Raw genomic sequence first — 70,034 nt, forward strand, 5'->3', positions numbered from 1 at the left:
AACAAATAATATCTAATTATAGACTAATTAGGACTAAAAGATTCAGCTCGTGCTAATTAGTTAGAATGTATAATTAGTTATTTTTTTCAACTGCATTTAATATTCCATGCATGTGTCCAAAGATTGGATGTGACGGGTAGCAAATTTTTTTGGGAACTGCCTCAGCAGCTCAGCTCTCGAATGAACTGAAAAATCGTGGCCTCCTGCACCGGTAATTCCCAGCTCTAAACAAGCCCGGTTACTTTCGAGCGTCCGGATAAGTTCAGTGAGATCACGCATTAGGTACCAAGTGAAAGGCAGATCTCGGACCATTCCTTTTCACAAAATGGGGGCGAAAAAAAAAGAAGGAATGCATCACGGGGGTACTTTGGTCTCTGACTCCTCTCCGGAACAGCTGAAAGCAAGATCGACTGCGTGCTTATATCCACTAGACAGCATTTTTTAAGCACGATGTATGCATACACAAGCAGAATCCACGAACTGGGCGAACTAACTTCTCATGATTGGGGGTGTTGAAAAGCCCGGCACCATTAACAAAAACCTCCCTTTGTCAGCTCGTTGGCGCAGACGGATGGGCTTTCACTGTTGCGGTTGAGGGATGATGGAAGCAGAGGCGCTGCCTTTTGACAGCACGAGCTTTTGTAGGAATGGACCAATGGAACGGGCCTATAATGTAATGCCCCTTTTGGGGTGTGCCAATGGCGCCTCAGCCGCCTCGAGCTGGATCCGGATTATTGCCTGCTCGTCTCTCTCTGCTGATTGCGCCCTGCAGCAACCACTAGCAGAGAGGCGAGCGACGTCGATGCACTACTTTGATTCGGACAGTGACGTTCTTGCTTCGCCGCTGCTGCTCATTGCAGCTTGCATGGCAGAAAAAGGCAGGAGCTCCTCATCTGAATTGGATGGGGGTGATGGTAGTGTCCTGAAACCTTCGACGCTCGTGATTTCTTCATCAACTGCTGAACCGATCGAGACGCGTGCTCTCATAATCTTCAGCGCTGATCCGTCGGTGGTTCTCCGAGGGAGAGAAGCGCAGAATTTCATTTCGAAAAGTGGGTCTACGTTTTACGCCTTTATTATTGACCTGGGCGGAATTACGACCCAAAGCCTAGCGCACCAACAGCACGTGCTGTTGATCGAGTACTTGTACCTACACCAACCAAACCACTTGAACCCGACAGAAAATACACCTGAATTCGGTATTACCGTAGACTCATGTTTACCTGAAAAAACTCAGGTGAACGCACCTCATACATGATAGTAGTACTCCGTATATGATCGAGGAACTCGATCAGAATTAGGATAAGAACTTGTTGCTCCCCATCAGGCGCAGGTCGCTTCACTCCATGTGTTAGACTGTTACTCATCTCTCACCAATCACCGGTGACCAGTCGCCATCGTTTTCATTCTGCCCCCGGTGAGCAATCCTTTTCGACCTCCGAACCAGCTTTAGGAGGAGAGGAATCAAGGGCCTTGTTTGGTTTGGCAACAAAACTAGCGCGTACGTTTTTCTGAAAAGAGAATCTCGCATGCATGAAGTATTAAATGAAGTCTATTTGCAAAAAAAATTTAGGAATGGGTGTAACTTTTCGCGACGAATCTAATGATGGTAATTAATCGATGATTAGCTACAGTAACTATCTTCTAATCGCGCGGTCAAAGACCTCATTAGATTCTTCAGGGTCACTAGCGCGGGGGTTCTAAAGTTGTTTTCGTAAACTACTTTTGTTTGACACTATAATTAGTAGTCAAAATTATTACTATTTTTAACACGCTACAATTGTAGCGAATTGTAGCGGCGAAACAAAAAAGGTCAAGATGAGTGGCGGCGTGGCGCTGGCCCGCCGGCCGCGATCGATCGTACGACAGAGGATCGCCGGCGCGATCTCTACCGACAGGCCCGTGACAAGCCATCTCACTTCTGACCCCCCGCGTGAATTGACACTCGGGGGCGCAATTATATACGCCACATCCGCCACCCGTGGTCGCGGACGCCCCCTGGTACGAGCGCGAATCTCCAGGGGCCCCGCCGCAGCCAAAAAGTCCGATCCGGCGGAGAGGAGAGCAGGGAGACCCACCCGCACAGCGCCGGCTGCAGCTATCGGTCACCTCGCCACCGATCCCGGCGATCGCTCGGGCACTGTGGCGAGCAGCGAGCTGCCTCCATGGATCGGCCGCGGATCCGCCGTACAGTGAGGTGTACAGTCTGGTATCGCTCGGGACTTCCAGAGCTCTTCATTCGTGCGGGTCTTGTTTTGGTTACCGCTAGTATTTTAGCGTGCTAATAAATAGTGATATTTTGACCGCTAATTATGGTGACAAACAAAATCAGTTTACAAAACCAACTCCAGAACTCCCGCGCTAGTGACCCTGAAGAATCTAATAAGGCTTTTGATCACGCGATCAGAGGATGGTTACTGTAGTATCACTGTAGCTAATCATCGATTAATTACTGTCATTAGATTCGTCGCGAAAAGTTACACCCATCCCTAAAAAGATTTTACAAATAGACTTCATTTAGTACTTCATGCATGCGAGATTCTTTTTTCGGGAAACGTGCGTGCTAATTTTGAAGAACTAGGCGTATAGCCCGCGCGTTTGTGCGGCTAATATTGCAAATTCAAAAATTTTCTAGTATAGCCCGCGCGTTTGTGCGTATTCTTACTTAAAAATTATACTTTTTTACCATATATCACTATTCATTAGCGTAAATTATGTCTTATTATTGGTTAAAACAATTCAAATATAATCTACCTATAATAACAATTTGATTTGTTGAGCTTTAATAATATTATGCATATAATTATTCTTGTTTTCGTTTTATTTTAATTGATTGTTGTTAACTTTAGTTTTTCTTAATAGAATATGTTTGTAACTAGTACATATCTAAATTATATTTTATATTTAATTTTTTATAATGACATTGGTGGGTGATTTTTAATTAGACACATGGGTATTTAAGGCTAATTTTTATTATAATAGTAGTGGTGGGTAATTTTTATTTTTTTCCGATTAATATGAGAATTTCTAAACCTTGAGAGCGAAAGTAAAAGCTCCGTTTGTTGGCCAAATAATAAGATAATAGATGCCAAAGCCTCGGTGTCTAGATCTGACGATCCAAGTGGCTCTCAGCGGATGCTCGTGTGTGCACCCGGCGATGGCGAATGCAGGGGACAGGGCGAGCCCAGCGCACATCCCCCGACACCACTACTCCGGTACACAGCAGCCCACCGAGGGGAAGGCCGGTGCTCGATCTCGATCCCACGCGGCCGCACCAGCCGCGAAGCTGGTAGCTTTGACCCCATGAGAGCGAGCTCGCGCTCGAGCCAATCGTGCGCTGCTGCTTTGCAAAGGTCTCGCGGGCGACAAAAGCATCAAGCCGCTTGGGCGCAAAGAAAAGCGCGATCGCGCGGGGATACACATGCCGTCGTCGTGCCCGCCGCTTTAGCCATAGCCCCCGCACGGATAGCGCCGCTCGCCGGCAGCCCGGCACCGCACCGGAACCACCAGGTGCCGGCCGGATTGGTTGGTCGTGGGCTCGTGGCGGGCTGGCTGGCGTTGACAGCCGCCGAGGGCATGCAAAGCGCGGCGAGCGATGTGGGGGCGACGGAGACCAACCCCTCTCGCGCGCTGGACTGGCGGCCGGAGCGAGCGAATGGGGACGTGCCTGCGTGCGTGCGTAATAATGCGTGCGCGGTGACGCGCGCGCGCACTGGATTCTAAGCCCATCCGCGCGCGCGGGGCAAGCAAGTTGCGACTTGTTAATCCCTCACAGCGCGCGCGCGACTTGCCGGTTGCCACTCTCGTGGGCGCACTCGGCCGGCACCCGCGCGCGCGACGTCGCGGCTGGCTCGCTCCGAGAGCGCGCGCGCGGTGTGGTGCGGGGGTGTGTGTGGGTGGGGCTGGGCGGGCACGAACGCCGGCATGCTTAGCCCCTAAGCAAGCGAGCGAGGCCGGGGGCCGCGCCCGCCGGCCGGGGTAAGTGTAACGTCACGTACGTGGCGCGATCCCGATACGCGCCGGCCGTGGGCATCCGGGGGCCGTGCAACACATGGGTCATGGGATGAAGTCATGCGTTTTTTTGTGGGGTTCTTTTGGGAGGTGGTGCGTGGTGAGAGTGAGAGGGGGGCTGCGTTCTTTACGTTCATTGGATGGGACGGGACTCTTCAGAGGAACGGCAATTGCTTGCGTTGCGTTCTCTTTCGTTTCGTGTGCAATTGTATTGTTAGTGCCATCAAATAATGCACATCTTTTTTTTTAAGAAAAAATTGCTCTCTCTCTCTCTCTCTCTCTCTCTCTCTCTCTCTCTCTCTCTCTCTCTCTCTCTCTCTCTCTCTCTCTCTCCTTTGGGGAAATAATGCGCGTCTTTTGAACTACTGAATCTCCGTTAACCTGGCCTGATTCGGCATCTGATGATGTGATGTGGAAGGCAGCAGGCAGGCCGACCGCCCAGGGCCCACGAAGCTTAGGGGCCCAAGACCATATAGATAATTAGTACATATAATTTTTGATTTGGATGTTTTTTCTCAGGACAACAACTCTAATGTTGATTTGAATGATTTTTTTCACTAAACTAAAAGTGTTGCAAGTATCTTTGCTAGAAGAATTGATAAAAGCAACTGAGATTCTTCAGTTTGGTAAAGCTGCAGATTATTATCCGAATTGTCTCTATTGCATATTGGATTCTCTACACTATTCCAGTAATAGTAGCATTAGTTGAAAGAAGTTTCTATAAAATGTAACAGTAACAGTATCATTGAGAAGGATATTTTGGACGATATTAATCTTGATATAGTTCTTGAATATTTTTGCATCAAGAAATGCGTACAAAGCATTGAAGCTTTATATTTTTATTTGAGATAATCATAATAGTTATTATTTGGGGTCCCTTATTATTTTAGTTTTTTACACTATTGTTATGTTTTATGAGCTACGTATATGTTGTAAAGTAATTTTTATGATTTCGTACTATATATTAATTAATTTTGATACTAAAAGTTAGTTTAACGGGCTATTATTTTTTCTTGCCCATGGGCCCTTAAAATTATAGGGCCGGCCCTGGCAGTAGGCCAGGCGTATAGCTTGGCATTAGTTGTCGCAAAAGGCCGGGCCTGTTCAGCTGTTCTTGAGAGGCTGGCAGTCTGCTCCGATGGGCGATGGCATGTGCCATGATCAGTTTTTTTTTTAGATATTAGATACATGTGCCTTGATCACTTGGTAACAATTCGTCTCCACAGCGTAACAATTTTGCATGCACAATTGCACATTTGTCTTCTAGGTACCTAGCCCAGGTTTGTCCTCCACGGATTTGGCCCGACGCCGGGAGACATTTACTGTTCAGGGCAATCGGCCCACCACGTATCATATGGGCCATGGAGCACAATCCAAGGACATTAGGCCCAGTGTAAGCAAATCAAGGCTGCAAGTCAATATAATGTGGGTTCTGTTCCAGTAAGGCCAGATTCGGCCCACCTTAGAGCTGGTTGTTCCATCCCTGCCTCGCCCAAGGCTCAATCGAGTGTGAAGGAAGAAAATAAATGCAACCGGGCCGAAAACAGACCACATAAGACATAACAGATGCAAATTTGGCCCACAACATCAACCAATAAACAAATCACAACCCCACCACGAAACGAATCGTAAAAAACCAAGTGGTAACATGAAACAAAATCAACCGAGTGATTGTTCACAAATCCCGCTCTCCAAAATCAACCGAGTAGTATAGATTTTTTTCACTGATCTGAGAGCTGCAAACCAGAAAAAGGCAACGGCGTACGAATCCATCATGTCGCTTCATGCCAGCATGCATCTGGCCTGAATAATTCCGTTCACCTCGCGACCCATGCCGTTCGTACAGGTGGGGAGCGAGACGAAGAAGATCCACGGACTTCGCCCTCGGGTCACGTGTTCCGATCATGCTCGCGCCGCGGCAACAGGGAGCGCGCACGCGACGCCCGTGCCCGCGCCCCAGGCCTGTACCCTAGCGCGCCGATCGACGTGAAGCCACAGCCATATCTGCCGAAGTGACACTTCGTCAGGTACTCGCCCGAAACAAGGACGACGACGAGTCGACGGCGCTCGTGGAGGCGCAGCAATCCGGCACGCTCGGAGGAGAGTGGAGCACTCGAGGAGAATCCATGATCGATGCCACTACTGGACACAACAATGCTCGCATGATGTACTTGCAAAGATACGATCTCGGGTGACGGCCGGCGACGACATTTTCCGAGGCAAGCAAATCTTTGCCTCCCGATCAAACGGGGGTCTAGGGCATTCAGGATACGCGAAAGCAGGCCATCATGTCGCTAACCCTCGGTGCTTTTCAGCATCAAAACCTACTACCGTTTGCTCTCATTAGCAGGATCTGCAAGCACGGGGATCCATAAAGAACTGGAGGGGCGTAGATAGAGATAGAGTAGGGATACTTGGGCTTCCGACTATGGGAGATCAGCAGAGGAGCAACGAAGAGGAGAGTACGGTGTGTATCTCTGGGGAATGATTGGTGCCACACGGACGGGCCGGCGCCTCGGAAGCCGCCCTGATACGATGCTCTAGTGTATCTCCCTTGAAAGCCGTGGGTGTCGTCAAGACGCGAATCGCTCGCCGCGGCGGAGCAGTGCCGCACCGCGCCGCTCCTACTAGCAACCGCCGCTGCTGTGTCACTGTGCCGCCGCGGGACACGGCGCCAGCAGCCTGCGTCCGGCCTCGCCGCGCGCGCGCGCACTGTGGCGGCGTTGCCTCGAACAGTCGTCGGGAGAGAGCCGAGATGTAAAGATACGGGCGAGGACAAGGTGTGGTACGACCCTCTGGTGATCTCGCTGACGAGACGAGAACGCGCACGAGAGCCCTGGACAGCCGCACTGCAGGTGGTACAGGGTTCTCTGGTTGCCACTCGCAACCCCCAACAGCAGCAGGCTTTGGCTCGTGTTAACGTTGAACCTGATCAAGGCCGCTGCCGCCGGTGACAGCGATCGGTGCCCCCCTCGTGTTAACGTTGAACCTGATCAGATCAGGTTGAGCGGCTATTCTGCTCGGAGACCTTGACGTGTGGCTCTAATCCATCCGTTCCTCCATGGTATAAGCTGATGGCTTGTTCCTTTTGCCAATCATTGGGTGAATCGCTCGGTCCGTGTGCGATTTGACGCCTTCGATTTGTCTTGCTAACGGACGGTAGCGCGCGAGCTTTCTTCTAAATTCTAGCTGGCGACAGTTTGTGGGTCGATGTGGCTTCGTGAAAGGAATTGCAAGTAGTTTTCCTTAATAATCTAGAAAACGAAGGAATTGGCGAGAAAAAGACGGTGGTGATCGATCTCTCCAGGAACCTCCAGGGCAGTTTTCATGCCCGGTGCCTTTAAATTGCCGTAGGACGTACGAGTGCTGGCTCGATGTGCCTGCGTTGGTACGGTCGCCTGACAGACTCCACCGTGTCTTTTAACAACTGTGCGCTATGTCACCGCGCGTTTACTGCTCCGTCTCGGATCTGCATTGTTTACGGACACACACATGGCGACATTTAACCGCTGCAGCACAGCTTTGTAGTCAAACGATGAGATCGTATCATCTAGGACAGAGATAGCCAAGAAGGTTTAGGTCACGACGCCTTGGTTTCTCGATGAAGCAGACTAGCAGAGATACAGAAACCGGGACGCATTTCTAGTTTAAGGTGGCAGGTATGGCGCCCAGACACGTTGGTCGATTTGATCCGCATGTGTGCGTTTTTCTATGGAGGAGGAAAGTCCACAGATTTGTAAAAAGAAAATATATGGCCATGAAGCCACGGCTTGAATCATGAGACCCGTTTGGACGTTAGCAATCTTTTCTAATTCAAGTTGGAATCAAATTGTTCCCTTTGAATTCGGGCACAATTCTTCGTGAGATTTCTACAGGCATCTGGCATCGTGTGCTACCTTAAAGACTTGATTGCCATCATGGGGCCGGGGACCTCTGTACACCTGTGTACATCTACATTGTGATTGCTTGATGACCTAGATAATACTCCCTCCATCCAGGTTCGTGATGTGCCTAACGAAAAAAAAATGAATTGATCCGTAGTTAAGTGCCCCCTCTTAACTAACGCAAGTAATAAAGACACAGGACATATGGTAAATCCCTCCCTGGGATATTCCAACACACAACGCAACTAATGACAACTACGGATCCTAGCGTATCGTATCTCCAATACTAGTAGTACATCTATGTCTCCTCTCCATGCTCTGTACTGTCCATCCATATCCTGATGATCGGTGTCTAGGAGGGTATAGATAATCAAGAAAATCACCTTCTCCTCCTTGTAATCTTAACGTCGATCAACCCATCTAGCTTAGCTCAAACTGATCACTGAGTGAGCATAGGGTTCCAAAAAAATAATCTTCCATTTTTTTAGTCCAACGGCACGCACCACTCATTATCATTTCCAACCCGATCCACCCTGTGGCCTGGGCAATAATATCTGCGTAAGCATAACTGTTACCGACGGGTTTGGAAATGTCACCTGCCAAACAAAGCCCCCGGTATCGACAGTGAAACCAAGGGAATCATGGCAACATATCCCATGCGTGTCCGCTCGCCGGAGTCTCTCTCTCCCCCATTAAAAAAAACGCTGCAAGATCTCCGGCGACGCCCAGGCAGCAGCAGCACGTACGCGTCAGCACGCAGCACGCCGCGCCGCGCTTTGGTTCCAGCCTCACGTCATTCTCCGCGCCTCTTCGGGCCGCCGAGCTCGCTGGCTCGGTGGCTGTTGAGACAGGAACGGACCGACCCGAGACGTCCACAGCCAGCATGACGCCGTTTCTTTGTCCGGGGGCTGGGTCTGGGAGGAGGAGGAGGAGGAGCACCACACGTCGCGATCGCTGATGGCACCGCGCGTCGCCGTCGTCGTCGGGCACGGCGGATGGAACAAACCGGGCGCGTCGGGGACCTTGTGGTGGGTGGTTGTGGGCTAGCGCGCCTTTTGCGGCGTCGGCGTGGCTGGCTGCCGTTTGTGTTGGTATTGCCTCGCCTCCGGCGGCGAGGGCGGCGGGTGGTGGATTGGACTCGCCCGCCCTCGACGCTTGCTATTCCGGGCAAAAATCTCCTCCCCAGGTCTCAACTCTGAACTCTGAATGGAAAAAAAATCTCGTCTGGCCGGTGTTCGCCCTGTGCTGATTTCGGGAAAGAATCATGAGACCCGCTTTATTTAGCAGGAACTGAAGCGTTGCGATTTCAAGAGACCACATGCCCCCTTCAGTTCTTCAAATTTGAGACACACAAGCCCAATCGGCCAATCGAACTCAACCCTTGTGCGGCACAGCACAACCGGCAAAGTTGATGTCACGGTCCAACGACCGAATCCGTCCTGAAGCTAGCCAACATCAACGGCCAGCCAAAGCAACTAGTAGCTCCGAGCTCACCTGGTCAGCGTCCTGGCGTCATCAGACGACACATTGAAGATTACGATCTGAACGACGGCAGCCACCGACGCGTGCGTGCATGGGAGAAACTGATAAAAAAAAGAAAGAAAGCCGCGAGGAAAACCATTGTCGGATGCAGAAGGGAGACTCACTCGTCAACGACGGAATCCTAATCATGGCTCACTACTTCATGCATAATCCACCAACCCGATCGGTCTGATCCTCACGGGCTAAACAAAACCCACCGAACTAATTCCGTGACCCGCGAGCTGTTCATACCATGCTTTCGTTAGGTTTAGATCCTATAAGTGGCAATAATAATACAGTGTGTGCCTGCCGATCTTACGTGCTCTCGCAATATATTTTAGGGTTAATTGGCTCCATACCATTACAATTGTCACGTTTCTGATATATATCATTACTATTCGCGATATTAGAAGAATATCATTACAATTTCACATTTGTTCAAAATATACCATTACATACATTTTCAACGTGTTTATAAATATTTCATAACCAAATTACCCCCGTCTTTTCCCTTCCTCCCGGCTCAGTGTTCATGACCCCGACGCTGAGCAAGGACACCCGTCGGGGACCTGGAGCACGCCGCCGTGTGCTGGTGGTGGTGCGCCCCCCACTTGCTGGGATCGTCGCTGGCGGCAGCAACCTCAAATCGACACAACTGTTAGGCATTGGTGTCGATTTGGACATCAAATCAAGCTTTGGTGCGGTCACCAATTTGTTTCTGACATGCTCTGGTAATTTCATCGACTTCGTCGGACAGGAAGCCGGTCCGCCCGATTCCGCTGCAGCAACAGCACCGCGGCCTTACTTTGCACAACGCCCGACCGCACCCGCCCTCGACGCCGGCCAAGAATAATGGCATGCCGCAGCTGCGCAAGCCCTCCCACGTCGTCCGTCCCGCGCCGGCCGATGGCGCAGGGGGCTCGCGGCAAGCCGGGGCGCAGGCGGAGTGGCGGTAGCAGTCGGCGCGGCGCGCGGGGCGCACAGCGTGGGCGAGGATCTGCGGCGTGCGCAGAGACGGTGAGGCATGCACAGGCGGGCATGAGTGGCGTAGCAGGGCGGCGCGCGTGGGGAGGCCGGCCAGGCGCGGGCGGCGGCCAGGTGCCGAGCTGCGGGGCTGCTATAGCCCCACGCCCACTCCGACGGGTACTCCGGCAGTGAAGGATGGGGAGAAAGGAGATAGAAGTGGGTGGTTGAAGATGAGGGTATTTTGGTCCAAATTATTTCATAAACACATCGAAAGGGTACGTAGTGGTATATTTTCAGAAGACATGCTTCCTATATCAGGAATAGTAATGGTATATCTCAGAAACGTGATAATTGTAATGGTATAGATCCAATTAACCCTATATTTTAAGTAAACGTACGGCGAGATTGACATCCAGCATCGTCTCCAAAGCTGACAGCAACTTGTTGGGTTGATCTCTCACGGATCTGGCCCAAAGGCCAGATCGGGCCTTGACTTCACGCCCTGATCGGGGCGCCCAACCTTACTGTGGTTGGTGGGCCCCGTCGCGCTGCACTATATAAAGGGGGAGGGGACCCCACGGCTCGAGGTCCAAGGTTCGCCGCCGCAGTCGTCAACTCCTACAGACCTAAACCCTAAGCCGATCTACGGAGCGCAGTGGCGACAGGAAGCTCCTCCGACGGCGCCTCCCCAACGCGCTTCTTCGCTCCCGTCGCCGGCCAGTGCCGTTGGCGACCCGAAGGCCGCCGACACCCACGCCGAACCTCGCCGCCATCGGACGCCCTCTTCTCCGACCCGGAGTTCGTTGCCGCCATCATCGACATGACGACTCCGAGCTCAAGCGCCTCCGTGCCGCCGCCCAGCACCGGCGGATCTGGTCTACACCTAACCCTCTCTCTCATTCTTGTACTAGAGATAGGAAAGAACATCAAATCTACTTGTTATTGTATCACTAGAACTTGTACCCGTGCCCGATCTGTGCACAGAGCACGATCCTTGTATGAACTTAAGAATCTCAGAATCTAACAATGGCATCAGAGGCTGATCTAGTGCCTAGATCGGGTGCTCTCGGGTCAAGAAGCATCTAGAAGAGGTGAATCGAGAAAACCCGAGATGAATTTTAGATCTAGAACCCTAATCCTAACTCAGAACACCCGAAGGGGGGGGGCAAACTAACCTTCCCGGTCAGAACTACCGCGTTCGCGGGAGTCGGAATCCTCATGCCGTCGCTCGCCGGGGCATGCTCCAGAACAGCGGCCGCCGCTTGCCACCGCGCGAGCCCGGGCCTTGCTCTAGAATAGGGGCACCGTCCGCGGTCATCTCGACGGCCGTGTGCTCACCCTCGGGCAAGCGCGCGCCGGCGAGGCAGCTGCGGCAGCGCCGCCGTGTTGCTTCGCGCCGGTCACCGTAGCTGGGAAACCCGCCGGCCGTCGCCTCGCACGATCCAGAAACGGAGAGAACAAGAATGGGGATTAGGGTTTTGGGGCACCGGCTGTAGCCGGGTTTTGCCCCGCCGTGATCGGCGCTCCGCCGTCGGATCTGATCCGACGGGCGGGGGCGCCCGGCCACCCTTTGGGCCGGATGTGGCGCGATAGGGAAGAGGCGGCGCGCTGCGCGGGGCTGCTTCGAAGGCCCGGTCAGTCGCTGCTGGGCCACGAGCCCAGGCGCGGGAGAGCGCGCGCCGCGCGTGGGCAGGCCGTGGGCCGCATCCAGAAACCGGCCCGCGAGCACAGTTCAGTTTTTTCCAATTTCAGAAGCATTTTTGGATATGTTTTGAAGAATTTGAATAGAATATGAATACCATTTTGAATTTGCACCTAGTGTAAATTGTTTTAGAACCAAGAACAAAGAAATATGCTTCTGAATATTTAGAATTTTTACATGTTTCGGCTGCGAAGAATCATTATTGTTGTTTTCTCCATGTTAATTTGAACCAACAAGATAATTGACATAGAGAAACATAGAATTTGTTCATGAATTCAGAATTTTTAGTATATTATGATATTGTAATTTCTGACCAAAGTTGATATTGCAATATTATAATCTTGTCCAGAAATTACATTATGCATTTTTTCTATCTTTGCCCGAAGGTGTTTTAGATTTAATGCATAGAATACTGTATGTTTGAATTTTGACCAAAGTTAAATTTAAACATGTAATTATTGTTATTGAGAATTTGTCCTCATTTTTCTGAATTTTACTTTCAGGCTTTATGTCATATGTGAATGATATTCCAGAACTACATGGCCAGAATTATGGAAAATGGCACCAGAAACTAGAAATTGCTTTGGCACTGGCTGAGATAGATTTGGCTGTCACAGTGCCAGCACCTAAAGAACCAGAACAGCCCGTGCGGGCTCAGAATGAAGCAGACGACGCATGGGCCATTCGTGAGAAGAACCATGATCGTGCTATGATGCAATATGATATTGACAAGACACATTGGAACACTTCCAACCGCAAGTGTCTGATGATCATAAAGGGGTCGATCTCAAACAATATAAAAGAAGCAATTCCAGAATCTACCACCGCTGCTAAGTATCTAGAAAGGGTGAAGAGTCAGTTCACTGGCTCTTCCAAGACATATGCTGCTAATTTGACAGAGCAGCTTGTGACCAAGAGATATACCGGCGGTGGCATTAGAGAACACATCCTAGAAATGAGCCACATTGCAAATAAGCTCAAGACAATGAACATGCCCTTACCACAAGCTTTCGTTGTTCAGTTTGTGTTCAAGTCCCTTCCCAAGGACTTTGAAACTTTTAATGTCAACTACAACACTCAACGTGAAGAATGGAACCTAGAAAAGATGATTGCTATGTGCGTTCAGGAAGAAGACAGACTCAAGCACTCACATTGTGTAACATCCCAGTTTTCATCATGATTAAGGGGGAGTGTTGAAATTTATAATGCAAGCTTCTAGAAGGTTCTATAAAAATAAGGATAAATCATGGCATAATTTTGTTCACCATGACAAGGTTCTAGAATGTTCCACAAGAATCATAAGAAGATAAGAAGCTTGGATATTTTCTTGTCATGGTAAAATTTAGAATTTTCTAGAATTAGATATTTATAGGGAACTTAGATATTTGTAGGGAACTTCCTAGAGTGTGACAAGTGTCACTCATCCAAGAGGGTATGTGTGCCTATATAAGGAGGGTGCCACCCCTTGCCATGCCATACTACTCCACTCCATCCTACACACATCCAAGGGCATGGTAGAAGTGAGCATAGGTAGAGTGTGCTAGGTGTGTTCCTTTGTTGCTCCAATAAGGTAAGCGTCTTTATAAGTGTTAGTCTCCCGGTTAAGTTTAAGTACTTAGTGTATAAGTTGTGATCCATCGAAGGTTGGCTCTGCCACCCGGGATCACAAAAGGGTCTGGGCTTCATCGAAGGTTGGCTCTGCCACCCGGAAGCCAGCTTCATCTGTTGGTAGGCTCTGCCTCCCGGAAGCAAAAGGCGGCTCTGCCGTCAAAAGGACCCGGTACACTAAGTAACTAGAAGCTGACCGACTCTGAAGTGAGTTGGTGTAGATCCTCAACTTAGTAGGGCCGCCTCAATTTCCAACAATCACTAAAATAAAACTTATGTTGCAATTAAACTAGTAACGTAAAATAATACTAACGTCATATGAGGTATTACATAACTACTAGGTAAACTATTTTATACTCTTGCCTTGCATTAGTACATTCGTTCCCTCCAGTAACCAGCATACGCATGCTTACACCTACGACAAAAATCATCTCGTTTCCAAAAAAGTCTCTCAAGTCACCGTACCATGCCATAATTCCCAGACAATCATGACAGCGCCTACCTCCTTTGTCATAACTTCATCATTCCCTGGAAGCCACAGAGTACCCACACCATTGACCTTGAAAAGACCCGTCATGGCAGCACTCACCTCCCTAAAAATCGGGGTCGCCACGCACAGTGCCGGCCGAGATTTTTTCCGCCGAACCGCCTCACCCGCTCGCTCTCGCTCGCGCACGCGCGACACGCCGGCCCCACGACGGGACCGCGCACTGCCGCCGGCATCATGCCGTGCCGTCCACTCCCGCGTCCCCACCTCGCCCACGCCGCTGCAGCGCCCTCGCCGGCTTTGCCGCCTCGGCGCTTGCGCCTTCAGCGCTGCCACTGTTCGCGTTGACGACAAGCTGCCACAGCCCACGCCGTCGCCGTCCTTGCGCAACACCGCTGCTGCTCTCCTCGCCTATAAAAGGAGCAAGGCCGTGATGAGCCCCGTCACCAGCCCAAGCACACCGAGCCGCTTCGCTCCGCTAGCTGAACCACTCCTCCCGAGCCCAGCTCACTCACGAAACGAAGCTTCAACAGTTGGCCCTCTTCCTCGAGCTGTTCCGCGCCAAGGTGAGATGGCAGTCAGCTCCCCCGACCATTAACTCCACTAATAAAGGCCCAAAACACCCCCAGACCGTGAGCACTTAATCCAAATCATTCTACCAATCAATACTGTAAACTCAATATCTCCTTCATATCAACTCCTTTTCACGTAACTCTTTTTCCTCCTATTTTCATCTCCATTTGAGCTTATTTTATTGCTTGCTTGTGTTTGTTTGCCGGTTGTGCCGTTCTCGCCCGTAGATCACGGAGTGACCGAGGAGGAGCCTGACAAGGAGCCAGAAGACCCGTACCACGAGCAGGAAGCCACCGCCGACGACGCGTACGCAAGCGAAGGCAAGTTTCATCGACCCCTACGTGAGCGGTTGCATCCATGTGAGGACGTTTAGCTGTAGCCTGGGTCTAGGATCGATTACATATACCAGTAATTGAGTGATTGAGTGTGCTCATGCATGCATTTGAGTAGTCATGCATATCCAGAGCTGAGAATAGAATACGTAGGGATCTGGCTGAGACTAGGGCAGCTGGGTATGCTGGAGCCGGTGCTACCGTGGTGGTAGACTGGCAGGTGAGTGGTACCGTGGTGGTAGGCTCGAGTTGACATGTTGAGGGATGGTTGCTGCCCTGGTGAACCATAAGGACCGAGTTGTTTTGACATCTCACCTAGCTTACTTTAGTACGACCACAGGTTCCGGTATGGGCCGGACTTAGCCTAATCCCACTGGTTAGCCTGACGGTCGCAGGGATGGTTTACGGGTATAGACCATTGGGGTCAGGGCTCGAGGGTTGTGCGGCCGGGCTGGGGCGTGACCACGGCTGGGTGTCGGCTATGTCGGTTGTCCGTTCGGGCAGCCGAGCGTGTGGGTACAGTGTACGATCTCTGCAGAGTGTATAATCCATTCGAATGGTCCGTGCCCACGGTATGGGCAGGCTACGGTGTGGTCCTGACAACTAGTGAGCTACCTATTGTGGGTTGTGTCGGGAAGGGTTGCATACCATTAGTTGCATTGTTAGTAGAATGTGCTTATTATGTGTTGTGCATGTCAGTCCCCTCCCGTAGGGTGAGGTGGAGCTTGCTGAGTACTTTTGTACTCACCCCTGCTGATTTTTCTCCAGAGGATCCTGACTTTGTGCCAGAAGACTACGAGTAGATCGTGTCCGCACCCAAGCTGATCGAGTGGAGCCGTGATGGATGAAGAGCTAGTCCTGCATGTCGTTATGCTAGTTGTTATCCTATGGTTGTTCTGTGTAGCTTTGTATTGTCACTTTACTCCTCATGTACGTGTTAAATAAAGCTCATGTACATGTATTATGCCGGAGACCTTATTCGGTAATTAATACATGGTTTAGCCTTGATCTTCGGGTCGGGGCACTTCACATTGTGGCCAGCTTGTTTTCAATGTCCAGCATAAGAAGAAGAACATATAGAACAATAAGAACTACCAGAGCAAGAGGCCTTTCCCACCTGCTAGAGATCAGAGCGAGAGTGGTCCCTCCAACGCACCTCAGCAGAAGGATTGGTCTACCTCCCCAGTTGACAAAGACCAGTGCCTGAAGTGCAAAGGGAGAGGACACTACAAGAGGGACTGCCCCGAGTTCCTGAAAGAGTTGTTAAGAAATGGTAAGGACACCATTACTTTTGTAGATGAATCCCTGTATTTAAGTTATGATAAATCCACTTGGTGGATTGATTCTGGCGCAACTACTCATGTTACTAATTTCTTACAGGGATCAAGTATGAGGAGGACCCTGCCAAGAGGCCCAAGAAGAATTAAAGTTGCAAACGGTGTAGAAGCAGAAGTCGAAGCCATTGCAGATTTTCATTTAGAATTACATAGTGGCTTTGTATTTTATCTCAGAGGTGTTCTTTATGTACCGTCTTTGCAACGAAACTTAATAAGTGTGTCTAAATTAGATGATGACACTATTGCTTGTCATTTTTGTGATGGCAAGTGTGAGATACAATTTAATTCAGAATGTGTTGGTCTTGCCTTCCGACAAGACAAATTATACTTGCTTTCATTATCTGAGAATGTGAATGCAGTATGTTCTGAGACTAAGAATGCCTCCTCATATGAGAATGTTACTAAGAAACACAAACGAATTAATGCAATCTCGTCGGAATTATGGCACTGTCGTTTAGACCATATTTCAAAGGGGAGAATCGAGCGCTTAGTTAAAGCATCAATTCTTCCGCCGTTAGAATTTTCAAAATTAGAATAATGTATTGATTGCATTAAAGGAAAGTTTGCTAAGAAAATAAAGAAAGATGCCAAACGTAGTGCGGAAATTTTGGAAATAATCCACACAGATATATGTGGACCTTTTCCTGTAACTATCGTGGATGGCTATGATTCATTCATAACGTTCACAGATGATTATTCATGTTATGGCTACATTTATCCAATTAAAGAACGATCGGAAGCGTTTGATAAATTCAAGATATTTAAATCAGAAGTAGAAAATCAATATGATTTAAAGATCAAGGTAGTAAGATCCGATCGTGGAGGAGAGTACTACGGTTGGCACACCCTATATGGTCAAGTTCCAGGACCTTTTCCAAGGTTCCTTATGGAAAATGACATAGTTGCCCAGTATTCTACACCGAGCGAGCCTCAGCAGAACGGAGTAGCTGAAAGAAGAAACCGTACCCTGATGGATATGGTAAGAAGCATGATGAGCTACTCCACGCTACCGATTAACTTGTGGATGGAGGCGTTAAAAACCGCCATCTACATTCTTAATCGTGTGCCAAGTAAGTCGGTGCCGAAAACACCGTATGAATTATGGACAGGAAGAGAACCCTCGCTTAATCACTTTCGTGTGTGGGGTTGTCCAGCTGAGGCTAAGGTATTTAATCCAAACATTGGGAAATTAGATCCCAAAATAGTCAGTTGCCATTTTATTGGCTATCTAGAAAAGTCTAAGAGATATCGCTTCTACTGTCCCGATAGACACACGAAGTTTATAAAAACCAGACATGATGCCTTCTTAGAAGATCAGATGATCAGGGGGAGCATCGTAGCCAGAAAAATTGATCTTGAAGAGAAGCAAGTATTCGTTCCCACTCCGATGAGTCAAGAGCCATATTTCTCGTTGCCTGTGGTTGCGGCACCGACAGAGCAGGAAACTGCAGTGCCGGCGCCTGTTGTTAGTTCTCCTGACGTGGCAACAAATGAAAATGAGGATCCTATTCCTCAGGGCCAAATAGAACCTGTTGCCATGGATGAGGGGGAGCAACAGCAGCCTCCTGTGCAAGAAATACCAGTTGTAGTGGCCCCGAGTAGGCCACAAAGAATTAGAAAACCAGCTATTTCTGATGACTATGAAGTCTATAATAGCGAAGAAATTCAAATGGAGGATGATCCCACCTCTTTTGAAGAAGCCATGAGAAGCGTGAATTCATCCGAGTGGACTGCAACCGTGGAAGATGAAATGAAATCTATGAGTGCCAATAAAGTTTGGGACTTAGAAGAAATTTCTAAAGGAGCCAAAATAGTAGGCTGTATATGGGTTTACAAGACGAAATGTGACTCCAAAGGGAACATAGAAAGATTTAAAGCACGACTTGTGGCAAAAAACTTTACGCAAAGAGAAGAGATAGATTATAATGAGACTTTTTCCCGGTCTCATGTAAAGATTCTTTCAGAATAATAATGGCCTTAGTGGCTCATTATGATCTAGAATTACATCAGATGGATGTGAAGACGGCATTCCTAAACGGGGATTTATATGAAAATGTCTACATGGCCCAACCGAAGGGTTTTGTCGTGGAAGGCAAAGAAAACTTAGGGTGCCGCCTGAAAAAGTTGATTTATGGCTTGAAACAAGTCTCAAGGCAGTGGTATTTGAAATTTGATAAAACAATAAGAAAGTTTGGATTTAAAGAAAATGAAGAGGACAATTGCATTTATGCAAAGTTCAAGAACGAGAAATTTATTTTCCTCATCCTGTATGTGGATGACATTCTGCTAGCTAGCAGTGATGTTGATCTACTACGGGAAACAAAGAAATTCTTGTCCTCGAAGTTTGATATGAAAGATCTCGGTGAAGCTTCATTCGTTTTAGGAATTGAGATTCATCGAGACAGAAGAAATGGGGTGTTGGCATTATCACAGAAAGCATACATAGAAAAGATATTAAAAAAATATGGTATGCATAAGAGTAAACCCACACCTGCTCCAATAGTCAAGGGCGACAGTTTCAGGAAACATCAGTGTCCCAAGAACAAGTATGAGCTCGAACAAATGAAGGCAATGCCTTATGCTTCAGCTGTCGGAAGCTTACAGTATGCACAAGTGTGCACACGCCCAGACTTGAGTTTTGTTACTGGGGTACTTGGCAGATATCAGAGTAATATAGACATAGAGCACTGGAAAATGATAAAGAAATCTTTGCGCTATGTGAGGGGTACAACAGGTCTCATGCTGACTTACAGAAAATCAGAATCTTTAGAAATATAAGGATATTCAGATGCAGACTTTGCAGGAAATGCAGATGATAGAAAATCCACGCCTGGATATATCTTCACTCTTGCAAAGGGAGCGATATCGTGGAATCAAAGCAGTCAGTTACAGCATCATCCACGATGTATGCTGAGTTTGTAGCATGTTATGAGGCCTCAGGGCAGGTCACATGGCTTAAGAAATTCGTACCCGGATTGAAAGTGGTCGACAGCATAGAAAGACCACTAAAGTTATACTGCGACAATGAGCCAGCAGTATTCTATGCTCATAACAACAAGTCGAGTGGTGCTGCCAAACACATCGACATTAAATTTTATGTTGTTAAGGAGCAAATCCAGGATCAAACTATTTGGCTAGAATATATCAGAAAGAACAAGATGTTAGCGGATCCGCTTACAAAAGGTCAACCACCCAATGTGTTCAGAAAACACTTAGCTGGCATGGGGTTGAGGGATGACCTATGATTTCTGGACAAAGAGGGCCCAAGAATAAGATTCTATTTCAAAACAAAAAAGTGATTGTGCCTGTTAATCTAACGGTAGTAACCGTTATGACGAGGCACACCCTATACACTGATCTGTGATGGAATGGAGCAAGTACAGATAAAGAACAAGAAGAATAAAAAAGAGGAGATCAAGGGGGAGATTGTCGGGTTGATCTCTCACGGATCTGGCCCAAAGGCCAGATCGGGCCTTGACTCCGCGCCCTAATCGGGGGCGCCCAACCTTACTGTGGTTGGTGGGCCCCGTCGCGCTGCGCTATATAAAGGGGGAGGGGACCCCACGGCTCAAGGTCCAAGGTTCGCTGCCGCAGCCGTCCCCTCCTACAGACCTAAAGCCTAAGCCGATCTAGGGAGCGCAGTGGCGACGGGAAGCTCCTCCGACGCCGCCTCCCCCAACGCGCTTCTTCGCTCCCGTCGCCGGCTAGTGCCGTTAGCGACCCGAAGGCCGCCGACACCCACGCCGAACCTCGCCGCCACCGGACGGCCTCTTCTCCGACCCGGAGTTCGTCGCCGCCATCATCGACATGACGACTCCGAGCCCAAGCACCTCCGTGCCGCCGCCCAGCACCGGCGGATCCGGTCTACACCTAACCCTCTCTCTCATTCTTGTACTAGAGATAGGAAAGAACATCAAATCTACTTGTTATTGTATCACTAGAACTTGTACCCGTGCCCGATCTGTGCACAGAGCACGATCCTTGTATGAACTTAAGAATCTCAAAATCTAACACGACTAAGAGCCCAACTAATAATGGTCTGGTTTGGTCGTTTGGATGTACCAAGGTATCCAATACATTATGCATGAAGCATGAGTGTTGGTTATCCCATACATTATGCATATTTCTGAAAAGAAATTTGTAATTAGCTCTCCAACAGCTAAACTTTCCGAAAAAAAGCCTCAGCTATGTGGCTCTATTGTTGTTGCTGACATGAATGGTAACCGTAACTCGCAACCTCGTACATATAGTTTTGTCGTATTTGCAGTGTGTCCATGGATATCAAACATGTTTAAATATACCAAAACTAGTACAAATTTGATCATATTTGAGAAGACTACTAGTATACGTTGCTTGGCTACATACATACTTTTGTCGCTCTCTGTGTGTCCCTAGAGTGTGGGGGGATCCTCTAATAGTTTCCCTTAGAGAAACAAATTAGCTATGCTGCCATTGTAACACTCTTTTCGCGTTTTGGCTGTCCACATGCAACTTTTGTCACATTTAACATATCTATACCAAACCAACACAAATTCAGTTGCATTCGAGAAGTGTAATGCTATCCGCTCCTTGGTGACATAAGCACTTTTTATCTTGCTCTGTGTTCGTGAGAGTTTTCTTACGATTTCCCTTAAGAAAACTAAGTCACACCATTGCCATCAACTCTTGTTCTTACTTTTATTATATGTGTGCATAGTTATTTGTATTCTTATACATGTAGTTTTGTCGCATTTCAATTGCGTTTGTAGATATCAAATATGTTTATACTGCACCAGAATAAATTTGACCGCATTCAAAAAATCTAATTCTTTCCACTCCTCGGGTACATGCATACTTGTCTAAAGAAATTTATCAGCAACAATATCATTAATGCAGCTCTTGGTGTTGTTTTTGTTGTTTGTACTTGTATCCTTATATATGCAACTTGTCGCGTTGCAAATGCGCTTGTGGATATCAAACATGCTTATGCTAAACCAACATAAATTTGATTGCATTCGAAAAGCGTAGCCCTTGTAACATGATATGCTATTGTTTTGCTCTATGTTGTCTAGATGGTTCATGTTTGTTTTCACATATTGTTGGATATAGAGAATCAACCCAAGACATTCATGTTCTGTCCCGTCATGATTCCTAATAAAACATGAATACATTGCAGTTCTACGGGAACACCTTGTACTCCTGCTACCAGGAGAAACCATCATATTCTGAATACCTGAAGACTGAAGTACAAGTAACCATTGCATCGCATAGGAGTTGCCATTTAAACCTTCAACGCCTGCCCGACACCAGCCACCAACGAGAGCAAAGCGAACCGAAGCATGTGGCCTTGTTTGGTTTCTCTTCGTCCTAGGAATTGTGACATTTTGACCGCTAATTACGGTGTCAAATAAAGTCAGTTTACAAAACTAACTTCAGAACCCCGCATTAGTGACCCCGAAGAATCTAATGAGGCTTTCGACCGCGGGATTAGAGAATAGTTACTGTAGCACCACTGTAGCAAATCATCGATTAATTACCGTTATTAGATTCGTCGCGAAAAGTTACACCCATCCCTGAAAATATTTTGCAAATAGACTTCATTTAGCCCTTGTTTAGATGCCTTTAAAATTCCAAAACTTTACAAGATTCTCCATCATATCGAATTTTTGAACGCATGCATGAAATATTAAATGTAACTAAATAAAATAATTAATTACACAGTTTGTCTGTAATTTGCGAGACGAATCTTTTGAATCTAATTAATTTATAGTGGAACAATAATTAACAAATACAAACAAAAGTACTATAGTGTTTTATATCCAAAAATTTATACATCTAAACAAGACCTTAGTACACCATGCAAGTGAAATTCCCTTTTCGGAAACGTTCCCGCGAGCCCACGCAGAAGTCAAGCGGACACGCTGTCAAAACCAAAGTGCCGGGGACCCCACACGTCAGTCGCCGCGACACCCCATGTCCCGTGGGCCCCGGTGTGTCGGCGGGTCCACCCCGTCGCGCACCCGAACCCAAACAGGCAAACCTGAATCCTCGGCCGCTGCGTGCAGCACGGGCGCGGGACGCGCGTTGGCGTTGCCGCGCCCACCGACCCCCGACCCGTCGCGGACGAGGACGGCGGGGTCCACTCGTGACTCGTGCCGCCCCGTGGCCCCACCACCCCACACCCCGAAGGGGGCATTTCCGTGAACTGCCCCGGCGTTCAGGAGATCCGCGCGGGGAGCCTCCCGTTGCAGCAGGCCGAGGAGCGCCGCCGATCTCAGCGATGCCTGGGGGCAGTACACGGTAAAAGCGCCCCCCGCCTCGCTCCTCGTCCCCTCTCCCCTCCTCCAACCATGGTTAACCTAACCGGTGGGAACCGGTCCGGTTTGACCGGTTACCGGTCAAACCGGTCCGGTCCGGTTCCGGTTTCGGCCGGTACCCAACCGGCCAAAATTCAAATTTTAAATTTGAATTCAAAAAATGAAAAATTCCCAAAAAATTCCTAAAAATACTTTAAGGTGTGATGAATCTAATGGTGTCAAATTTTCTCAAAAATTCATTCATTTAGTATAGTTTGTGGGAATTTAAAGTTAAATCAAAAAAGAAAAAGAAAAAAATGGGCCGGCCCATGAAGGCCCACCGATCAAACCGGTCAAACCGGCCGGTAAACCGGTCAAACCGGTCGGTAAACCGGTAAAACCGGTTGCACGGGAGCTTTTGAATTTCAAACCGGTCAAACCGACCGGTAAACCGGTAAAACCGGCCGGTAAACCGGTCAAACCGGCCGGTAAACCGGTCGGAACCGGTTGCACGGGAAAATTTGAATTTATTTGAATTTGGATTTGAATTCAACCGGTTTCCACCGGTAACCGGTCAAACCGGTCCGGTAAACCGGAACCGGAGCCCGGCGGTTACCGGAAACCGGTTGGGAAATAAAACCCTGCCTCCAACCCCCTTGCACGCTAGCGGAAGAGGAGTACTAGTACTAGGCCAGTACTGGCACCACTCGTAGCCCCCCAGATCGAACGACCAAAGTAGCCAGCGGGAGCACGAGAAAAAAATCGAAGCGAAAAAAGCGGAGGTGAAAAGCTTGGGGGAGAAGAGGAGAGGGAGGGAGCGCAGCATAAATCCCGAGCCCCAAATCGCAAACCCTAGCCGCTCCCGATCTGCAATGCGGCGGGTGTGAGTGAGCGAGGGTGGGGGGATGAGGCGGGTGGCGCCGGCGTTGATCGCCGTCGGCGGCGCTGGCGGCGAGGAGACGGCGGAGGGGGCGGTAGTGGAGAAGACGCTGCAGAACGGCGACGTCTACCGCGGCGGCTTCTCCCAGGGCGCGCCGCACGGCAAGGGCAAGTACGTGTGGGCGGACGGCTGCATGTACGAGGGGGAGTGGCGGAAGGGGAAGGCGTCCGGGAAGGGCCGGTTCTCGTGGCCGTCCGGGGCCACGTTCGAGGGGGAGTTCCGCGGCGGCCGGATCGAGGGGCAGGGCGCGTTCGTCGGGCCCGACGGCGCCACCTACCGCGGCGCCTGGGTGGCGGACCGCCGCCACGGCGTGGGCGCCAAGAGCTACGCCAACGGGGACTACTACGAGGGCCAGTGGCGGCGCAACCTCCAGGACGGCCACGGCCGCTACGTCTGGGCCAACGGCAACCAGTACGTCGGGGAGTGGCGCGCCGGGGTGCTCTCCGGCCGCGGCGTGCTGATCTGGGCCAATGGGAGCCGCTACGACGGGGTCTGGGAGAACGGCGTGCCCAGGGGAACCGGGGTCTTTACCTGGCCCGACGGCAGCCGCTACGTCGGCTCCTGGCCTGGGAGCTGCGTCGACCTGCCGGCCATAAGCGGCACGTTCTTCGCGCCGGTCGGCGCGGGGGCTGCTGGTACGGTCAGGAAGAGGTCCTCCGTGGAGGGTGTGGGGGAGAAGACGGCGCCGCGGATCTGCATCTGGGAGTCGGAGGGCGAAGCTGGGGACATCACCTGCGACATCGTCGACGCGCTCGAGTCTTCCATGCTCTACAAGGAAGCTGCGGCCGACGGAGGAGCAACGTACATGCGGTCGCTGCCCCAGAGGAGTACCCGGCGAGCGGCCAGCGGAGTTCCACGATGGGCGTCGTCCGCGGCCACCACGCCAGAGTGCAAGCGTCCAGGGCAGACAATCTCCAAGGGACACAAGAATTACGAGCTCATGCTGCAGCTGCAATTGGGCATCAGGTGACGTTTTGGTGCTACTGTGGTTCACTCACAAGTCACAATGTTGTCTGGGTTTTGGCATAGGTTGAGGATTTGGTGTTTATGGTTCTGTATCTTGCAGGCATTCGGTGGGAAAGTCTGCAGCGGTGCCGATGCGAGCTCTGGAACAGGCAGATTTCGACCCAAAAGAGAAGTTCTGGACTCGGTTCCCACCGGAGGGTTCGAAGGTCACACCGCCACATTCATCTGCGGAGTTCCGATGGAAGGACTACTGCCCCATGGTGTTCAGGTGTTTATCTCCATATTTCACCTCATCTATGTCTGTGTGCCGTTGTCTAGTACCCTAGTTGGCTAGTTGTCAAGCAGTTATTCATCTAGTGTTCTATTATTAACTGGGGTGTTGGATTCTGCACTGCAGGCATTTGAGGAAGTTGTTTGCTGTTGATCCAGCAGATTACATGCTCGCCATCTGTGGCAATGATGCTCTGAGGGAGCTGTCTTCACCCGGGAAAAGTGGGAGCTTCTTTTACCTTACCCAAGATGACCGCTTCATGATTAAGACTGTGAAGAAATCAGAAGTCAAGGTAATTATTTCTGGTTACCATTGATGTAAGCACGCCAATGAACTGCAGTAAATTGTATTCTTTATAGGGAATAATTGTATTGTGTAGTCAGTTATGCTAGTTTGTATTTGTCATAAATTTCATTGTTGGATTGGTATTCCATCCCGAAAATGTTTTGCTGGTGGCGCTCCCTGCGACCATGCCTTGTGTATTACGTTTGGTCTTTTGGTGTTATGTACTTAGTTTGTTTTGTACTATTTAAATAAACAAATGTTCTACAAAGTAAATATAGTCACGTAGAAGAAAATCTATCTTTACCACTTGTGTGGGCTAATTGCGTTGCTATCTTGTTGCTACAGCTGCTAATTCGAATGTTAAATAGCTACTACAAACATGTCAGTCAGTACAAGAACTCTTTAATCACGCGGTTCTATGGTGTGCACTGTGTGAAGCCCCTTAATGGACAGAAGGTGCGTGATATTTACTATAATAACCTCTTATTGCAAATGTTCTTAGCAGTCATGGTTTCTGACAATTCCCTTCTCCAGGTCCGGTTTATTGTCATGGGTAATTTGTTCTGTTCAGAATACCGGATTCATCGCCGTTTTGATTTGAAAGGTTCGTCCTATGGCCGAACAGCAGACAAGTTTGACGATGAGATTGATGAGACAACTACTCTCAAGGACTTGGACCTCAACTTTGTCTTTCGCTTGCAGCGATCTTGGTACACCGATCTTCATGAGTAAGTTCAACTGCTACAACATCTAGGATATCAATTGTACTTGCGCTGAAATAACAATGCTAATTATGGAGTCAACTGTGCAGGCAACTGAGGCGAGACTGCAATTTTTTGGAATCTGAAGGAATTATGGATTACAGCTTCTTGGTAGGAGTTCACTTTTGTGATGACATCTCTGCCTCAAAGATGGGCTCATCTACGTTTACTGCTTCTCCAAGTAAGTTAGGGCAGTTTGATTTGGACCTTGCTATGTCAAGTATGCTGTTCTAACAATTGCAATGATCTTTTTACAGAGCTTTTAACGAAGAGTGAGTCATTTCAAGGTGGCGGCACACCAGAGCTGTGCTTCTCAGATGATGATTTTGATATGATACCTGATTGCCGCCGGTAAGTTGGAGTGTTATAATATATGCATCTCTGTTTCGATGTGACTTGTATGCATTGCATTTGTATGTAATTGGTGCTGCTAACCAATTTTAGTTCTCTATTTAAGGAGCATATCCCTTGGAACAATAGAACCACATACTCTGCTAATTGAATAACTGATGAGTATATTCCCACCAATTTTGTGGGGATGAATGTTGCTCATAATACCACTTTTTACATGCATACCATTTTTCCGACGAATAAATGCTGCTGATGTTCTGGATTTACTCAATATTTTGGCGCACATATTTGAGTTGAGTATAGCAGCATGTTTTGATCTGGAAGATAAATCAACTGCAATACCCATGTATAACAAACGGATTTATTTATTCTTGATTTTAAAGATATAAATGTGATATAACTGGAATTTGTGCTTTGCCATCAGCTCCCTGAATTTTATGCTCATGCCTCCATCTGTATCAGAGATGATTTGTTCCTGGTCTCCATCTTGTATGAGACTCAGGGCTGTCATCATAGCGTAAACTTCATTGCCACCCACTTGGCTTACACATGGATGCGTTTTAGGCAAAGTTGGGACCCAGTTGTTTGCTCATCTGTATCGCAGATGATTGGTCCTTAGTTAAAAAGCAGCCAATGCTCCAGAACTCAAAAAACTTCAATAATTTAATCAGTTATCTAATGTCGTGTGCCAACATTTTTTTTTTAATTTTTCAGGAAAGCTTTGATTAGACTGGGTTCCCACATGCCAGCCCGGGCAGAGCAAGCATCCAGAAGGAGCGAATTTGACCCGTATCTCTTCACTGGTGGCGGTTTTCTTTTCCCAAACCAGACTGGTGAAGTGCACGACGTGATTCTGTATTTCGGGATAATTGACATCCTCCAGGATTACGACATCACAAAGAAGCTTGAGCATGCTTACAAATCGCTGCAGACCGACCCCAACTCAATCTCTGCGGTGGGCCCGAAGCTCTACTCAAAGCGGTTTCAAGACTTCATCGGCAGAATTTTCGTGGAAGACGGCTAGGAGGCATTGGGTGGAGATGCAGCCTGAGTTCCATGCGAAGGCCAGAGCACCTGCAATGATTCGGAGGTGGTTTGGACAGTTTTTTTTTGTGCGCGGTAAAGCAGCCTACCCATAATCGCCAAGATTCATCTTCATCCATGGGGATCCGGTAAAGCAGCAGCTCATCGGCTGGGCAAGTACCGTTGAGCCTTGATCAACAGTGCAGGGGATTTGAGTTCGAAGCAAACTTGCTGTGAATTCGCTCCGGAAATCATCAGAGTGGCTGGATTTTGAAGGGCAGCCATGAGATCGGAAGATTTTGTCTGTAAATTATGTGATTCGGCGGGTGAGAGATTGGTTCTTCCAGCTCGGTCGTAGCAGTAGTTTTTTTTTTTGCCTCAGAGGTTTTCTTTTCCATTTTGGCCCCTTTTATATATCGGTCCGATGTAAAGAAAGGGGTTGGGGGTTTCGTTTCCAGAAAGAGGTTATTTAAGGATGTGGCAGGCAGTGAACAATAAGATCATGTACAGATACACCTTGATCCTGAGAATGGATGGATTAGAATTCAATTAGGCATCTTCATGACCTGTTGGGCCCCAGCCCCCTGCTTCTCCCTCTCTTTTGTGTTGTTGGCTTCTTCCTTTCCCAGTATTTATTGTACCGTGCCGTAGCTTTTGGCAGGCTGGAGAGAGACTGGGGAAGCTTGCAACTCCTTGACCTGAGGTGGGTGATGTGTCAGGGGGAGAGATGAGTATTGGAAGTGGGGAAAAGTGGTGGGAGGGAGGGGAGCATGAAAAGACGAGAAAGAGGGGGGGGGGGGGGGGGGGGGGGGCACACCACACCCCAGCAGATGGTTAGATTGGAGAGAATGCCGATCTTATCTCTCCTTTTCCGCTCGTATAACGCCCAAACCTCGAATCTGCTTGCTGATTCCGGCTGCTAACCCGGTTCACCACCGGGTGTTTTGGTCTCCGGTCCCCCAAGACCCTATCGGATCAGCCCCACCGAGATGCAGATGGGATCGTTCCTCCTTGGGCTGCCCGAGGGAGCGTCTCGAGCTGTGGCCAGCGGATGCGGACCAGATTTGGGGGGGCGTCATGGTCCACTCTCCCTGAGCTAATGCAGATGGCCACAGGCGTGGTTAAGGGCTAATGGTCTCGTCCTGCGCCTACTTACGACTTTTTTTCTTTCTTAGTCTTAGTGTATCTGCTTGCCAGCAAATTACCTCAGTTAAAAATGTGCTTCTCCCGGGCCTCAACTGGAATCTCTCCTCTGACTCTTTGGCCTTTGGGGTCCGTGCAAGCCTATAGATGGATGCCACGTGGAAGGAAGGTTAGTGCCTTGGTGCTCGGTGCTCGGTGCCTCGGTGGTGCCATGGTGGGCTGGACGGCTGGTGGCTTGGCTTGCACTGGGGCGCAAGAAAAGGAGAGGCTTGGTCTAAGCTGGTCAATCTGATGGACTCATCTTCTAGCCTTATTTGTCAAGCCAAGTAGCCAACCATCCAACAAGGGCTTTGTTTGGCTAGTAGCCATTAACGAATTCGCATCATGCCTTTTGATAAAAAAAAACTGAATTCGATTTGCGTGGTTGACCATACCCTGCTTCTCTTTCTCTAAAACGTCTGGGAAGGTGCTCACGTGATGTTGCTTTAAACACATATATAAATCCTACTAGTTTATATAAAACAAACTCCGGGGAGGAGGGAGCACAAGCACAATCTGTAATTATATGTGACCCCACCAAAAAGGAATTTCTCTAGCTCAGAAACATCTTAAGACCTCTTTTTATTAATCCTTCCGGTTAAACAAAGTTACCCTAATATGGCAAGACTAATAATAGCCTCTAGAGAGGTTGCTGGCACCGTGACAAAATACAAACCCCTCGGTATGCTATGCAGAGCGATCTGGAACCCCCCTGACGACACCACCGTCTTTCAGGTTTGGCCCACTTCCATTCTTTGTTTGGCCTCATCACGAGCTCGCCAGTTCCCTGCGTGGCTGCTGCACCTTTTGAACCAAACCAAAACCCATCAAATCTGATAAATCCACTAGTATCAGCTTCCTGCAAATGTAGCATCGTCGTGCGGTAGTTCTTTTTTACCACCCGCAGCCACATCCAAGAAAAGATAACATAGTATATATCTTCTCTCCACCTCTCTCTACACACTACACCTGTGACATCCTAAAAAATCTACCAAAATAAAACACGCGCTAAAAATAACTTTCAAAGTTTTTTTCATCGAGCTCAATTATCCATAAACCCTAATCCCTTCCTAGAATTTTTCGCCGCCCCGACACCCGGTTTCAACCATCGTTCTATTCCCCTTTTTCTCCTCGCTCCGCGTGCGTCGCCGTCCGACTGGACGACGCAACGCGCGTGGCCGACCGGCCCCGCGATCGCCGCCACAAATATCGCCGGCGCGTTCGCTCTCTCTCCTTCTCTTTTTTTTTCTTTTTCTATTTTCCTCCTTTTTCTTTTTTCCTCCTTCTCCTCCCTTCCTTCCCTCTCCCCGCACGCTGCAGAGCAGCCCGCCGCCACGCCCGGCTCCCCGACCACGCCCCACCCGCTTGCTGCCGAAGCAGCTCGCCGCCGCCCTCTCCCCACGCGCGGCACACGCCTGCCCAGCCCGCGCGCCCCGCCTTCCCAGCCGCACCAAGCACCCCTGGGCCGTGCGCACGCGTGTGCGGACGCACGCGCTCGCCGCGGCGCCCGCGCCACGCCACGGCCGCCTGCCCACGCGCCGCACGCGTTCCACGCGGTCCCGAAGCTCGCCACCCCGCCCGCTGGTCAGCACCACCACCGCCTTCCTGTGCCCGCCCTCGCCGCCGGCCACGCACACGCGCGCACTGCTCGCACAGCGCCGCCTCCGCCCGGGCTGTAGCCGGGGATCGGGCCTCCTGACCTCCCTCTCCCTTTTCCCCTCCCCACGGCCGCCGCCGAACCCCCCCAGGGCCGCCGCCCAGGTCCGCCGAAGCCGCCCTCTCCCCTCCCCTGTTTTGGTCGCGGGAGAGGGGAAGAAGAAGGGCAAATATGCCCAAAACCCCCTGCCCTTCCCTCTAATTCTTAAAGAACCCCCCTTATATGTTACTTTTGAATAAAGGCCCTTCTACTTTTACTTATTTAGGGAACTAGCCCTCCACCGTATAAACTTAATTTCAATTATACCCCTACACTTTTCCAGAGTGGCCCCGATGTTTTCAAAAATTACAACCAAGCCCTTGCCCCTAAAAAATATTTACAAAAAGGCCCTTGAACCCCGTTCGACTCCTAAACCTCCCTATAACATATCATTTCATGCGCCAAACAATCTCCGATCGACCTGAAACTTTACCACACAATCCCTAACATTTTGGCCATGCCATTAGGAAGCCGCCCAAAAATATTACTCCTATCTTCATATCTTAATTGTTTCCGATACGCGCCCAGCGATAAAACCTTTATTTCTTTTTCTTGATTGTGTGTTTGTTTGTGTGCGTCGTAGATCATGGTGTGAACGAGGGAGGACCCATCGACGAGCAGCACTGCGAGCAAGTGAACGAGGGCCAGTACCGCGACCCCGAACCCGAAGGACAGTACCTCGATCAGGACTTTCCGGAAGGCTTTGAAGACGGCAAGTTCAATCTCACCCTTTGATGCATGTTTTGTCCCAGTGTCTATAAACACAAACTATTGGCCTGTTTTATAAAACTGCATATGTTTTGCCTGCTGAAAATATAGTTGGATAGCCACCCCTTGATTTGTTATAACCATTCCTTGACCACCTAGATTAATGTCTGAATGTGAATTGTTTGGACGTTAATCGCTGCTAGAATGCTTAGGACCTTAAACACGATCCAACTTGCTTTATAAAAGGAAAATGCGTGAGTGTGTGGGAAGGGAAAAATGTGGAATTTTTGAAAGATGAGTTTAGATGGGATGGATGGCACTTCTGTTTGAATTGCCGAATGGTGTGCTCTAACCTGTGTGGTTGGGTAAGGAAGGGAGATATCCATCTTGTCACAATTAAGGACCGAGTTGGTGTGTCATATCACATAACTCCACTATCGTGCAAACCACTCGACCGTTGTATGGGCAACGGCTTTTCATAAACCCCACTAGTTAGTCTGATAGCCATCAGGAGAGCTGAGAGCAACGGGTGATCAAAGAGAAGAGATTAGCTCTGTGTGACTTATGCCCTGGTTAAACCTCAGTGATTGGTCAATGGCCCCTTGGTGAATCCCGTGGTGGCTAGTCAGGTCTAGCTAGGTGGGTAATGGCTTTGTTGGGATCTGCACCGATACTACGGTGATCGAGCTGTGGTACACCGCTTGTGGGTAAAGTTGCACACCTCTGCAGAGTTAAAATCTATTCGAATAGCCATGCCCACGGTACTGGGCGAGTTACGGTGTGGTCACATAACTAGTGTTTCTTTTGGGAATAGATGGGTTGGCATGAGTGGTTTTGGAAAAGTGTCCGGCAGTTGTGCCGTGTGCTACGGCGGATGAGGAGTCCGGTAGCAATTTAAAACTTGGATCCTATGTGGATCAACACTACGTGTTACTCGGTACAAGAAAACTTGCTTTGGAAATCCTTTCTTTTAAATAAACATTTGCATAAAAATTAGTTTTCCGCAAATTAAACCCTAGCCTTATTCTTGGTTTATCCTGTGCATTACATTCTTTTTATACCCCCTCCGTGGGTGTGGTTGGACTTGCTGAGTACGTTTGTACTCACACCATTTTTAATTTTTACAGAGGAAGATTCAGACTTCGTTCCCGAAGACGTTGAGTAGAGGTTCCGTCGTGCACCCAACCTTGCCTGTGGATATGGTCATCCGCAGGAAGTTTCGTATGGCGCAAGACTCTGATGACCCCTCTTCGTAGTTAATATCATTGTGTGGGTGTTAGTTGTTATCCTTGCGATAGTGGCGCTTCACTGCCCACTTCCGCATAGAGTTGTACGGTGATGTACCATCTGATGTAATAAAAATATTATCAGCCTTCTGAGACTGATATTGTATCACTTTTAAATCTTCTCTATTAGGGACCCTTCGACACACCAACCAAATCAAAGGGCCAAGAGTCCAAAACGCATGGCAGTAGCCATGCCCCGAGCCTTTCCGTACCGTTCCATATACACGTATTGTCATTTCCTTCCTCCCCCTACCTGCTCTACGCACGCCGTCTGACCACATCTCCTCGCTTTATGCCGACGCCTTGGCAATTGCCATGACATGTCCAGTTTTGCTACAGCCGAAGCCTCCCAGTTTGAGATTGCCAGAGGTTCCCGCGGCGACGTCCGTGTCCGAACAAGCAGACGATTCTCTGCATCGGCATCGACAGACGTACGGCGTCCAGGATCAAATGCGATGCTTTGTTTAGCAGCCGGCACGAGGAGGTTTGCTGCGGCTGCCGGCGACACCGATACGCCGTAGGATTGTACTCGTACGACGGGCAACGCGGCTATACAGTATACCTACAAAGTACTCCGTATATCTGCCGTGTGGTTGGCACGCGGAAAAGGGTGGAGATCTCTGCAAATCCCAGGCCATGCCGGGGAAAACAATTTTCTTTCCGGGTCGCGGTCAATGGAGCCGAGCGGGCAGCGTGGACGCGCAGGAGATTCTAGCGTGGATCTCTTGACCTGCTCCAGGGATTTGTTTGGTTTGGGTTGCTGTAAAAAAATTTGGGGGGGGGGGGGGGGGGGGGTGGAGCACTAGGGCCTGTGGAGTGAGTGCCTTTGCGCCTCCAGATGGAGAGGAGGTGGGCAGGCCACGACGCGGCGGCGGCCGTTTCTGCCGTCCCCGGACGGGGCCGTGGGAGCGCGGGCCGACGCCGCGGGCGCGGGGTGGTTGGTGGGTTGTTGCCTCGCCGACGCCGCGGTCTCGGCGGTCCGAGCGTCCGCGCCGTGTTGACGACTCGGTACGGCTGCCAGGTCAAAATCTCCGGTTCCAGCAATTACCATGGCACTGTTACGCTAAATTTTTTTTACCATGGCACTGCTTGTGGAGCCCTTTTAATTTGGTCCCACTGCACCTACGGCGAGGTTTACGCACAGATCGGGGAAGCGGTGCCAAGTACTAGCAAGTACGTACCCCACTCATGCATGTGAAATTTTAAAGGGAAAAGCTATATATTACTCGTGTGTTCATATTAAAACGGTGGTACGTACACACGCACGCTGCTGCTGCATCTGCGCGGTGGTACGTACACTTGTGTCTGGGGCCGCGGCCTGGCTCTTGCCTCATGGTGTCCCTGTCCCGGCACGGCACGGACCGGACCGGCTCATCAGCAGCGATAGATCGGTGGCTAGCCTACCGACGGCCGGTGAGCAGCGTGCGTGCGTGCCTGCGCGCGCTCGTACCGTACGGCATCGCTGCATCTCGGCGTGGGTGGGATCGGAGCGCGCTGCGTGCTGCGCTCGCGATTGACGCGTCCGCCGTGCGCGCGGCAGCGCCGGCAGCAGTGATCGGTTCACGTGAAGCCTTAGCGTCAGGCTCGGCGCCTCGCCAGCCGCTACGACGACGACGGGCATGCGTGCTGCGCTTACCTTACCTGCAGGGTGCCAGCAGTGTTAGCGGTAGTACACGCGTAGGGCGAGGTCTCGGTCGATCACGGGTTGACGACGGTGTGTGCCCGCGCGCGTCGATGGTTGGGCGTGTCACGCTCACGAGCGCGCGGCCCGTCCTGCACTCCCCACCCCGTCCGCTCCCACCAAGCATGTATGGACCCATGGATCGGGTCTCCGTAGTCTTTAGCATTGGCTTAAGCTGAATTCACCGGAGCATCTGCTCGACCCTGCCCGGGAGCAAACGACATTCTCAAGCAAAAACACGTACGCGTCGTCGACCCACCACGCCGCTCTCTCTCCGCATCACGTCTCTGCAATCTGCGGCCGGATCCTGACGGCCGGCTTTTGGCGGCATGGGTCAAAGTTACCGCTGCAAGTTACCAACCGGCGGCCGGCGAACCAATCTAGGCTGTGTTTAGACAGAACGCAAAAAAATTTTGCAACATAATCTTGCTAATTTAAAGTACTAAATAAAGTCTATTTATAAATTTTTTTACACAGATGGGTTGTAAATCGCGGACGAATCTAATGATGCTAATTAATCCATAATTATAGATGGCTACTGTAGCACCACTATTGCAAATCATGGATTAAGTAGCTCATTAGATTCGTCTCACGATTTATAGCTCATTTATGCAAAAAGTTTTATAAATAGATTTTATTTAGTATTCCATACATATGTCAAAATATTCGATGTGATGTTTTTTTGTGTTTACGGGATTTACGTGTAAAAATCTAAACAGGGCCCTATTGCATCCAGCACTAGTGGGGCACACCCTTTTGACCAGCCAGAATCTATCAACGCGCCCCTTCTTTTACCCCAGCCTATACCGTACGTGATCCATCCACCCTGAGCTGTGCGTGCGTGGTACACACACCACAGCACCAGCTAGCTCGAGCTAGCAGAAGACTAATGATTTAACTAGCTACTGGCTATAAAAAATCTTACAGCTTATTTCTCAACCCACTTGTATAGTGGTTTAGAGCAAGGTTTATAGCTGCTGCTGGCTGAATGCATGCCATAAAAGTTGTGGGCCCCACTGGCTCACTCAATCACAACCTCGGAGAAGTTCCCAGCCGGCTTGGGCGGCCATGTAGCAAGACGCCCACTCGTTTCTATCTTTTTGTCCACGTAGACTCTCTTAGTTTCCCACCATGTATAATACTTGCTCTTAGCTTTTCATCATTAATATATGGTCTACTTGTCTATCTCACAAACTTTTTTGGTTATTGTGTCGAAACTGGCCGTAAGTTTACATCCTATTTTTCTTCTCTCTCTTCTCTTTCTTCCGGTTTAACATTCGATCTATTTATAGCTCACCATAATACTTATAATACTTGCTCTAAGCCAGCATACCGGCGCTCCAAAGGCCATTCAATTCGCGGTGAACCGTGGCGCTTCACTGCTCACATTTGTAGTCTAGGCAGCAATGTGGCAACATTGTACCGGTACGTTTCTCTCTCCACCACCATCTTTTTTTTTTCTCCCAATCTCTCATCAATCTTCCCTGCATGCATGGTCTGGTCTAGGCACCAACTTTAGCTTTGCAGGCGTCTCTGCGTCTTTGATCTGCCCCAAATGGGGGCTCTTTTTGGACCGTGCCCGGAGCCTTTCTTTGCGCCATAAAAACGTAAACAGTCAGCCTGTTGCATATGCCTAGTGCTATACGCTAGCTGCTACTGCTACTGCTACTAGTACAGTACTTTCTCCGTTCCAAAATAAATATAATTTTAAGACTAGACATGCAAATCAATGCATAGTGTGAAATTAAAAAAATGCCTCTTATCTTTTATGAGAAGGATCTTCATATTGTCTTATCTTTTTTGTAAAAAAACTCTAGAAACTCTTATCTTTTGTAATAGTTGGGTCAAAATAGCACTTTTTTGGATAAATTTTAAATTTTAGATGTACAATTATTTTAGAACGGAGGAATTAGTGTGGTGTGGCCACTACGACCAGACCACTACCACAGCTACATGCTACACACTGCGTAGGCATGCAGGGCTAGGTAGCTACCGCGCGCTCCCAAGTATAGTAGCTGTCGTCGACGTACACGCCTTGCCTGCTTCTACTCGTACGTGTACGACGAGCTGGGCTGCACGTCCGTACGCCGCTGCCGCGCCTGCGCAAGACCATCGCTGCACGCCACAACGGTCGTCAGCAGAGCAGCCAGCAGCTCGTGCCTCTCTCCGAGGCCGGTGTGCAGCGGCAGCTAGGGCTAGCTAGCTCTGCCACTGACGTGTCTCGCTGACTGGCTGAGGCTCTGCAAAGTGTGCTGGCTGGCGCCGGAATCTCCCCTCCCTGCGGCGGAGCCGGAACAATTCTACTCCGCGTCCGTCTGTTCCTGGCTGCAGGCTGCTCCATCCCTTTCCTCGCCGCGCTGGGCTTTGGGTCTTTGCGACTTTGCGTGCGGTAGCAACAGGGCTGGGATTGCAAGTTTTGGCTTGGGCGAAGAGGGCAGGAAACCAGTGGCATAGGTCCTGTTTGGTTTGTTTTCTAGAGATTCTAAAACAGGGTTTGACCACTAATTATGGTGTCAGATAAAGTCAGTTTACAAAATTAATTTTAGAACTCCTTCGTTAGGAACCCTGAAGAATATAATGAGGCATTTGACCGCGCGATCAAATAATGATTATTGTAGCATCACTGTAGCCAATCATCGATTAATTACCGTAATTAGATTCGTCGCGAAAAGTTACATCCATCCCTAAAAAAATTTTACAAATAAATTTTATTTAGTACTCCATACATGTGAGATTCTTTTATTAGAAAAATGTGCGTTGTAGGGATACAAGAAAGAATGGCCAAACAAACAGGGTCAGAAGCCGGTTACTGGACGAAAACACAATTTTGTACCCGAGTACCCCGGTAGAGGTTATCCCGACCGCAAGTCCTGTACCGAGATGTGTGTGTTTTTGTCTCATCTTCATGTATAACTCTGTATTCCTTTTTTTATTTGCGCGTATCTGTCCAGCTGGAGAATAGGCATGGAAGGTCCCGCAGATAACACTATTGCCACATCATCAAATTGCTGAGTTGTCATTATAATTAAGAATGATAAAAACTACCATCAATGCTCCGTTGGGACTGCCCTTACGGGCAAAGCTAATCCTAAACGGGCGAGGAGGGTTCCCGTTGATTCCTGGAGTGCGAGGAGGGACCACCTGCACGTGGGGCCCCATGCGGGCTCACCCTCTTCTCTCTCTCTGCTCGGTAGGACCCTCACCTCTGGGCGGAACAGTCTCGTCGTCCATCCTTCTCCCTTTCCTAGCCGCTGCAACCTTTTTTCTTCAGCGTAACGCAATGCAACGGGACAGAAGCAGGGTTTTGCAGGGGGGACTGCCCCATTTGGCGAAAGGGACGTATCTTCGGAGCCCTAAAAAGAGCGTCGCGAGGCATAGGGCCGTGGGCCCCAACTACCCTGCATGCTCGCTGGGATGGGCCCACGCTCAGGCAGGCCCACACGACAGTACAGCTCCAAGGGGCTGCAGGACGGCATGATCAGCCTGGGCTGGGCCTGGGCGCCACGCCGCCACGGGTGACGAGCAACTGGGCGGATCAACCAGCTTAGACCCTGTTTGAAAGTCCCTAGATTAATTTTAGTTCATGAGCTAAAATAAAAAGTCCCTTCTTGTTTGTTTTGAAGTGCTAAAGGGACTAGAGAAGTGGTGAAAGGACTCAAATACCCCTGCATTCAAGGGCAACGACACAGCACTCGAGCCGACGGCGCTGCAGGCGGCCGCGTCAACGTCACCACGGCTCAGCCCACGGCGGAGGGCGCGGCCTCTTTCCGGCGGCAAAGCGGAGGAGACCCGTGGCGGAGGGAGCTTCGAGGCGTGTGGGATCCCTGATGGCCGCCTCGAGCTCACCGGCGCACAATGGATCTCCTCGGCTCGGCCACGCACGGATCTTCTCGGCCATGGCGGCGACGGCACGCCTTGCCTCGGCTCGGCTCGGAGCGGCGAAGGCCCAGGCGCTGTGGCCTCGAGCTGGCGCGCCACCCTCCACAGCCCGAGCTCGAGGCCCGCCATGGCCTCCGAGCTCGAGAAGGAGGCCGGCCGAGCTCCGCCTCCGCAGATCCACTCGAGGCCGGCCGGAGCAGCGCCAGAACGAGGTAGGGGGAGGGAGCAGGCCGAGCTCAGAGCGCCGCCGCCATGGCCCCGCGGCCCACCGGCGAGGGAGGAGAAGGGAGCTCGGCGGGGCGCGCACGATCTCCGCGGGGCGGGCGCGGGAGATGCTCGACGCCAGGGTGGTTTAAGTAGGCTCATTAGATTCGTCTCGCGATTTACAGCCCATCCATGTAAAAAGTTTTATAAATATACTTCATTTAGTACTCTATGCATGTGTCAAAACATTCGATATAATGTTTTTTTTTGTGTTTAGGAGGGTAAAGATCTAAACAGCGCCTTAGGGCGTGTTTGATATCAGGGCTGTGCAAGGCCTGGCCAGCGAGCCAGCCCAGGCCAGCCACGGCCTGGCCTGCGGTGCACAAGTGAACTTGTTTGATTTGCATGTAGCATTTGGGCCAAGTTATTACTTTTATGTGTTTGATTCACAGCCAGCAGCCTGGCCCAACCCCAACTACCATCAACTACCAAAACGAGATGGTGTTTGATTCCAGCCAATCCAGCATGGCCCATGGATTCACAACTCAACATATTTCAACAGCAACACATGAAAATAGCAAAGTTCATATGATCAGGTCTGAAATAATGGCCTCAGGTAATTACCCAACATCATCGGCCATTTCAAAATAACAACATTGAGTTGGAGTTAGAGTTGACCAACATCATCGGCCTCAGATTCAATTTGCCTTTTCATTTAGTCTATTAACTTGGAGCATAAGGGAAAGGTAGGCAATCTGTACAGCCATGAAGGCCATGAGAGCGTGACCAACATCCAGCCCAGCAATCAAACACGCCCCAAGTATTCATAAGTCCAGATCCTGACAAGTTACTTGGGCATGGATGTTATTCACGGTTCGATGACAGTCATGAAAAATAGTTTCATCATATGCCCAGTACCTCACAAGTTAAAGACCATAAATGTAAACCTTTCCTCACCATGGCATTGGTATCATCATAGGCATTAAACAGGAGAAGCACACAAATCAGAGGGAGAAACAAGGCCTCAGCTGCTGGCATAATCTATAAATCATCATGGGTGCAAAAAATAATAAGGTGGCATGAGATTCAGAAAAAAAAGTCACAAGACATCAAATGCTTTTGGAATGCAACAAAGCCTGGCAGGAGTATGAACTCAGCTTGGTTACAGCCACCACTAGGCTCAGTTTCATTCCAAGAGACAAGAAGAAGCAAAGCCACCTTATTGATATGGAAAACAAGCAAATGCACCTCAGATTAGTGTACAATGCATCATAGGCCAAATACAAAGCAACATATTATGAAGTAATGAAACAGGAATGGATCGTAATAGCATACAACTTCATATCAGTGCAACAGCAAGCCAACAGAGGCTGCATTTGAATACAAGTTGAAATATAAGTACACTATCCTTAGTTAGCCACCCTCCTACTAATTAAACCCAAAAGAACAGGTGCTGGTCAGCCATCTACCATGCACAGTTTCTAGCCAAAATGGAACCCAAAAGAGAAGAGAGTGGGGGAGGGAGGTGGAGGAACTATACTTCTCAACAGTCAACCCCCTCTAAGTGCTGTCTGCACAACATGGACATAACTACAAATAGTAGTTCTTGGCCAGGTAGGTCCTCAGCCATATGGCCCTATGGGGGGTGGGCATGTTGACAAAACCAGTTGCAACAGCCTTGTTCTCAAGGAGATGGGTGTAGGCAACAATCAAGGCCTCAGTGGAGAAGTCAGACATCTCCATCTCCATGACAGCAAGGTAGAGGTCTGGATCGACATGTGCAGCACCTGTTTTCAGCATAGCATTGGCAACATTGTTGACAGCATCTATCATGTTGGTCATCATAAGCATCTCTTCCTCACTAAAGTTGGCCCTCTTCCTCTTAGCCCCTACAATGTTGTCCTTGCTGCCCTCCCCAAACACAGGTGCTGTGGCCTTGCTGCCCTCCCCAAACTCAGAAGTACCACAAGAGAAGTCCTGCCCCTCAAGCTTAGCAGCCACACTGTCTGCATTATTCACCCCCAATGGTTCATTGGACCCTAAGGCAAACCTACCAGTTGCCAAAGTGCTACCAAAGAGGGCCTCCATCTCTTTGTAGAACCTGATGGGGGTGTTGAGGTATTCAGCATCCTTAGGGTGGTCCTGTAGTGAGTCCACAAAGTGAAGAAGATACAAGACAGTTAAGAAGAGAGGCCAGAGTTAAGAAGAGAATTGTACAGGCTGTCATACATTACTTAGTACCTTGCAATGACCAAGGTAGTGGTCCTGCTCAAGCATTATGGCATGGACATCATCATCAAATGTTGCCCCACTAAGGTCCTTCAACTTGGCTACCTTAGCCCACTTTTGTTTCCACTTTCTCAGAAGATTGTACACCTGAGTTGGACTAACAGCAACCCCACTGTAGTCCCTAAGAGCCTTAGCTACAGCATTGACATCCTTATCTTTGTATGTCTTGTCAGTCCTAGACCCCTCAGACACAATCTGGGCCATCCTCATTAGGACAAAACCAGAAGTGTTGTTATTCCACCTCATGGGTCCTTGCTGTCCTACAGCAATTGCAGGCTCACCATTAGGTGGTCCCCCATCCAGGTCAACCAAAGCAGGTTGTGCTGGCTGACCAAGTGCCGCTGCACCCTGCATCAAGGTAGCAGCAGGCACAAACGCAGCATCGACATCACCATTACTAGCAGCCATCCTACCATTGTAAAAGGTACAGAAGCAATGAAGCACAAATAACCACTGTAAAAGGTACAGAAGCAATGAAGTAGAAATAACCAAATTGCAACATGGTCTCAGACATAGCATTGTAAGACTACATCAACAATCCACCACACATTAGTTCCATATCCAGGGTCTACCAAATTATTTTACACATCCATGACATACAAGTAAATCAAGTCCTAGATGCCCCCCTAGCAGCCCACATAGCATTGCAAATCTCATCCCTAAGAGTCACCATGGTAGGTGAGTCTAGAGGCACCTCTCCCTCATCATCCTCAGGCAGGTCACCATGAAAACCTTCCTCTACTGGTACAATCTCATCTAGGCCAAACCCAATGATCCAATTGTGCAGAATGCAGCAAGCCAGTACAAGCTTAACTTGACTCTTGTACTTGTGGAAAGATTTGTTGTCAATAATTCTGAACCGACCCTTAAGTGCACCAAAGGCCCTCTCAACTGATACCCTGAGAGAGGAGTGCCTAAGATTGAATAGCTCTTTTGCAATGGTGGGGCGGTTTCTGTTCCCAAACTCACTCAAGTGGTATCTGACCCCCCCTAAATGGAGGCAAGAAGCCAGGTCTGCATGCATATCCACCATCTACCAGGTAAAAATGACCTACAATGTGTGTAGAAGCAGTGTCAACATGTGTACTAGGTTGCAGTGGGCATAAGTAAATCTCTAGCTAATGCAGTTACCTGCAGGGACAGTGAAGCCATCATTTCTCTCAATGGCATCAGCCAGGATTAGTGCATCATGGGCTGAGCCCTCCCAGCCAGCAAGAACATATGTAAACTTTAGGTCAAAGCTCACTGCAGCCATCACATTCTGTGTTGGATGCTTGTGTCTACCCCTGAAAGCTTGTTGCATGTGTCTAGGCACCCTTGCCAACACATGTGTGCCATCAATGTCACCAATGCAATTCTACAAAAAATTGGCGCAGTGCATTTAAGCAACAAGTGTACCGAGTGTCGCCAACCTAATGAGATGTGCATCTAATGAACAATTACCTTCAAAAAAGGAAACCATATGTGGCTCCCCAAAATCTTTGGATGTGTGGTAGTGGAAGGAGGCTTCATCATGTCAGCCCTTAACTCACCAATTGCATACAACACTTGATGAAAGACTCTACTCACCGTCTCAATGGACCTCCTAAAAGATTGGTGCACTACCCTAAATCTCTGGTTGTGACCAACCACATGCAAAAACATTGCCACCTGCTCTTCCACAGGACACCCTACTGTCTCAGGTACAAGGCCTCTATTTCTGAGCAGGTTACATAAAGAAAAAATGGACTCTTCTCATGCGCAGCATTGCAACGCATTCAACATCGTTGTAATTGTACATCAATTGCATTGTGCTCTGCCTATGCCTCTCAGCATGAGTCCTAGGGCCATAAGGGATTACCTCTTCTCCACTAATCCTTCTAAGCCTATTTACTACAAAGGTCACCATCACAACAACCATCCCAGCTGCTTGTCTAGCCATCAAAGCATGTTGTGCATTTGCATCCATCTACATTCATTCACAAATGTATAAGTAATTTAGGTAGACCCTGGCTGGTCTCTGCTTGGTAGTGGAAGCATTCACAAAAAGGCACGGCCCGCATAAAAAATGCCTCCCTGTGCCACATAAGCTATTCATCATCGACCATTCATCTCCCAGTACCAACAAAACATAAACATCGACAAGAATAGTAACACTATGAAACAAATCAACGAAGTACCAACAATAAGAACAAGTAACCATGGACGACAATAGGCAGGATTGACCATGAGTATAGTAAACATCAACAAAAAATACAGAGATCCGAGGCAAACATTAAAAGTAGACCGAGAAGGTTGGGGGGAAAACCGATTTCACCTCGGGTGAGTCGGAGGGGTGCAGATGCTGCTCAAATCGGAAGGTGGTGGGGAGGAAGGAGCAGATCTGGATGACAAAGGACAAGAGACGCAAGATCCACGAACAGAAACACCGCCTCGCCGGAGAAGAAGAAGAAGGAAGAAGCCCGCCTCGCCGGAGCCCGCCAACAGAGGGAGCCGCGCCGCCTGGACGCAGATCCACACCGGGAGAACGGAGACGAACCCCGCGGAACTCAATCGACGCGCCGGCAATGGAGCTCACCTCGACGACAGTACCTCAACGGGAGTGGAGTGTGGAGAGGAGGAGGAGAGCAGAGAGAGGGAGAAGGGGGGGTTCATATAGGCCATGGATTTCGGCGGGGAAGGGAGCGCGCGGAAGTTTCCCTCTTCCCGCGCGAGCCCGCCAGAGCCACGCGCAGCCGCCGCGAATCGCCAGCGCGAGCGCCGCAAGAGCATGGCCGAGGAGAAACGAAAACCTAGAGCGTATGGCCAGAGCCAGGAGAGAGAAGGGATTTTGCACGCCGCAGGCCATGCTCCCAATCCGGGCCAAGTAAATCAAACACCCGCTCTGCACGCCACGGGCTCGGCCTCCCCCTTTTGGCCCATATCAAACACGCCCTTAATCGGCGCCGCAAGGCAAGGCATGGCAGCGCGGCCGCGCACGGCAACGGCAACCCGAAGCCCTTTCACATCGCTGCCGGGGCTAGGCCACTGTTCCAGCGCCCCTGCCGAGCGGCTGCAGCGCGCCCAGGCGCCGGCTGCCTTCTCGGGTTGCCGCCCAGCCGCGCTGCATGGCCGGATGGCCCTGCCCTGCCCTACCCTGCCCTGCCCTGCCCGGTGGTTTTTGTGCTACAGTGTCGCTGCCTGGATTGCCGGCCGGTGCAGGCCTCCATTCCTCTGCATCATTCCCGGTCGCCGTCTCGAGCCCTGTGCGTCACTGGCGGACCCAAAGGGTGGCCAGGGTATGCCGTGACATACCATAAACCAGCCCTTTTTACCCTAATGACTTCTTTAACTTAGATTTGATCAAATTCAAATTGCAACTTAATAATTATATTGGTGATAGTAGACATGGAAACAACTTCAAATGTCTGATCAATTATGGTTATCTCTCAGTTAAGCTAGTTCAAACTGAGAGAAATAAGATTTATGATATGGTTTATAATCTTTTAAAATTGGTCATTGATTTTAGCAAAAATTAAGCTAAGAAATAAGATGGGAGATAGTCTTTTGGATGATTATCTACACACATTCATCAAGCGAGATATCTTCTTCGAGCGGATGAAGATGATATAATTAATATTTCATGGACTTTAATGTTGAAGCATAAATGAATTGTCCACCTCTTCCCATCAGCTTAAGATTTTGGGTTGAATTGGTTGGTACATGCAACTCAATATGGTATTAGGGCCAGATGTCTCTGTCGGTGTTTTACTGCCAAGCTCTCCGAGGTATATTTCGAGGAGATTGTTTGTAGGCACGGACTCGTCGAGATCAGAACGCGATGGTGCAAGGAACACAAAGATTTAGACAGGTTCAGACCGTCATACCATACGTTCTGTGTGGTCGTTTGTATTGACTTAGGTGTTGAGATGTTTTGGAAGGATCCCTGCCCGCTCTTATATAGTCTGGGAGGACAGGGTTATATGGAAAGTATTAGTCGAGTACTACTAGAGTGCTACTACAACAAGGTCGAGTAGTTTCCATGTACATCAACTAGTTCTACTGTCGTACGAGTAGTTACAAGAGAGGTAAGGTGTATCCATGTGCTATTCCTTACTCTAGAATATTCCACGTTTGTGAGTAGTCCCGCTGCCCTGGGTCTGACAGTCTCGAGTTCGAACCTCAGCAGGTGCGATTAAATAAAATAATTGCAACCGACTCTTATTTTCACATTTGAGGCATAGCAGAGCCTACACGCGAGGGAGAGTGTTAAAGTATAAGTGAAACTCCCATCTCTTCCCATCAATTTAAGCTTTTGGGTTGAATTGATTGATGCATACAACTAAATAGTTAACAAGCGTAAGCCTGATAAGAAGAAATTAGGTAATCTCTTTGAACTATTATAGGTTTGTAAGCTTATTTTATGTTTTTCTAGGACTTAGTGTCTTCTACTACTTATATTGTAATCTATGTAAGTATTGAATCTAAGTGGTTATATACCAAATTGCTCGTGAAATTTTTTGTTGTGTATCGATTTTTTTTAGATTATACCGAATACCGAATTATATGTTGAAGTTTTAACATGACATACCCTAAGTTCCAATACAGTCCGCCACTGCTGTGCGTGCATGCCGCGGCCCCACCGCAGCTCGCCGGCGGCGGCCGCGGGCTTGCCTGCGGGGTTCCATGGCCTGCCCTGCCACAGAAGTTTCCTGTTCCCCGTCATGGGCTCATGTATGAGTATCTGCTTTCATTGAACTTGCCATGATCGTACACACGAACATGTACAAATTTTCACTGACTCAGACAGTATACGTTGTCGGTTAAGATTTGGCCGTGACAGTCGGTTCCCGTCAACAAGTTAATGCTGACGCTGACGCTGACGCGGATGCTAACACACGAACGTACAGGGTCGTCCTAGTGCCTAGCTAACCGAGAACAAGGCTGGATCCCCGACCCGGACGCGAGCACGTCACGCGCTACCGTCGCTGCCCGATCGGATGGCATGTCCACTCCTGCCGCGCGCTAACAAGTAAGCACTCGCCGTCGCGCACGTACGTGCCGTTGCCCCGTCACCCGTACGCGTACCACTGCCCCCCGGCCGTCACGTGCGTTCCCATCTGTCTCGGCCGGCACCAAGCGTACGACGACCTCCGGGGGAATGGGTGAGTGCACGAGCGAACGGTCGTGTCATCGCAGCCGTCGAGATCGCTGTCGGGTGCTCGGACCCGGCCCAATCGCGTCGCTGTCACCGGAAAGGTCAGGCCGTGATCCCGAGCACGCGTTGGCTAGGTTGGCCGTGCCCGCGCCGGCTTGGGTTAGGTTCCGCGGTCGCCGGCGTCCGGCGCCCCAACCGAAGGCGACGGCTAGTTGGCAGCGGCTCGGGCGTCGCATGCCACCCGGCTGCCCCCTGGAGCAGCAGCGATCCGCGCATTTACTCGTCGCCTGCCAGGTGGGGCGCAGCGCGGGTGGGGCCGCGGTGCCGGCGGTTCACGCGGCAGCGGGCGGGGCCGGCGAACCGAAAGGTGGCCGGCCGGCGGCCGCGGTAGTAATGAAGCAGCGGGCCGGCCCTGAACGCATCGCGCTCCGTCCTCTTCCTCTCGACCGTCCGCCTTCCATTAATTTCAGAGCACGGCGAAAGTGGCCGGAGCAGGGGGGAGGGAGGCTTTGAATGCCGCTGAGTGCGCGGCGGACGGGGCGGAGATCGTTCTGTACGAGTACTGTTTTTTGAAGTAAATAATGGGCTGTAAGAGACCAGTGGCAAATGGACCAGCTGGACTGAGATAGCCCAATGTCAATGCAACGCACAGAAAGTTTTTTATCTTTTGGCTAAAATGAAGCATTTTTACAAAAGTAAACTTCTACCACCAAACTCGAAAGGCGGAATTTAAATACAGCCAATTAAAAAGGCAAAACTTATCTGTTTTTTCGCACATCTTCATATGAGATCAGATAAAGATAAAATTTATTTAAAACTATGGAGCTTAACTATACCTAAAAATGTTTATTTCACAGTTTGTCCACTGGAATCAGTTTTGTACAAAAATAATCGATATTTCATAATATCTCTATTTGTAGATGTAAATATTGTACAACCATGATGTACAAGTAGCCTATGGTGCTTCAGGATATGCAAACTATGAACACAAGTGTCTTGACTAGCACTGCGAACGGTCCAATGTAATGCACAGATTCACACCCTCCATTATGCATACTTACATATCCAATATGTGAAATACACACATGGTGACACCACTCTTTAACTTGCGAGGATGAAACCCTCACAAGAAAACAATTACTTTCCCGCAAATTTAAGGTGACACGTGTGATGAACCATTCTCTTCTTATTATGTACGAGGCCAATATTGTCCGATGCACTGCCATTGCTTACATGTCAACGGGCATTTAATTGCTCTAATATGAACCACTAAAATCTCGGGAATCAAGTGATCCCAGAAAACAGCAGAGAACCAAAAGACCTGTAACCTACTCAAACCTAGTCAGTTATCATCAGATCGTTAGGGACTTGTCCGAAGATGTCAGGGCAGCCATCCCAGCTGTCTTTTTCTCTGGATTCCCAGTAACCACCAGTGTAACGGTATGTGTCAGTAGCTTTGTCCTTTGCAAACCACCTAGGCTTCCACCCGCTCTCCTGCATCTTTCGTGCCTGCAATACAATTGGTATGGTGCCTTAACTAATCAGTCCAAACTGCAACTTGATTAAATTCAGGTAAGTTGGGTCAACATGTTATGATGACTAATATAAGTCTAGTAAACTACAAATTAGACATTACGAAAGCAATTCTTTAACATTCTTGCACATGTATGGAGCGTCATGTAAGTTTTACCTTCTGCTCTCAATTGCTTACAAGAGTTTTTACACAGTTTCAGGGCTGAACCAGAACCTTTGTTATGACAAATTTCTCAATCCAGTTTGCATTGGGATCGCATAAAATGTCCTGTGGGTTGCCGGTTGCAAGTTGCATGCGCAGATATTCCAAACGCATATGCAACTAACCATTGGCATAGGTCATGTTTGGAGGAAATTCTAATATGTTATTAATAAAAACAGAAGTATAATGTATGTATCGGAACAACACACTCATGGCACCTTGGATATACATATGGGACTATGTCCCTTCTGTTGCTGTCATAGTGGCAACATGTACGTTAGCATAATCAACCTATTCAGAGGAACTTGCCCCAAATCCATACAAAAGGTTAAAGAAATGACGTTAAGAAACACAACTTTAATTTAAAGATATAGTTCCATGGACACTAAAAATAACTCATATCCAAATCTTGTCACGCAAGCCAACTCTCAAGCTGTGTTGGTCAAGATCATATTACTTTATCACATCATGATACAAGGCAATACAAAGGAATCCTAAACAGTAACAGTTTAACTGTGGTGGCTACTGAAATGTGGCTGGCGAATAGCAAACCTAGTTTATAGGAGATGGAGACGAATACGGAATTAGAGTGTTGCAAAGCATTGATTTGGTTATTTTCCGTATTGACTTCTGAGTCTAGTGCATTTGAACTAGTCTGTTTATTTGGAAAGAAGGGGAACACAAGTCAGTCGACAATCCAACATATATATATAAAAAAAACACAAGCAGGGAGGGAAGACGCTCCCCACTGTATTTCATTAAGAGGAAGCAAACCGGCTTCCGGTCAAGAAAAAAACCTCCCAAACTCTGGCTGCACCAGCAAGGTGGATTTTTATTGTGCAGCACTCAGGATTCGAGCCCTGGGTGGGTGGCACCTCTACTGGATGCACTACCACTGAGCTACAAGCTCATCTGCAAAACTTCGACTGGCACTGGCACAGGTGTATGTAACTGTATGTAGACATATTCTATACCTATGCAAACTTTTACCCATGTTCTTCATGCATAAAATGCAAAATATGAAGTCTCAATAAGATCCAAATAAGTATTAAAAATAGGGATGTGTGCCAGAACACGACATAAAAATATGTCAAATGTTGAATCTGCAACACAGTTGTATGAATGTTTGCTGCACCTGAATTGCAATAAATTAAATGGGGATGTTTAATTGAACAAAGTATGTGGAAGTGTGAAGCCATAGTCTGACCTGCCGCTGTCTCTGTTCAAGCCTCAACTTCTCAGCATTTGCCCTTTCATATTCACCATTCTCCAGACATCTCTGATCTGGTCGTAATCTTGAGTCTGTCGGTGGCAGTTTCTCCTGTTTACATGTTAAAAATATGAGCCTGAACAGTAATATGATCCTCTGATGAAGCTTGGTACAACATGCGGTAAACTTTACCTTCAATCCAGGGGTAAGTTCATTCAATGTAATTGCAAAGCGAGTGAGATTGTATCTAGTGGGAAACTTAGGTGGTTTGCTTCTTTTCCACAGCAAATGCGCCTCTGAGAACTGTTCAGATCCCTTGCCTTTCCCAAAGCAATCACCCATTACATAGTGCATACTTTCATCCCACTTTCCAAATAGTGTAGCAACAGTTCGACCACTTCTGTCTTGAACAACACCTTGCACCTGCATATGCATTTTTGGCTGAACTGAATAAACTTGCTAAAATAACTAAGTCCTTAGATATGTGATGTGCATATGGCAGTATCAGAAAGTTGAGTACATCAAATAAGAAAGTGCAGAAAATTAATACCGACATTCAGTATCAATTTAAATTTGATGTGAGATCATTTCTCAACTGGGAACAGAAAGAGAATTGCCATTAGTGACCAGAAAGGGACAGGGCATTTCTATTTTTTTTATAAAACCGATACAACTTGAATCGAAAGTCTACACTCAACAAATGGGATGTTATTATATGATTTTTCCTTTTGTATAAGCTTTTTCAGATCTATAAATCTAACAAGAATAAGTCTACACAGTGAACAAACTCATGCCGAGGAAATTATTTCAAGCGAGATCCTACACACTACAGTTCCCAGTGCTTTCAAAACCAGTTCCCATGCAATATTCCGAACAAAATTGTTTAGAAAAAAACAAATTGTAAAGGAATGCACTGAAGAAAGAAACTGGGGGGAAAACCTGACATGCTGACAAAATAAAACCATAGTATTAAAGAAAAAAAATGATAATTACCTGGTGAGGATTGCGATCGATTATTGACTGCTCCTTGAACTTCAGCTTACATGAATACTCACGATTACCTTGTATGCGCATAGTGCCATAGTGATCACAATACAGCTTGCCCAATATAAGATTGTAAATTGAGGTAGTCACCTGAAGATATTTGCAATCAGTTAATTTCATTGATCAATCATTTATTATAATTTCTGTGATAGTACCTTGCTCCATTGGAAAACTTCACCATCATCAAACTCCAGTGTCAATGCACCAACCGGATCAAGTTGAATGGAACGACCCCAGAATTTACTCTTTAGGTTGCTATCAGCCCAAAACCTCCAGCCAGTTCCCTCACAGTGGCATGCAACAACCATAGGGTGATGACTAACCTGGCAAGTGGTTGAATACTTTTCATCAACAAAATGCAAAGCAAATAGATCTCATATTGCAGAAATCCTACAGTACACTCAAACAGATATGATTCGTGTCTTATAGATCACATGCTATCTGAGGATCAAGTAGGTACAGAGCAGTAAATCAAATCAGCGGATAGATAGTGTTTATCCAGTATGTTACACAAAGTACAGAAATGACAAACATGTTACCATCACAAGAAAAGAGAGCACTAAACAAGAATAGTAACCAACAGAAGTGGATAGATAGTGTTTATCCAGTATGTTACACAAGTACAAAAATGACATACATGTTACCATCACAAGAATAGACACAAGTAAACAAGAATAGTAACCAAAAGCAGTGGACAATGTAATGTAAAACCCAATGTCCTATTTGCTGATTGACACGCCCCATATGCCAGCAAGCAATACACTTGCCACTACATCCAACCAATAATTTTGAGAAACTTCAGGCAACAACATAAATCAACCAAGAAGAAAGGCATGTAGCACGTCATATAAATGAAACACTATAAACTATAAAGCATGGATAACCCAAATTGGGATTAACATTTTAAGAAAATAAAAAAGTTAACTAGACAAGTCATATACTGTTACTCATTTTGAAAAGCATGGGTTATTATTTATGAAAAAAAAATACTGATACTGTATCAAAAAGCATGGTCCAACAGAAAAGGAATGATTACGCCAACTTAACAAAGAAATGTGCTTAATTAACAGACCTTTTCAGAGAAAAAGCGGAGGCCTTTGTCCGGATAGTCTGCTTCATATGTCTCCCCAAGAAGGGGATTAAAGGGCTTACAGCTTCTCCCATCTGTAGAGGCATATCCAGAAACAGCAAAAGCTGCTACGCTAAGAATCCTCATAAGACTATTCCCCTGGGCATAAAACACAAAAAAGATAGGTGAGCCACTTAACTGTGACTAACCCTTACATATGCAAATAAGCATAATTTTAATTAATGGGATGTTTCAGTAATCACAGACAGTGGGAGAATGTTTTTACAGTCCAACGACATCCTAGCAGTGGGAGAACATCCCATGTTACGTGGACGAAAGAATCAGCATACTCATATAAGCAATGGTGCAGGAATAATTTTCCAATATGGCAGATGCACCGGACTTCATTTATGAAAAAAGCAGTTAATAGGAACTCTTATAAGCCAGATAGAGGATCAGGCATAATCATTAAGTATTATCATTATTTTTTTCTCTGAAATGAATGGGTGCTAGATGAACCATACTGACAACCTGTATCCTTTAAGGCAAGGTATGTACAGTAAGATGAAGAAACCGAAGGAAACTTAATATGTTTCCATGCATATGATTTTTCAAATTATTGACATGGTTAGTTGCATGTTATTTATATTCGTAAAAAGTGTTTACATAAATTGTTAAGCAATCAACTATATATGGAGGGATGTTGTAATCTTTGGTAAAAGATGAAACAAAGAAAAGAGTATTCCCATTTTTCCGAGTTAGCAAGTCAACAGTGTGATCTTAAAGTAGCTAGTATCAGATGTCTACCACAAGGCAGGATAGAGTATCATGAATTGAATTGGTAGCAAGTTTGAGACGATATACTGCAACGAAAATCTAATAAATCGAATGCCTATAGCTAGTTGCAGTCAAAATATTACAGAAGATGCACGCATGAAAATGTTATCAGGGAAAGGAAGAAGTAATACCCTTTTCCCCCATTCAGATGCGCGATCAATAAGGTAGGAGTACTCAAGATCTTCAAAACATTTTTGCAATGATGAGAGTGGCTCATTGAAGTAAACTGGCAGACAGACTTTTGTGAGATCCTTTCCTATGTTGTCCTTGATCATTGACCACAAGCTTACACCCTTCTCTTTCTCAACTGGATCTGGTAGCTTCTTCCGTCTTCTTACATATGGATAACTAATTCCAACAGACTTCATGGAAGGATCAATTCCATCCATTGGATAATCATCTTCATCATCTGAACCACCTTCAGATCTTTGAAAATCAGATCCACTGCTTTTAAAAGAGCTTGATGATAGAAAGTCTCTGGTATCGAAGTAAATGTTCTCATCATCATCAGTCTCTTCAGCAGGATCTTGTGGTTCATTATAATCATCAGATTCACTAGCACTTCCTTCTGGAAAAGAAAGACAATAGCTCAGTAAGCCAGGTAAAGTAAACTAAATCGGTACACAATGTAAATTAGAGTCTGAAATAGATGAATTCCACATTATGGATTTAAAAAACTACATGCACATTGAATAACTGCTGTTTCCTTTTAAGGTCAGGAGGGATCATAATTGCTTGCAAACCACATGGTTAACAAGGGTCCAGGTAGGTAACCTATTAACTTTGTGAGCATTGGATGGTTTGCTGCAGTGCTCAAATATGTATTCTGGATGTAGCCAGTGGTGACTGGTGATGGCTGAGAGTTTGTTGCTATTTCTTGTGGCTTGCACTCGGGATGGCATATAGCCACTTCATGGCATAAACTTTAAGTCAGACCAGGTAACTAGGAGAGATGACAATTGACAATGAGTTGGAGTGGTCCTGTACTATCAATTAAATCTCTATTTAATTTCGGAGAAAATAAATGTGGTTTACTTCGGTACTGTTTCCATCTGAAAAAGCCCTTTGGATAGGATATCAAAACCCTGCTATATTAGATTAAATGTTCACAAAACATTCAAATGGAAAAAGTTTAAAAGCTGATTAAAATTTTTTAAAACACTCATCAAGAACATTTGGAACTATGTTTTACAGGAGTTGACCAAGGTCAGACAGAATAATAATTCTTATTGCACCTACTAAGCTACTACACAAGAAAAATTCTGCCAAGAGACAGACTTCACATAGTCAATCAGGAAGGCCAAACATCTAGTGAAACTGAATCAGCATGTAAGAATCATGACATTCAACAATCATAAAACGACGGTGTTACCATCTTTTAATATAAGATGATTTTATTTTAGAAATGATCATGCCAGCATGGTGGATTAAAAACCATACAAGAAAGCATCCCCATGTCCATGAGAATAAAAAAAGGAAATTGTTAAGAAACCGTACAAGAAAGCATCCCCATGCTAACATTATTCCTACAATCACAGAGCTCACTTTTGATTCTGGTGATAACAACCAAAATGTTGTGGCAGTTTAGAGGAGCTAAGGATAATCTGGTTGGATTGAAATTTCCTAGTATTTTTAAAGTAGTGAACACAAGGAAACCAATAGCTTGGCAACATTCTGGTCAACGGACCCAGCTATGGTATTGCTCAATCATATCCAAACCATAGCAAACAAATTGGTCTTGAATTCCACTCGTTTAAAGCTAATTTGGTGGTATATGCCACTGGAAAAAAAACTGCTAATATCCAACATTGAAGAGTCATTTCATCAGAATAACTAACAAGTTTTGACCACAAAGGTACTGTGCATGCCAATAATAAGTGTACCAGTGAGACATGACAAACCATTGCACCAATTATCATACCACTATACTTCTCATGCCTTGATTTAGAAGCAGATCCATACTCTTTTGACTGTCTTTGGCTCTCATCGACAAGGGTATTCTCCAAATCAACCTTTTCTGTCTACAGCAAGGCAACACAAGAATATGCTTGGTCAGATGAGGATATCACTAGCATAAACATTTTAAAGGTTCAAAGTTCTGCAGTAAACATCAATATACAGATCTTATAAATCAGCACATGAAGCTGTAACGAAAGGAAAAGTTTAAATCTCAATATACAAATGGCAGAACTTGTTCACACAAACACAAAAGGAAGACAATTTTGGGAGTGAAAACAATAAAAAGATAGCCAGTTACATTCTCGGAGACAACAAAGAATTATATCTGATTACCATCTAACTTCGAAGCTGTAAACAACACGCTGACTCCATATTCATGTGCACAGTTAGAGCATACTTGGCTATTTATACATATACTTTAAATATAAAAGCACCAGTCCTTTCTCTTCAACATACATTAACGTAGTAGTGTGCATAGTTCAATTCTACGACCCTCCAACGGTACGAACATTAACATAACATGTAATAAGATATCATCAATATAAAATCAAATGCCAGTTAACCTGAGCTAAAGTAAAAACATGTGCTACTCGATAGATGCTCTCATTTGTTTCAGGCCTGACAAGACAGAACAAATATCATAATGCAGTTAGTTGATCGATGTTAAATCTATTCTGCATATCGGCCACCAAAACAACAAAAACTTATTGATTAAACTCAAATACCAAAAAAGCCAACCAAGGAAATGTCAGGAATGGAAAGATAAGTATATCAAACTATGAGTAGAATAGCTATAGCTATAGCTATTAGATATACCAGGAATAGGAAACTTAGAACTGAAGAGCAATGATATCAACCCAGAAAAAAGAAGTAGCAAGCTTACAAGCAACTAGTGTACCATTTTCGTCCTCCAAAAGGACCAGAACACATGAGAAAGCATCTTGGGAGCAAGGATGAAAGCTCTGAAATATAACCATCTGAAACTTTGGTATCACCAAAGAACCAGATAAAATGAAGCCAAAACAAACATCTAGAATGCTGTAATTTTGCTTTGTTTCCTGGTTCTTCACATGACATTAAAGGGACTGCATTAGCTATATTTGGTAGCACATTCCATTATCTAATGTTCACGTACATTTGGCCAACTGGCAAAACAACAGCATAAGAAAAGCAGAAATAATGAAAAAACTTACAGTACGATCCGTAAGAGTAAGAACGAAAATTCAAATTTCCAAGTACACTAGTCAATATATGCGAGTTACTACAGAAGAGCATGCTCTCTGTACCCAATATTTACCAGTAGCTTCGTACTTTTTTCTTCAATGAATTCAATCATGTACAGGATGAAGAATATCACGAGCATGACACAACCATGCAATGAAAAGCAATACTAATTCCCACTTCATGGACAACCAGATTATGTTCGATCCGCAACCTGAAGTACAGTTGATGGAAGTACCTCTAGCTGGCGAAGAGTTTCCACGAGAAGCGCCTGCTTCTGCTTGGAGAGCACAAGTTGCTTGTGCAGAGACTCGAATTCTGCCCGCACGATCTTCTCGCTGTCAGTAATGGCCGCCTCGCTGACCCCTTCCTGCTGCAGCCGCTGCCTTAGGCGCTCGGTTGAGACAGCCACGGCTGCTGCGGTGTCCCCTGGCCCGACCATCTCGCTTGAGGACATCCTCGGGAACATGTCCTTGGTCGCTCGCAGCGCCTCCAGCCATGCCGCCCTGTCCTCCCTTGTCTCTGCTCGCAGGTGCAGCGTCTTCGTGCCCGAGAAGATCGAGAATCTCTTGTCGTCCGATCTGCTCTCCCTCACGGTTGACACCTGGACACGCAACCGCATCGTTAGCTGACGAAATGGATCTGGCGATCACGGAGGCGGACAGGACCGATGACCTTGAGGTGGATTTCGCCGATGGGGTTGCGAGGCTGGTGGTGGCCGTTGGAGTGGGAGGACGAGGAGGTGGAGGGGCGGTTGAGGCGGCGGAGGGAGTCCTCGCCGATGACCTTGGCGCCCCGCTCGGTCTCGCGCGAGAGGACGATGCGGTCGGGACCGTGGATCTTGTAGTAGGAGAGCACGCCGTCGTGGAGCGCGAACCATCGCGGCCTCCACCCGCGCCCGTAGTTGACCCACTTGTACAGGATTCCCGAGATGCCGCCGCCGACGATCTCGTTCAGCTTCACTCCCTCGGGCGGCGAGGAACCGCCTCCTCCGCCACCACTGGCCCCCGCCGCGCGCGCCCGCCTCTCACCGACAGGCGCCGAGTTGCTTCGCGGCGGCGGAGGCGGCAGCGGCGGGGGCTGCGGCGGCGGCATCATCGCCGGAGCGCCCGCCACCGCGGAGGACGCGGCCGCGGCGGAGGCTGCGGAGGCCGCGGGCGACACGGGCACGAGCGGCGCGCAGCAGAATGGGTGCATGGGGCGGTCGGGATTGGCACCGGCGTGGGGCGCGCGCGGTCGCCCCGATCGCCGGCGAGGTAGCGGATTTTTTTTGTTTTTTGTTTTTCAATTTTGCGCTGGGAACGGGCGCATTTTATTAGGGGGGTGGGTGAGGGGTTTAAATGCCGCCGGGAGCCGGGGAGAAGAGGAGGGACGGTTGAGTTGGGCGACCCTTTTTTACTTGGCCCCCGGATTCTCTTAAACCAAATTTTAACCGTCTTTTGAATTTCGTCCAGTTTTTTATTTTAATTTCGTCCAATTCTAGGTTGATGGATCGCGCTACCATTCTTGACCATGACCAACGCACACAACATATGAAGGAAAAGGATAAATATTAGGTTATTAGTACGAGGCTGTAGTGGCGGGATGCTAAGAGGCCTACAAATAATTCAACATCATTTTGTTAGTGCGGTGCTAAATTCAATATTTTCATCAGTTACATTACAATTTACCTGTCAATGTTTTCATCAATTATAGTTAAAATTTAATAAAAGGGTAATATGACTAGCAATTTGGAAAGGCATTGACAAAGGTAGAGTCATTGGGTGAGAGAGATGGCCACCGAAAAGTATTTTTTCTTAGTTCGACTACAACAATGCTATCGATATTACTAGGTAACATAGTGACTAAAGGATAAATAAAGGTAGAAATATTAGAGTAGTACTTCTTAGTGCATTAGGCTGGTTCCAATGGGGGTCGGTACCGACCCCCGCCGGTCGGTACCGACCCGGCTACCGACCCGCGCCGGTCGGTAAGCGCGGGAACCGAGAGCGCGGGGCGGTAGTGCTACCGACCGGCCGGGCGGTCGGTACCGACCGGCGTTGGAGCCGCGCGCGGTCGGTACCGGCCGGTCGATACCGACCCGGCCGGTCGGTACCGACCCGGCGTCCGGTCGGCTGCCACATGGCGCTTTGTGATTGGCCAACGGCTATCACGTCAGCTAGCCGTTGTAATTAGCCATTTTTGACCGTTTGAACTCCAAAAAATTCGAAAAAAAATCCAAAAAATCACAAATTTCGTCCCCAATTTTTATTTCGAATTTTTATGTAATTTCCGAATTTTTAAATTTAATAAAATGAGGTTATTGTGTCCATTTAAATTATAAAAGAATGCGTTCTGAAATGGTTAAGTCTGGAATGGAAAAGCTGACGTGGCTGTGGGCTGAGGGCTGCAGGCTCACTGATGGAGCGCTGGGGTCGAGTGGGCTGGCGAGAGCTGACGTGGCGCTGATGTGGCTGTGGCTGCGGGCTGGGGCTGCAGACCCACTGTTGGAACCAGCCTTAGTTGCATCTTTCCTCCTTTCTCTCACTTCCATGCACTGTATTATGACATAATCATAAGAATAGTCTCAAATAAATATGTACAAACAGCCCTTACCATGGCATTATACTATGCCATTGAACACGATAATTGCTGCACATACCACTCAAGGCCCGAACCCAAAAATGACAACATCTTCTTAGCCTTAGACATTATAAAACCAAATTGTATATTTGTAAAGATGTATATTTATTATTTAGCCATGTACTGCATCACCAAGAAATCTTATATGCTCATTTCCAGGAGCGGATCCAGCCGTGGGTCTGGAGGGCTCCAGCCCCTCCTAGACCCCCCTCCCTCGTCCCTCTCCTCCCCCTATAATTTTTTGACATGCATACACTATGAGTAGAGGCTAAAATTATTTAGAGATAGAAGAAATCTCCTTTTTTATAATTTTCCTGGATCCGCCACTGCTCATTTCATATGCATAATATAATGTACTATGACTCGTCATCCCATGCTACCCATTATTAATGCTTCTATTGCGTGTAGATGATAAGCTTTGGCTATAATTATTTTCTTAAGCCAACTAAACACCTAACACACATTTTTCGCCACGAACCTAAATCTTGGTACAACCTCTAAATGCCGCACTTTATTTTCATCACAGCAAAAAAGGAAAACTTATGATCAAAATTGATCATCACAACTAAAAACTTAAGATTCCTTTGAACTCTCCCTCTCCCATCTGTCCATGGGCCTGTTTGTTTCCCATTAAAAGTCGCTTCTTGGGGGAAGGAACGCGAGAATCGGAAATAATCCCGCCAAACGTTTTGCGGTGGGTGCCATTGTTTTCATCGCCGCTTCATTCCGACGGCCGGTTTTGTACTGGAAAGCGAGAATCACGTAACGCGGATAGAATCACGATTCTGGGGAACGCCGATCGACCGAGTCGCGCGTCCGCATCGAGGGGAAACAAACACGCCCATGCATGTGGTGTCCATGGTGGCACCATCCAAGTGTCCAACGACCCCAAGACAAACTGCTCTGTTTACCACACTGAGAGCATGGACGACGGCCCCGCGGCCCTGCCCATGTACATTCGCGATGGAGACGTTTCCCGGGAGGAAATGAAACCGGGCCGCGGCGGGGGGCGTGCCGCGCACGCAGCATGGTGTGCCGGGGCACGCGCCGTGAGATGGCTGTCCCGCGTGCGGACCGACTCGTCGTCGATCAGTGGCGTGGATGTGCCGGGAGTCCGGGACCCGTCGGGCGGACGGCACCGCGCGAGCGCTGCCGGCCGGTGTGCCGGTTTCCGGGCAGCCGCCTGCCAGGCAGTCACCGGGGCCACGTCCGGTCGTTCACGCGCGCACGTCGTGGGGGGCGCTGAATTTGACGGAGTCGCACGTGAGGCATCACGTCCAGCCATGCGTCCCGTTGGCGGCGGGGAGCCGGGGATGGATGGATCGCGGCCGCACGTGTCGAAGCTTCAGTCAGGTGGTGCACAAGCACGGCATCGTCGCGTCTCTCAGCCGAACAGGCACCGCGGTCGCACTCGCACAGGCTCAGACGGCGATGGCGCTGCACGGTGGGATGCGTAAGAACAAGAACTTAAAACAGTCTATAAGGACCGAGACTATTACAAAAATTGATTAACAACGACTTTTTCTTAGGAGTGCTGAGACGGCAAAAAAAAATAATCGCCTCTATTAATGTTAATGTAGTAGTGTATATGCGGAGTAGAGGAGAGAGGAGAGAAGAGAAAAAAAGTAATAGGGTGTAACTGACATAGTGGAGAGACAAGTGAGTTTTATATTAATGATGAAGAACTAACTACTATTCGAGAAGGTTGAGAGTCAAAGCTTTTCAAATTTGACCAAATTTTTAGAGAGAATCATAAAAATTTATGGCACCAAACAGATATATTGTAAAAATATATTCAATGGAGAATCTAATGATATATATTGATATCATAAATGTTATTACTTTATTATGTAAATTTGGTCAAACTTGAAAACTGAATCTCAAAAAATGTTGGAATGATATATTTCAAGACGGGGGGAGTAAGCTATAAGAATTCTCTTAGACAGCAGCCGGCTGAATTATTAACCTTGCTCTAACGACAACTCGCCGTCTATCAAGTCATGACATGACCTCTGGTTTCGTAAATTGTTTTTTTTGAACTTAATGGCTTCGTAAAATTGCAGCGGACGGGCGGGCTGCCTTGCTGCCGCACGGCCGACGCAAACGGCACCAATCTTCCTCGCACTTTCTCTGTTACCGTTGGGGGTGGAGCCGTGGAGGATAGTTGATAGCAGGTCGTCACGAGTCCTGACGTCGTGAATCCCTGGCTTCGCCGGGCGGTCGGTCTGAGTGTAGCCAGAGATGGCAAAACCACAATCGCTTCGAGGACGCACGCGCCCGTCCCTCTCTTACAGATAAAGAACTTCCACGAACCGCGAAGCTGGGGTGAAATCTTCACGAAGTTCCAGTCCGGCAAGCGACGACGAATCGGCACATGAAAGTCGGAAAAGGATCGTCTCCGCCGCGACGAAAACGACCCTAGCTACCAGAACAAGTTGGTTCTTTTGGTATCGAGTTCACCTCCGATCTTCCATCGCGGAAGCTATCTATCCGCCTCTCGCGGTCTCGCCGTGCCTTTTCCTGTGCGAATGCTCGAAGCTTCCTCCGATCGACTCGCGCGGTCGCGCCACATGGAACGGGACAAAGGCTCACATGCCGCGCCTCGCCTCGGCTTTTGTAGTAAGCGTCTCGTCAACAGACAGTCTCTCGCGGTGGAAAGCCCACCCGCCGCCTCGTGGCGTCCGGCCGGCAGCCGCGACGAGGTCTGTCCCTGCTAGGATGACAACGGGTACCCGAAACCCGTTGAATTTTTTACTCCATTAGGATGCGGGTATAGACTAAATTCTATACCCGCGGGTTTTTTAATGGGATAAACTTCGTACCTGTCGGATTTGCGGGTGCGGGTTTATTCTTCAAGTACCCAAACCCGCAAACCCGTGGGTATAATAAACCCGACAATATATAACCTAAAATACTAATGTCACAAGGTCTTATATCAAAATAAGGTCCAATCACATGCTAAGAGAGATTTAGGCTCATGTACTTCCATTCCCATCGATGATTACCTATTCATAGACTCATTTGGCTATAATGCATTGTGTATTTGTTTATATTTTCTATTAAATTTTGTTGCTTCTTCTATCGGGTACGGGAAACCCGCGGGTACAAAAAAAACCCCGCACGGGTACGGGTACGGGCATGAAATCACACCCGCGATGGGTATGTGTTTTTTAACAGGTACGATTTTATTCTGGGGGTGCGGATTTGGGTTAGTGATACCCGACGGATTTATACTCATTACCATCCCTAGTCCCTGCTCATCGGCGGGCGCACCTACCCAGCACTTGCCTCCCGTGCCTGGCCGCCGAGCCCCGCGCCACGACCGTGCCCCCGCGTCCCCGGCCGCGCGATGTCTGGCGCGGCCGCAATTCCGATCAGCGATCCGTCTATGGCCTTGTTTGGTATTCTACAAAAATAGCGCACACATTTTTCGAAAAGAGAATCTCGCATGCATAAAGTACTAAATAAAGTCTATTTGTAAAATCTTTTTAGAGATAGGTGTAACTTTTCGCGACGAATCTAATGACGGTAATTAATCGATGATTAGTTATAGTGATGCTATAGTAACCATCCTCTAATTGCGCGGTCAAAGACCTTATTAGATTCTTCAAGGTCACTAGCGCGGGGTTCTAAAATTGGTTTTGTAAACTGACTTTGTTTGACACTGTAATTAGCGGTCAAAATGTTACTATTCATTAGCACGCTAAAATTCTAGTGCGGACTAAATGAGGCCTATATATATGGAGGGAGCTCCGGGACCACACGCCGGTCGCCGCGACGCTCTGACGCGGCGGCGCCGAGGCGAGCCGGACCCGGACGGCGATGGCATCGGATGTCATTTCCCGTTGTCTTGTCCGTTCCAACCCCACTTGTACTACTCATGCATGATGCATCTCGCCTTTGTCGCTGCCAACTGGAGTGCGGGCGTCTCCACCCCTGGCGCCAAGCGGATGGGTCATGGGTGGCTGGCTCGGTGCTGCTTTGCTAGCTTTTTCGTCGTCATATATTCATAGGTTGTGTTGGGGCCGGGTGGTTAGAGTTAGGTAATTATGCGCGCTTCTACTTCATAAAGAAGTTCTACGCACGTTCCCAGTAATTGCTATGCTTTATTAGTCTTTGTGCTTTTCCTAAAATTATAGAGATTAATAATATGCCCACGGTGTTTGTGTGAGGCGCGCCTTTGCGTGCTCCCTTCACCGCGACTGACCCAGAGGCGTGCAACCCACGCACGTCTTTGCGAACGGAGGAGAGGCTTGCGGGACGGAACGAACTCCCCCTGCTGCTAAGCAAAGGCGAGCAAACGCAAAGCAGAGGCGAGACCGCGAGAGGAGGTCGATCGTGATCGCTGAGGCAGGCAGCTCGCAATGCAGGTTTCGGTGAGGCAGCACATTTCTTTTCGATCGAGACGCGGGCTACAAATAAAGAATCGCACATATTCACCACCACCACCACCCAATTTGCCTGGGCCTGGGCGCCTGCCACGCGATTCGCCTGGACGCAAGAGCAACAGGACGGACCCCTGCACCGGGATCCGATGCGCCACCGCGTGCGTTTTATCTGGACCGCCTAATCGCGTGGGTTAAGGTTCTGAATTTCTGATCAAGATAAGCTTGCTTGTTAACCATTGACTAACCGCATGGGGTGTTCAATTGGGGGTGGGGGGGGGGGGGGGATCTGGTGGAGACGGTATGCAAAGTGCGCTCTTTGTGGTAGCACACAAGAGCATTGACTTAGTACCGTCTCCACCAAATTCCCCCCCCCCCCAATTTTGTAACCATTGACTTAGTACCATTTCGTCTTATGGCATGCATTGTGTCGCCGTGGGAAATGGGCGACTACTAAACTACTCGATTGCTCGTTTGATGTGCGCTTGATCGGATATGGTCTAGCATGCAAAGACTCGAGGATTTAGACTGGTTCAGGCCGAATGTGACCTACGTCCAGTATGGTGGGTGGTGTTCTTACTCTATTACTCTCGAGCCTGGGTGCTCAAAGTTCAGAGGGGAGCTTACAAGCTGGTCAAGCAGTGTCGAATCTCTAGGAGTCTAATCCTTTCCTATGTGGGGGACTTTTCCTTTTATAGTTCAAGGTGGGGCCCATTTACATATATCTAGCGCTGTGTCTTGGCACCGTCGGGGTGTCATTCGTTCTTGTCAGTCGTCGGGGCCCACTCGGTCGGTCGGGTGTGGGCAGGATTGATCCTGGCGATCTTCTTGGGCAAAGGATGATCATGACGATCTTCTTGGGCAATGGGTTGCCCCAGTGCTGTTCCATCCTGGCTCAGTCGGGGCGGCCCGATTACTCGGATGATCGTTCGGGGGTCACCTCAGGTCTTGTCCGTCTAGGCTTCCCTATCTGCGGGGCTACCACACGTCTCCCTTGAGTAGCTTCTGCCAGCGGGGCGGCACACCCGGCGAGGGATGCATTACCGAGGTCAGGCCAGCGGCGTCCGGTCACGCTCGCTGGCGTAAAGAGGCGGTGCACAGAGGCAACCATCATTACGGCGGGGGAGGCGACGTCCGTCGACGCCCCCTCCTGTAGTGTCGCGGGGCTCGCGCGGGCGGCGCTGTCCCTTTGTCAGGGGGTCCTGTAATCTATGCCCACGCCGCAAGATAAGGAGAGCTAGCGTCGCGGAGCCTGCACGGGGCCTGTCTTGGCCGACACGCCTGTCAGGGGGAGCGGCGTCCTTGGAGCGCACGTCCTGGGTCATCCGGCATGGCTTTGACCCGAAGCGCTTGGTCGGGGGGCCGCCACGTGTCCCGGGAGGTCGGGCTCCCAAGTTCGTTGGCTTAGGAGCGACGGCAAACTCCCCGCCCGGGTTAGTGGGCCGTCCAGTTCTCGGCCCAGTGAATCTGCTGGGCTTCCCTTCGTACGAGTCGGGCCCGTCAGGGGTCCCGGGTTTACACCCCCGTCAGAGGCCCCGAGTGGCTCTGTGATTTTAATAATCGCGGAGCCGCTGAACTCGGTCTTGATGACCCCTGACCGGGGCGTCCCAACCACCTGCCCGCGCTCTCTGCTTTCAGCGTGCGCCAGCGATGGCGTGATGGGGTCTCGTCCGTCTTGGTGGCCGATGGGAGCGTTAGTTCTATGGAATCCCTAGGCCGGTCATCGCGTCTCATCGCCACGCCATGGTCTCCTCGTTCCCCCCCTACTCGGGGCCGCCTCTCATTGGTGGGTCGTGCGGCGATCGTGCCCCGAATGGCGCGGCGGTTGCTTGGCGAGCTGGCGCCGTCCCGTCGGCATTCAAGAGGGGGTTCGGTTAGGTGAGGGCCTTTGGTGTGCCCCATTTTGGCTGGCCCGCTGAACACTGGGGCCGTTTGCGCCCACGTTTGACTATAAATAGGGGTGTTGTGGATACATGATTCCACACATGTAAAACGAATCATGGAAATCCCTTTGGTAGTTCTCTTCCTCACACCCCACACCCGTCCTCCAGATGAGAGTGGGCATGGCTTATGTTTCTGGTGCTAGAAGAATGCTTGCGAACGGCGGGGGATCCTCCTTAGGCAACGAGTTCATCCCGCCAACCGCTGCCCGGCGCCGAGGAGTTCGAGGGCTTGCTGCTGGAGTTAGGCAAGCCAGGCCACTGATCTGCCGACTCCCTTGCCAATCGGCGAGGGGGGCTCCCTGCTTCTGGTGGCCTCCTTGGACTCCCCTTGGCGCCGGTCTGGAGACTTGGTGGTGGTGCGGACCTTTCATGCCACGGGGGTCGCCCTTCTGCGTCCTTCTTGCGGTTGCCGCTCCCCCGAGATCTCGGGTGGGCACATCGCGCATCGTTGACGCGGAGCCGCAGATCCGCTGCCTCATCTTCTAGCTACAGCTGGAAGGCGGCACAGCTTGGTGCTGTGCTTTGTGGCAGCGGGGGACGGTCACGGGCTCCTCTATCATCTGGCAGGGTGGTCTTGCAGCCAGGATGGGTCTCCGCGCCTCCTTTCGGAGGCGAGCGGTTAGTGTGGTGCGACTGGAAGGCGCCGTAGCAAATGGAAGGAGATCATGGCCTGTCTTCCAGCGCCTAAGGAAGATACCCAGAAGCGGTGCCGGCGGGGAGTTTGGGCTAACCTCAGCTCCATTAAACTCCCCTTCGACGGCATCGTCTGCCTCTACCTCTACCGGGGGCTTTTCGGTGCGGCTGATGCTAGGAGAAGGCTTGAGAGGTGCTACAAGAAGTCTTGCGACATTCTTTGGCCATGTCCTCTAGCTTGCCAGGTAGCAGCCGTTGCCTTAGCCCCTTTTTGTTGCTCCCTTGGTGGGAGTAAATGGATTTAATCCATTGTATCCGCTGTTTCCCTGAGTTGAGAACATCTAGCTTTCGTTTGTTGTAACGGCTTACGGCCGATCATTGTAAGGATATGATTGATGAAATAAAGTTAGACTTGGGGCGTTCCTGTTTGTTTATTTTACCGCACTATTTTTTCGTTTTCGTGCCTCGACGGTGAATGACTCCACTGCAATCGGTAGCGATCGGAGGAGGTGAACCCTACCACTTGACCTAGATGGCTTGGAATGGCAGGTTCGGTGAGCTCGATAGCGGGTATGCCCATTTAAGGACAATCCGAGTGAAGTCCGACCCTGCCGCGGACGACCGGGTCGACGGAGCCCCATTGGGAGCACTCCACTGCTCTACAGCCCGCATCCCAGTCAGATACCCGAGCCGTCAGCCAGCTCGGGGGCCTAGTTGGCCTCTCCCCTTGAGGGGATTCTGTGGAACGCTAGAGGCCGGATTAGACAAGAAAATTTGAGACGGCCCGACTGCAACCGGGGCAGGTCGGGCTTGGGCCGCTTGGTGCTCGTCTCGGTTTTTCTTCTCTGGCTCTTTGAGTCAAGGCGGCGCGGAGCCCTTGGCGGACTAGCCTTCGAACCTTGAGATCGAATCGTGCGGTTGTGATTCGTTTGAGGCATGGAAACGGTTCGCCGTCTTCCCTGCAATTGGAAATGAATTGACGATGGAGATTTAATTGGAAACGTGGAATACGCACCTGTTGAACCGATGCGTCGCGCCGGTTGCCGCAGGGAGGTCCGTTCGTGCTGGCTCGTGTCTCGAGACATCGCCTCGGTCGGGAACTGCCGCAGAGTGATGATGATCGCCTATTTAACCCCTGCCTCCCATCGCCTCGTCTCCGTCGACACTGTCGCCTGCCATTTCTTGGAGAAAAACAGAGAGAAGGAGAGGGCAGAGGCACGGGGGAAAGGAGAAGGAGGAGGAGTGTTAACCACCTTCAGCATCGTCGTCGATCTTCTCCTGATGGCTGACGGCGAGCGTCCCCGCGATGAGGGGTCCAGTGCTCCGCCGCGCGGTCTGTCGCGAGTATGCCGCGAGCTTTTCCGGGGAAGGTATTTTTTCGACGCCGTCCTCGTTTATCTGTCCCTGTATTTTACTTTGCTGTGTATGTGATGATACCTGCGCTGTGGTAGGGTGCTGTTAACGGGTCCCAGAGTGTGGATCGCGGGGCAAGGTGGCGTTGGGCCATCGGGTGGCCCCGCTGCCTCCGGCTCCTCTTCGTCTGGCGGACCTTCGGCACAGGGTGGCGCTGGAACATCTGCTGCTGCTGCCGGTGGTTCAGCGTCGTCCTCCGTCGCGCCCCCAGTGCCGGTCATCGCGGCACCATCGTCGCTGCCGCCATCCGGCCGGGCCTGCCCGCGCCAGGCTTGCCTGCGCCGGGTTCGCCAGTAGCGTCCGCCACGTCCTCGGAGTCCGACCTTGCAGAAGTCCACCCGGACATACCAGTGCTGCAGCGTGAGTGCGATTTGGCGCGTGGGCGCTACTCGGCCGCCTCGGTCGAGATCGAGCATCTGCGGGATAGTCTGCGGGTGGTCGATGTGGCTCACGGTGCTGCCGAGGAGGAGTTGCACGTGGCGAGAGATGCTGCCGCGGATGCTCAGGCCCGTGCCTTTGGTGAGTTCTGTTCTTGATCGTGCCTTCCGTCCCCTGTTTTCCCTGCAAGTCATACTTTTTACCCGCAGTGCTGGAGGAGTTGTTGGATGCCATCCGCCGCGAGGTGACGGACTTGCAGTGCCGCCTCGGTGAGGTGGAGGACCAGTGCGAGGCCCTGGAGGACGGCGCGCTCGCTGTCTTCCATGTGGTGGAGCCGCAGGCGCCCATGCGGGTGGATCAGCTCCATGCCCTCCCTGAGATCATCCGCTCGTCGGTGAGGCTGGGGATCCATCGTGGCGCCACCGCTGCATTGGTCTCCGTTCGGCTGGACTTCGCCGGGTTCGGGCGGGTTGTTGCGGCGGAGATGGACGTCGACGACCTCCTGTGACGCGGCACGGACCCGGAGCAGGACGGCCCGTAGGGACCCGGCGGGAAGGCGGCGGAGCGCGGGGCTGGCCGGCGGCCCGCTTTTTTATTTCATTTAATTATGAAAAGTATGTAAGTGTTATGCCCCAAGCCGTTCGTGCGGCTTGGGTGAACATCTGGGGCATTTACTGTGTGTGTGGCGCCCCTAACTATGTTTAATTTCGTGTTTGCTTCTCGTGTTTTTGCTCCGTTTTCCATCTCGCTCGGGTTTGCTTTTTCGAAAACGTTCTGGCGTTTGCTTTTCGATTTGGTTATGGGAGTTTCTGTGTATTGTGTGGCAGGAGAAACAGGTGTGCGCGTTCTGCACAGTCCATCCTAGTGAGGCCCCCGAGCGCCTTGGCCTGAGAGTGCTCAGGGCGAGGGGCTGTAGAGGCGAAAAACAACAGAAAGTAGGATGGTTGAAGACCATGTCTGGCCCCCGAGCGCTCCGAGCCAAACGTGGATGGGTCGGGGCGCTAGAAACCAGAGAGCTTGTGTGTTGTAGGTAGGTAAAAAAATGTAGGTGTCTGGCCCCTGAGTGATTCCGGGCCGGAAGTGGCCGGGTCGGGATGCCGGGTGAGTGCACTGTGTTGTGCGGGGAGAAAAATCGACAGGTGTCGGGCCCCCGAGTGCTCTAAGCCGGAAGTGGCCGGGTCGGGGCACTTGGACTGATCCGCTAGTGCTCCTTATGGGAAGAAACGCCGTAACTGTTCTATGTTCCAAGAGTTGGTTAGAATGTTACTGTCGGAGTCTTTTAGGTTGTAGGTGCCTGGCCGTACCACCTCTGCGATGCTGTAAGGTCCTTCCCATGGCGGCGAGAGCTTGTGCTTGTCCTTCGTCGACATGACCCGTCGCAAGACCAGATCTCCAACCTGCAGCGTCCTCTCCCGTATGCGCCTCTCGTGGTACCTGCGTAAAGTTTGTTGGTAGTGGGTTGATTGGTGTAGCGTTGCTAGCCTTGCTTCCACTAAGACTTCCATGGCGTCCCTCTGGGCTTCGACTGCCGTTTCTGGGTCAAAGGCTTTGACTCTTGGCGCATCGTAGTCCAGATTGAAGGCAGCACGGCCTCGGAGCCATATGTTAGGAAGAAAGGTGTTAGTCCTGTGGACCGGTTAGGTGTGGTTCGCAAGCTCCAGAGCACTGCCGGCAGCTCTTCCACCCAGTGACCCGTGAATTTTTTGAGCATGTAAAAAATGTACGGTTTGAGCCCTTGGAGGATTAGGCTGTTAGCTCTTTCTACTTGCCCGTTTGTACGCGGGTGCCCGACCAATGCCCAGTCGATCCGGATCCCATATCCTTCCGCGAACTCTTGGAAGTAATGACCTGTGAAGTTGGTCCTGTTGTCGGTGATGATGGAGTTAGGCACGCCGAATCTGTGAACGATGTCCAAGAAGAACTTTACGGCCTCCTTAGAGTCGATTGTGGTTATCGGTTTTGCGTCTATCCATTTTGTGAACTTGTCGATTGTGACAAGTAGGTGGGTGTACCCTCCTGGTGCCTTTTTGAGTGGCCCGACCATGTCTAGACCCCATACGGTGAATGACCATGTTATGGGAATGGTCTGAAGGGCTTGGGCTGGTAGGTGAGATTGTTTTCCGTAGAATTGGCAGCATTTGCATGCGCGGACGATTTCTTCCGCGTTGCACTGTGCTGTTGGCCAGTAGAATCCTTGTCGGAAAGCTTTTCCGACCAGGGAGCGTGGTGTAGCATGGTGTCCGCAGATCCCGGCGTGTATCTCGAGAAGGAGCTCCTTGCCCTGGGCAATGGGGATGCATTTCATGAGAATGCTAGTTTCTGAAGGGTTGCGTTTGTAGAGCTCGCCGTCGATTACGGCGAAGGTTTTGGCTCGTCGGGCTACCTGTCGGGCTGCGTTACGTTCCTCTGGGAGGACTTCGTGTAGAAGATAAGCCAGTAGGTCGGCTCTCCAATCTGTGCTGTCTGCCTGGCCTGGGTCGGGTTGGGCCGTTGCTAAGCAGAATGGCCCCCCCGGGTATTTGATCGGGAGCTGGGTCGGAGGGAGCGTGCTCTGTTTTTTTTTAAATGCCCTGTTTCCTCTGTTTTTGCCTTGTCTGCGGCCGACTGCTTCTCTCGTGCTGACTGCGCATTCAGGTCGTTGACGAAAACGCCATTGGGCGCCGGCTTGCGCTCGGCGGCCATCTTTGCGAGGGCGTCCGCATCGGGGTTTTGCTTCCGTGGGATTTGGTGGAGCTCCAGACTCCAGAATCTCCCTTCTTGCTTGCGGACTTCCTGGCAGTATGCATCCATGAGAGGGCTCTCGCAGTTAGAGTTCTTCATGACCTGGTCGATTGCCAACTTGGAGTCGCCATAGACGTACAGGCGGGTTGCCCCGATGTCGATGGCAATGCAGAGGCCGCTGATGAGCGCCTCATACTCGGCGACGTTGTTTGACGCGGGGAAGTGGAGGCGGATTGCGTACAGGAACTTGCCTCCCTCTGGGGAGACCAGGATGACCTCGGTCCCCGCACCGGGTCCCATGACCGACCCGTCGAAGTAGAGGGTCTAGTACTCGTGAGAGATTTCTCGGGTCGGAGCTTGAACTTCCGTCCACTCGGCGATGAAGTCGGCCAAGGCCTGAGACTTTATCGCCGTGCGCGGCACGAACTTGACGTCGTAGCCCATCAGCTCGACTGCCCATTTGGATATCCGCCCCACAGCGTCGCGGTTGCGAACAACCTCTCCGAGTGGGAACGAGGTGACGACCGACACCTCATGCTCGGTGAAGTAGTGTTGCAGCTTCTTGCCGCCATGATGATGGCATAGAGGAGTTTTTGTGTCTGCGGGTACCGTGACTTGGTGTCAGTCAGTACTTCGCTGACGAAATACACGAGACGTTGGACTTTGAGGGTGTGTCCCTGTTCTTCCCTTTCAACTACCAGAGCGGCGCTGACCACATGGTTAGTGGCTGCCAGGTAAAGCAAAAGGGGTTCGCAGGAATCCGGTGCCACGAGTACCGATGGAGAGGATAAGAGAGTCTTGAGGTGGTCAAGGGCCGCCTGTGCCTCCTCCGTCCAGACAAAGGTGTTGGATTTCTTGAGGAGTTTGTACAGCGGCAGGCCTCGCTCTCCCAGTCAGGCGATGAACCGGCTGAGCGCTGCTAGGCACCCGGTTAACCTTTGGACGCCCTTGACGCCGCGGATGGGTCCCATGTTGGTGATAGCCATGATTTTGTCACGGTTGGCTTCAATGCCATGCTCGGACACCATGTACCCGAGAAGTTTGCCCTTAGGCACACCGAACGTGCATTTCTCGGGGTTCAGTTTGATGTTAAACCTCTTGAGATTTGCGAACGTGGTGCTCAGGGTGGCGACTAGGTCGTCCGCGCATGGCGTCTTGACGACGATGTCGTCAACGTAAACCGCGACCGTTGCCCGAGGCAGGTCCGGTCAGTCGGGGTCGATCAGCGGGTTGATCTGGTCCGAGAAACAGGCTTGCATGCATTGCTGGTATGTTGCCCCTGCATTCTTAAGACCGAACGGCATTGACACGTAATAGTATGAGCTGAACGACGTGATGAAGGATGTCGCGAGCTGGTCGGATTCCTTCATCGCTATCTGGTGATAGCCCGAGTAAGCGTCTAGAAAGGATAAGATCTCGCATCAAAAAGTGGAGTCGATTATCTGATCTATCCTAGGCAAAGGAAAAGGGTCTTTGGGGCAAGCCTTGTTCAGGCTGGTGTAATCGACACACATCCTCCATTGACTAGTT

The 70,034-nt window shown here is 49.3% G+C and overlaps 4 protein-coding genes across 7 annotated transcripts; 2 read left to right on the plus strand and 2 right to left on the minus strand.

Annotated features, from left to right (window-relative positions):
• Window positions 1–11,961: 11,961 nt before the first annotated feature.
• LOC120688705 lies at window positions 11,962–13,264 on the plus strand. Its single transcript, XM_039971091.1, has 2 exons — window positions 11,962–12,016; window positions 12,588–13,264. The coding sequence occupies exons 1-2, from the start codon at window positions 11,962–11,964 to the stop codon at window positions 13,262–13,264; spliced, it is 732 nt and encodes a 243-aa protein (XP_039827025.1).
• Window positions 13,265–23,341: 10,077 nt separating this feature from the next.
• On the plus strand, window positions 23,342–27,860 carry LOC120690371 (phosphatidylinositol 4-phosphate 5-kinase 1-like). The gene is made up of 8 exons (XM_039973007.1): window positions 23,342–24,602; window positions 24,703–24,870; window positions 25,000–25,165; window positions 25,504–25,614; window positions 25,693–25,886; window positions 25,970–26,100; window positions 26,177–26,270; window positions 26,985–27,860. The coding sequence occupies exons 1-8, from the start codon at window positions 23,602–23,604 to the stop codon at window positions 27,292–27,294; spliced, it is 2,175 nt and encodes a 724-aa protein (XP_039828941.1). The 5' UTR covers window positions 23,342–23,601; the 3' UTR covers window positions 27,295–27,860.
• Window positions 27,861–39,519: 11,659 nt separating this feature from the next.
• Window positions 39,520–44,902, minus strand: LOC120688706. Its single transcript, XM_039971092.1, has 7 exons — window positions 44,768–44,902; window positions 42,059–42,166; window positions 41,350–41,575; window positions 40,913–40,974; window positions 40,685–40,744; window positions 40,171–40,566; window positions 39,520–40,071 (listed from the first exon to the last, which is right to left on the minus strand). Exons 1-7 carry the CDS (start codon window positions 44,900–44,902, stop codon window positions 39,520–39,522), a joined length of 1,539 nt encoding a protein of 512 aa, XP_039827026.1.
• Window positions 44,903–46,330: 1,428 nt separating this feature from the next.
• Window positions 46,331–55,696, minus strand: LOC120688276 (oxysterol-binding protein-related protein 1C-like). 4 transcript variants are annotated; one of them, XM_039970518.1, is made up of 10 exons: window positions 55,085–55,606; window positions 54,648–55,013; window positions 53,151–53,250; window positions 51,361–51,797; window positions 50,396–50,551; window positions 49,479–49,646; window positions 49,273–49,413; window positions 48,472–48,702; window positions 48,277–48,390; window positions 46,331–46,843 (listed from the first exon to the last, which is right to left on the minus strand). In XM_039970518.1, exons 1-10 carry the CDS (start codon window positions 55,604–55,606, stop codon window positions 46,673–46,675), a joined length of 2,406 nt encoding a protein of 801 aa, XP_039826452.1. In that variant the 3' UTR covers window positions 46,331–46,672. The 4 variants fall into 4 exon arrangements, with proteins under 4 accessions (XP_039826452.1, XP_039826453.1, XP_039826454.1 ...); XM_039970519.1 differs by having other exon boundaries at window positions 46,494–46,843; window positions 53,192–53,246; window positions 55,085–55,696; XM_039970520.1 differs by lacking the exon at window positions 55,085–55,606 and having other exon boundaries at window positions 46,494–46,843; window positions 53,192–53,250; window positions 54,648–54,793.
• Window positions 55,697–70,034: the final 14,338 nt, after the last annotated feature.

This window comes from Panicum virgatum, chromosome 9N (genome assembly GCF_016808335.1).
Source record: "Panicum virgatum strain AP13 chromosome 9N, P.virgatum_v5, whole genome shotgun sequence".
Taxonomy (NCBI): Eukaryota; Viridiplantae; Streptophyta; class Magnoliopsida; order Poales; family Poaceae; genus Panicum; species Panicum virgatum.

Bases quoted from the DNA above. Each gene is read 5' to 3' on its own strand.
- LOC120688705 (XM_039971091.1), top strand. From the start codon at position 11,962: ATGTGGCGCGATAGGGAAGAGGCGGCGCGCTGCGCGGGGCTGCTTCGA. The intron at 12,017-12,587 runs GTCAGTCGCTGC...TTTTACTTTCAG, and splicing joins GGGGCTGCTTCGAAGGCCCG to GCTTTATGTCATATGTGAAT.
- LOC120690371 (XM_039973007.1), top strand. From the start codon at position 23,602: ATGAGGCGGGTGGCGCCGGCGTTGATCGCCGTCGGCGGCGCTGGCGGC. The intron at 26,101-26,176 runs GTAAGTTAGGGC...ATCTTTTTACAG, and splicing joins TACGTTTACTGCTTCTCCAA to AGCTTTTAACGAAGAGTGAG. The intron at 26,271-26,984 runs GTAAGTTGGAGT...TTAATTTTTCAG, and splicing joins ATGATACCTGATTGCCGCCG to GAAAGCTTTGATTAGACTGG.
- LOC120688706 (XM_039971092.1), bottom strand. From the start codon at position 44,902: ATGACGGGGAACAGGAAACTTCTGTGGCAGGGCAGGCCATGGAACCCC. The intron at 40,975-41,349 runs GTAACTGCATTA...GGTTTGGCCTAG, and splicing joins TGGCTTCACTGTCCCTGCAG to ATGAGATTGTACCAGTAGAG. The intron at 40,072-40,170 runs GTACTAAGTAAT...GACTCACTACAG, and splicing joins ACTACCTTGGTCATTGCAAG to GACCACCCTAAGGATGCTGA.
- LOC120688276 (XM_039970518.1), bottom strand. From the start codon at position 55,606: ATGCACCCATTCTGCTGCGCGCCGCTCGTGCCCGTGTCGCCCGCGGCC. The intron at 53,251-54,647 runs GTACTTCCATCA...GCCTTGCTGTAG, and splicing joins AAACTCTTCGCCAGCTAGAG to ACAGAAAAGGTTGATTTGGA. The intron at 46,844-48,276 runs GTCAGACTATGG...ATTGTATTGCAG, and splicing joins TTGAACAGAGACAGCGGCAG to GCACGAAAGATGCAGGAGAG.